Source organism: Salvelinus sp. IW2-2015, linkage group LG19 (genome assembly GCF_002910315.2).
Source record: "Salvelinus sp. IW2-2015 linkage group LG19, ASM291031v2, whole genome shotgun sequence".
Taxonomy (NCBI): Eukaryota; Metazoa; Chordata; class Actinopteri; order Salmoniformes; family Salmonidae; genus Salvelinus; species Salvelinus sp. IW2-2015.
The window spans coordinates 29,283,680-29,355,542 of NC_036859.1; the positions used below are offsets into that span (position 1 = coordinate 29,283,680).

Sequence of the window (71,863 nt, forward strand, 5' to 3'; positions counted from 1 at the left end):
CAGAGCCTCCTTCACTCCCGCCACCAAACTTACCCTAGTAAAACTGACTATCCTACCGATCCTCGACTTCGGCGATGTCATCTACAAAATAGCTTCCAATAGTCAAAAATAGCTTCCAATAGTCTACTCAGCAAACTGGATGCAGTCTATCACAGGGCCATCCGTTTTGTTACCAAATCAGCTTATACCACCCACCACTGAGACCTGTATGCTCTAGTCGGCTGGCCCTCGCTACATATTCGTTCGTCCGCAGACCCACTGCCTCCAGGTCATCTATAAGTCTATGCTAGGTAAATCCCCGCCTTATCTCAGTTCACTAGTCACGATAACAACACCCACCCGTAGCACACGTTCCAGCAGGTATATCTCACTGATCATCCCCAAAGCCAACACCTCATTTGGCCGCCTTTCCTTCCAGGTCTCTGCTGCCAGTGACTGGAACGAATTGCAAAAATTGCTGAAGTTGGAGACTTTTATTTCCCTCACCAACTTTAAACATCAGCTATCTGAGCAGCTAACCGATCGCTGCATCTGTACATAGTCCATCTGTAAATAGCCCACCCAATCTACCTACCTCATCCCCATACTGTTTTTATTTTATTTACTTTTCTGCTCTTTTGCACACCAGTATCTCTACTTGCACATCATCATCCGCTCATTTATCACTCCAGTGTTAATCTGCTAAATTGTAATTATTCGCTCCTATGGCCTATTTATTSCCTACCTCCTCATGCCTTTTGCACACACCGTATATATAGACTTTCTTTTTTTTCTACTGTGTCATTGAGTTGTTTATTGTGTTATTGGCTTGTTTCTTGTTTACTCCATGTGTAACTCTGTGTTGTTGTCTGTGTCACACTGCTTTGCTTTATCTTGGCCAGGTCGCCGTTGTAAATGAGAACTTGTTCTCAACTAGCCTACCTGGTTAAATAAAGGTGAAATTAAAAATWAATTAAAAAGTCAAGTACTAGGGTTGGGAAGCACTGCTATAGAGGAAAGATAAAATGTGATGCTAGAAAAAAATCCATATTCACAGACCTTAGTGATTCTTCTACCATTTAAAATCCCTGACAGGAGTAGTATTTGGTCTTTTTTAAGGATCCCCATTAGCTGCTACTAACGCAGCAGCTACTCTTTCTGGGGTCCACACAAAACCTGACAGAGTAGCTAACAGTTAGCTGTGTAGGAGGCTGTGTGGGGGAGTCTTTGTATTCCATCCCAGCTGTTGGTGCCATGCATGTAACAACAACACATCAAATAGTCAGGTTGTTGTTTTGCATCTTTATTCTGCTGCTGCTGCTGATCTGGGCAAGTGTGATTAATGAGGATGAAGGAGATTAGAATGTCAAGTTGACAGATGTAACACGTGCCATATGTGATGATGAAAAGTAGTAAGTCCTTTGAAAAGGTCATGTTGGTGTTTGTGTGTGTGTGTGTGTGTGTGTGTGTGGTGTGTGGTGTGTGGTGTGTGTGCATGCAAGATCTACACTGAGTGTACAAAACATTAGGAACACCTGCTCTTTCCATGACATAGACTGACCAGGTGAAAGTTATAATCCCATTTTGATGACACTTAAATCCATTTCAATCAGTGTAGATGAAGGGGAGAAGACAGGTTAAAGAATCAATTTTAAGCCTTGAGACAATTGAGACATGGATTGTGTATGTGTGCCATTCAGAGGGTGAATGGGCAAGACAAAATATGAAGTGCCTTTGAACAGGGTATGGCAGTAGGTGCCAGGCGCACCGGTTTGTGTCAAGAACTGCAACGCTGCTGGGTTTTTCACACTCAACAGTTTGTGTCAAGAATGATCCACCACCAAAAGTACATCCAGCCAACTTGACATAACTGTGGGAAGTATTGGAGTCACCATGGGCCAGCATCCCTGTGGAATGCTTTCGACACCTTGTAGAGTCCATACCCCAATGAATTGAGGCAGTTCTGAGGGCTAAAGGGGGTGTAACTCAATATTCTGAATGTTTTGTACAGTCAGTGTATTTACCGTGTAGCTGCCCTGAGCTTGTGATATTCAATGTGTGAGCCTGTGAACGCATGTTGCACACACAACTGTCACCAAAGCTTCTGTTTCGTGATTGGCTGATTTCCACGCACCCGATTTGTGTTGCTGCCTGCCGCTGTGGTGACTGTGTGTGTGTGTGTCAGACAGATGCAGACAGGCACACTCCACTTCATCACTCCACCACTGGACCAGTCCGAGCCCGAATCACTGTGGAAAGACCCTGAGAGGTAAGGGAGCAGTAGGACAACATGACGTTTGGTCATCACCTAGTTATTCAGCATCAGGCTGATGACCATTAGCAACACTTTAGAGACGGTGACCAAAGTAAGAAGGTCACAATAATGGACTTTGCACTTGACAGTCTTGTAGAGGTGGTTACCAGTTCCGAGTATTGAGTTAGTACTGCTGGGATTGTGTTCTGGAAGGCAAAAAGAGTGATAAAGATGGAGAGTGTTTGAGAAAAACAGGGAAAGAGAGATACAGAGAGAAAAAGTGAGAGCGGGGGAGAGAAAGATAGAGATGTAGGCTAGAGTGTGAGAAAAAGAGGAGGAGAGAGCTCTGCTTTAACATAAGTAGGTTRTGTTATTGGTATTTGGTTGATTCTGTTCTTACTGTGGCTTCAGTGTGTGGTTGAAGTGGATAGAAACAAAGCTCTGCTCCAGTGAGCCAGCTGAGCTGAGGAGAACATAGAGTGAGGGTGGATTAAACTGTAGAAACACTCACAGCAGCACTGAGCATTCCTGCATACATTGGAGAGGTTGTCAAGCTGACCACTGGTTTAAGACTGAGAGTAGTGTTTTTTAAAATTTGTTTTATTGGGTTTTAATGCTGGATGAGGGGTTAGAAAAGTTGTAGTGAGTTGAGGAAGCGCTTTTGAAAGCTAACATACAGTTTCAGGTATTTTGTACAGCTGGAATGCCCCCCTGGAACTCAAAAAGTCAGAGTTTACAGACCATTCACATTACAAGAGACAGAGATATATCCAGGGTATGCCATTTTAGCCAATTTGGGCCACTAAAACTAACTGTTTAACTTTGTATACATTTTGTTTAGCATATGGGGTAGATATGGTGGCTTTTGTTGGGGTTCTCCTCTTATTTTATTGAATTATTATTTTATTTTGTATTTAACCTTAATTTTATCAGGGAGTCATTTTTAGACCAATGTCTCTTTTACAGATGAGCCCTGAGTTACATAAATTACAGAAAATACACACATCTAAATAGAAAATGCAAGCAGAAAGAAAAACACGGTCATAAATACAAACACATTCAGCAGATGAATTGAACACCTTTAATGGTAGGCATACTGCCTCATTTATCACAGCAGGCCCAAAGTGAACAACTGATCCCAAATGTTGGACACAGAACAAAAGTGGAGCATTAAAAGATTAAAAAGCCAGTCCTGCCATGGCACTCGCATCCACCTCACTTATTAAAGATCCATCATTTATCCAGATTTGAATGGCTTTTTAACAGCAGTGAGTTAACTGTGTCTAGGGATTATTCTTCAATACAGTACCCTCACCAGAGACTTCACTCTCTTGCATCACTCAGCTCTGGTTTATCCTTGAAACGACTGAAATATTTAGATGTTCTAATTGTCCACTTAGTGACAGAATATTAATAATATAACCCAGACAGCCCAAGCAATGAACTTAGGGGTCAGTCAATTGAAATAATTGTATGTACAAAACCTGACAGCTGATAAAACACTGAAGCCCTTTCTGGAAAAGGATGTTAATGGACCACAATGAATAATCAGTGAGCTAATGATTTCAGAGCAGCAGTGACGTTGGTCATGGAAATCGACAGGGTTCTAAAAAGTGCAGGTAAAATCAAACGCTCCATAGCTGGTCTCTGAAAGAGAAGGAGCCTGGGGGCGACAGCTGGATGCTGCAGTAGCCGATGCATACGCGCCCAACGTATCTATCTGTATGGGGATTGGGCAGGATGCTGTGAGAGAAGCGCGGGGGGTCGCGGGCGATGCAATGCATTTCAGTGGCGTTTATGCCAATACTTATTGCGTCTGCTCTAGTTAACTTCAGACAAATTTGCCTTGCGAATCGATAATTCCGACCGACACCTACCACACACACCCACATAAACGCGAATCTCTTCCTCCTTCAAATTAAACCTATGAATTACTCGCAACGGGTGGCCGCTTGGTTGAGTTCTCTACCCGTGAATGTAGTTCAAATAATATGTGGTCGCTTCGGTAAGTTGGAGATGATATCCTTCTGGTTGCTCTGTTGGAGGCTGCTGGTAGGTACCAGATATGTTATCCTATCCAAGTATACTGTATATTTTCGCCACGGCCAATTTGTTTTGATTGGCAGCATGCTCAAGGCTTGGATGGGTACATAAATCGCATGGATTTTGCTCGGCTACGGCACGTGAGTTTATCTGTCACTATGCTGGGCATTTGCCTGGTCGATGCATGTCTGTTTGCTATTTACATCACCCCGCAGAATGGTGGAAATGTCTGTAATTTGCGCAGTGGGGTATCCTAAGCATTCTGCGCGTGACTATTTTATCTGTTGTCCAACATGTCTTTGGTCCTCAGCCATACGACAGGTGGTTTGCCTTTATCAAGAGAAAAAAAATGTCACTTTAAATTAAGGCATTTTTCACATTATTATCAGCCAAGCAATTCATTCTCATGAACATATTTACTCTCTGAGATTTTACAGAATTTTCTCATTCTGTATCACTGCAAATGGTGGATCCTTTTCCCATTGGTTGGGTATCCTGGGGACATTGTGAACAGGTTATTCAGAGTACATCACTCAACCTTTGATGTAACAAGAGAAGGGGTGTGAGGGACTCTCCTCATACTCAACAATCAAGTCATCTTTCAGTCGTATTTTCCACCTCCCACATAAACAGAACTGAGGGATTTCATCCTACTGTAACCAGCTGTTGATATCATCCTTGTTGTGTCTGCAGACGATCAAAGCAGTAAACCTATCTTGGCTGTGCAGACCACAGACTCCATTTTGCAATGATTGATTAGAAAGCAGAACACATTACCTGTAGGATGTGCTGGTTCATACGCCTACAGCAGGCCACATGATATAACAGTGCACATGAACAACACAAAGATACATGGCCATGCAGGTGAAATKAGTTACTGATAGCCTGGCAGGTGAATCCATCCCTAGGCCTGTGGTAATTTGACCTTCTGCAAAGCACTCAAAGATTTCCTTCTCATTGAATTTTCAAACTGTACATGTAAACATTCATAATGCTATTCAGTAAAATATTTGTGTGTGTAAAGTAAAGCTTCCCACTGGGCACAACCTGGTTGAATCAATGTTTTTTCAACGTAATTTGTCAAGGTAATGTGACGTGGAATCTAAATGGAAAATACATTGGATTTTCAAAAAGTCATCCAAACTGTTGTTTTGAGGGTGAAATTTCAACCACAGAATTATGTCATCATGGTAACCAATTTTCAACCTTGTATAAAATATGTTTAGTTTGTACCTTTGAAACAACGTCAGATTTTCAACGTTATATCCACTATCAGAAAAAAAAACAATAGGCTTAGCAGAACCTCCTACTGGAGAGCAAATGTATCTACAGCTATTGCATTTGGTCTCCCATCCAGGGGTTTAACCAAGCCCAGCTTTGATATTTGTCACTTACTACTACCAATGTGTTACCGTGAGAATGATTATTTAGAGATTTCTTAATAACTAAATATATTCACTATTGCTATCGAAGTCATTCCAAGAGGTGGGTTTAACAGTTTAAATTCAATTTAACCATACTGTATAAGCGTTTGCGAAGAAATCAAAAGCTATTGTTTCAATTCAGCCCAGGGTTCAACAAAACTAAACAATACATTTAGGCCTAGGGTTTCAAGCTTTAGTGAATGTCAAATTTAATATGTTGGATTCACGTCTCCATTTCAACCAGAAAATCGAAGTTAAAAGAACAGGAATAAATCAAATCGAACTTTATTTAAAGTGCATTTGAAGTTTAATTTGATATAGTCCTGTTTTATTACTTCAATTTTTGGTTGAGATGGAGATATTTGGTTGCGTTGACAACCAAACACAATTTAATCTCACTTTTGCAATAAAGTAAATAGCCTATTAACTTGTCTACATGTTGGATTCACGTCTCCAACTAAACCAAAAATAAAACCTAAAGAATAGGATTAAGCCAGTGGCTCAGATGAAACTATCCAAGCGTTAGATACATCTCCTTTAAAATGTTGATATTTGTTTGTCAACCAACACAATTCAATATGACTTTTGTAATGCAGTAAATAGCCTAAAGTTAAGGCTATGGAACAGTTTTTATTCAACTCATCCATGGCCACATTTAGAGGTTACTGTAACTCTAAAAGTCTTATTATGTCATCATAGAAAGTGTGCATGTTCAGGATAGCATGCAAAGGTCACAGGTCTGTGGAGATCTTCACAATATTAATGAACAAATATTAACAAATTAATTATATTATATATTAACAAATATAATTAACAAATGAACAAATATTGTAATATAATCTCAACTACAATCCAGGTCATTTGGTAGTGCTATTAGATGAAGCACAGTGATAACACATTAAATTGTTGTATAAATACAAAATATCTGACATTGTAATCCCATTAGAAATTTGTTGGGTTTTTAAATGGATGAAATTRAAGTCGTATGTAACGGCTGTCGTCGGTGGAAGAAGGTGAGGACCAAGGTGCAGCGTGGTAAGTGTTCATGATCTTTAATAATAATCAAAACTGAACACTGACAAACAAAACAACAAAGAAACAACCGAAAACAGTTCTGTCTGGTGCAGACACACAAAGACTGAAAATAACCACCCACAAAACCCAACAGAAAACAGGCTACCTAAATATGGTTCCCAATCAGGGACAACGATTGACAGCTGCCTCTGATTGAGAACCATATCAGGCCTAACACAGAAATAGAAAATCATAGAAAAACTAACATAGACAACCCACCCAACTCACGCCCTGACCATACTAAAACAAAAGACAAAACAAAGGAACTAWGGTCAGAACGTGACATCGTAACACATTTAGATGACAACTAAACCAAAAATCTGACATTGTTTTTCCATAGGAATTTGGTTGTGCTTTTAGATGGTTGAACGCATATGATAACACATTGGGAATTCAACAAAATTCTGGCTGTCTTTTTGACTGGGTAAATAAAGGTTGAAATTTCATTGAGCAATGTCTCAACCAAAAATTAGCCACATTTCCATGTTGAAATAACGTGGTGTGGCCAGTGGGTTAGGCTACCCTACTTTTCAACACATGTCCCTGCTGTATCATTCAAGATGAATCTGGTCCATCTGGCAGATCTAGCCATTACTGGTATTGCAGAGAGCTTACTGTACATTTAATACTGCTCTATGTACATTAAATATGACCCAGAGGATAAAAAATATGAAAAGGCATCTCTCTTACAAGCTGCTCCCAGGAGAGCTTGGATTTTCATATCAGCAAGTTTCTAGGCAACCGTTCCAAAGCTATATTTATACCATATACAGTACAGCATGTTTGCTAAGAGATTCACACCAAGTGGACTTGATCTCCATCCAGGAAACAGTCAGAAACACCAGTATATGGGAGGAATAGTTTGTATGGTGGTGCACTGGAGAAGCAAAACTAGTGCAAGTTAAGAGCTTCAAAGAAATCACTCCAACCATCGACATTAGGATTGATACAGCATTATGGATGAATGACCAGTACAGGTTGAATTCAGGTCTTAGTACAGTGTGGTGGATGGAGGCTGGGTTGGATGCCCTGAGGGCTCGAATGTACTGATTCCCTGTACTGCAGTACCAGGACACAATGTTCAAACGCTATTGGGACACAACCGAAATGACGGGGGCCGAGGTATTTCATCCTTACATAATGGATCCAATTTGTTCTTTCAGATGGGTTTATTCTGTTCTCTGCCCAATGCCATTGTCACAGTATGCAGTGCCACATGTTTGCAACATGTGCGTAAACAAACAAACACACACACTCAGAAACATGTGCAATGCTTTCAGCATGTTTTTGTTTTTCTTCAGATAAAGAAACTGTTGATTATTTGCAGATATGGGGTCTCCAAGCTTTCAAACAACTTAGGCAATAAGCACGCTACACAGCTTCACTTGAAAAATAAGTGCTGTCCAACTGGTGGACAGTAGCCTATGCCAACTCCAATGGTGTGAATTATCAGTGTTGGTGTGTGGGTGTATTCACTATGCAATAAATGTTGTCTTAGCAATAGCTAGGTATGTTGATTAGGGCTACTGTGTGGGCTGATTTGCTTACATCCCCTAATCAAGAAGTCAGTTTTAATCACATGTAAACTGTTATTAAGGGCCTCAGAAAATGGTCTGGTCACCATATTTCATGCATACATGTACTGTATGTAGAYAGCTTGCATCTCTTGTATGAAAACCTTATCCAAACGTTCATCTAAAGACATACAGTATGTATGAGAACAAGCCCATCTCCCTTCACCTAGCCATTTTCTGTGTTTTTTGGGGTATGTCAGTACAATGTTCTTTTGACATCAACATGTTATCCCTGGCAGAATCACATGCTTGGCTGTGAAACTATCAAAATCATGCTAATTCTCACCCACTTGCAGCGAAGCCATGCTCGGTTTGAAGCATGTCTCATGGGGTTTTATGCTTTCAAAAGATTTCCTCCCATCCTCTGTGAGCACCAGAGTGAAGACGGTGTTTTGATGAAATTAAAATGGCGTGGTGAAACCCTGGTGTGTCATATCACAGAGAACCAAAATGATAACCAGTTAACCAGTTACTGTGGTGGGTGTTGAAAGGATAACATTATACCACCTATAAGGATAAACTATATATTTTTACATGGAACTGAGGGTACTGGCTGATATAGGCATTACTTAACTTGAGATTCACTATATAAGGAATTCCACTCGCCACCACACTTCATCAAAAGAGCCATCGAAGAAAGACAAAAATACATCATACCAGGTTCAGTAGGCTATCCATTGATCTATTCAGATACAGGTTTTTTTGTGTCTCCGCATTATTCTTCCCTTAACGTGTTTTATTTGACTTCCATAGAGAGCCACAGCTGGAGTGAAGAGGATAAAGGGGAATGAAGTGAGAGAGAGCTGCAGTGCCAGTGCCAGTGCCAGTGCCAGTGCCAGCGACACTCCACAAGAGAAACAACAAGAACAAGAATCCCACTCTGGGGCCGTAGCCATGGAGACCAGCCAGCTTTCAGAGACGGGCGACCTAACAGACTATAAAATGGATTCTGGGGAAACGGAGGACCAGAGACGTCTGCTTAGTGAGAGTGAGGAAGAATGTGACCAAGAACCTTTCGCAGAATACAGAGGAACAAAAGAGAACATAAAAACGTCAGTGGATGAACCAGACGAGGACAATGAAAATGTGGATGGAAACAGAGAGGAGGGGATTCTCAACTTTGGGACAGGACAAGATGACTTCAGTCTAAAAGAGTTACTCAACTCCTCAAGTATATTTGGGAGTGAACCCGTTTGCAAGGTGGAAGACCTGCTTGCAGAAGATGACATGGACAACTCTGCTCCATCAGAAGTGATGGTGACACAAGAGTCCATCTTGGAGCAGCTTATCCGAGAGGAGGTCTCCTCTGACGTTTCTACGGGGTCCTGTCATGACCTTGACCGAGACGACCTGAGTGACTGTCTGCAGGTAGAAATGGCCATCGTGTCATCAGACAGCGAGACTGATGACCAATGGAGGTCCACTTTTGCATCTACAGTCAACAAGGAGGAAAGGTGTGACGGAAATGCTCAAGATGCTCTCGAGAAGGACAAAGCTGCAGGGGAGGCAGAGAATRGGGCCAAGGATGAAACTGCAGATAGTCCTCATGAGCTTGAACAACCCGATTGCCCCACAGAATGCGAGATCCAAGACCAAGATATGTCCTCTGGCCAGTTCAAGGTCTTATCCGAGATTCCAGAGGATGAGGAAGAGGCCAGCCAAGGCGGAGCTTGCAAAGTACGTCGTTCTACATCTGCAAGCTCTTCTGTAAGCTCTGACCCTGACAAGAAGGTTCCTCAAGACTACTGTGTGATACAAGAAATGACGAGCAAGAACGTTAGTACAGAACATGTGGACTTCCAGGGGGCTCGGAAGCAGTGGCGCCAAATGGAGGAGCAGACCAAAGGACAGGTCCAGGTCCACCAGCCCACTGTCAGACAGCAGGGGATGTGCCAGGGAGGCCACAGCGCCATGTACACACCCGTCAGGAACATCGACCGACCCAGGAGGGACACCGAACCCGACAGCCTCGCCCTGGGTGACTTTCATCACACCCAGTTCAGCCCATGTTCAGAAGACTCAGGTCTGGATGACCTCAGCTACAGGTCCCCTTACGAGGACTCAGACAACCCTGTGGAAAGGGAGATACGACAGACCATAGAGCGCGAGGAAAACTTCAGGCGGGAGAGAGGGATCGCGAAACAGGGTCAAGCTGGAGAATCATCTGCACATCCCAGACCAACCACTCTCTACCCCGGCAAGTACGGGAAAGGTTTTTGCCAGGAGGTGGAGGAGAAACGGAAGATGTTTGACTCTAGTGATCCCGGATGCAGGCCATTGAGGTCTCTCGACGCAAAAACCCCAACCTTCTCCATAGCCACCTCCCCCTCACCCACACCAAGGTGTGCGACCTACCACGAAATGACCGCCCAAAACGTGATCATCCTGGAGCCAGACTCCTACCCCACCAGCCCAAGGCACCGCACCCGWGGATCCCTGCTCTCCCCGGGTTCCAGCCGTTACAGCGAGTGGCCTTTGGAGACGTCAGCCAACGTCATCATTCTAGAGACGTCCAACCTGATCATTCGAAGCGCCTCAGAGTTCTGCCTGAGCTCGGCCTCCTGCCAGGAGACCCAGGAGAGCACATTTGTCAACAACCCCTTCTTCAAACTGCGCTCGCGGAGCTCCATGTCCCTGGTGGATCAGGAGATTAAGATGGTGAAGCAGAGGGAGGAGGAGTGGAGGAGGCAGAGGAGCCAGATGCACACCAGGGAGAAGTATGACACTGTTGTGGTGTCCCCCAACCTGGAGAACCTGAGCTTTGATACAGCAGGTATGTGCTGATGACTGATGAAGAGCACGGTTAATATGAGAAAGAGTTTGTGGTTTGTAGCTGTGTTGTGTTTTCATTGCATCACTAGTGGTCACCACTTGTCCAAATTCATGATATAGGTCTCTAAGCATATGAATGTATGAGTATTAATGGTTTCTCTTTCTTCTTCAGAAGTGCCACTGAAATGTGTGTCTTCCCCTTCATCACCATCAAGGACTCGAAAGCTGGACCGCTCCACCCTGTCATGTGACCATAGGGTATGTCCTATCTTCTCCAATAATAATTAATCAACGAACAGATGTTAGCCTAGTCAACTCCCTTGTGGTGTTCGTTGTCATGCCAATTGCGAAACATGACCAGTGTAGAAAAAAAATATTTTGTCATCTGATTTTCTCACTAAATGTCATCTGAATGCCTCACTAAATAACATTGCATGTGCTCATGTTTAATTGTGTTTATTACATTTTCTGATACTGGTTTTTCATTACAAACCATTTTAAACACCATCCATTTTCACCTTGAAACTGTATGCAGTTTTACAGGTGAAACTCTTTCCCCCAGTTCCCAGAATCACTCTCCACATTACCAAGGAAAAAGAATGCCATGGCTCAGAGATGGGAGGCAAGACTATTTGTCAACCACGAACAAGAGTGAAGAACACCAAACCTGAATAATCCCATTCCATATTACTACAGCTGCCAACTTCCTGAACTTTGCTAGATGTTTCCAGTTCTATTATTGATACAGCTTGAATATATATATTCATTACTGGTACTGTACTTTTAAAGTTATTGTGAAATAAAATATGTAATTGGTATTGTAAGAGATATGACACAATGTAATGAACATAGATGGACTACCGGATGAGTACATTACGATATTGTTCAGTTAAGATCTTTACATATTTTTAAGTACTGTCTTGGTTATACAAAAGAAAGATATTTATGGTATTTTCGTATTGTATTTTCTTCTAARTAGAGTTTAAACTAAAGAGGCAATAAGAATATTATGATAAATGTGGTAATCCAAAGCAGTAAAAAACGAATCTATTATTGTTCTAAAATAAAGAATGCATATTATGATTACCTGTATAATTAACCTCATTTAAAATGTTTAATATGATAGCCACTTATAGTATAGGATATTCAAAGCTTGACCTGACATTGCCATTTTGAGATGCCTTTTTCAACTATATTACTGTTTTTTATGCTTCACAATGTGATCTTTTTTGTTTGCAGGTGGTCTAGTATTATGTACTAAACTAATGCAAAACTCCAAGGTGAATACTTTAAAGTTTAAATTGCATTCTCTGTTATTTTAAGTGTTAAGTTGTTCCATGGAGATTTCGCTTTTGTTTGTTTTTGTTATTCTCAATTGATAATTCTGCATCAAAATAAAGTTGTATTGACATTAAGGAAAATAATTGACTTGTCCTCTTGTTACCTAGAAATGTGTGTGCCTGTAAGTGTGTATGGCTGTGTGTGTTGATTGGGAAGTCCACACTAGCTATAACACCAATAAAGTAAAATCACATGTACAGTAGTCACAGGATGGGATAGTTAACTACAAATTCATGCATGATTAATTTATACAGTATTATACTACAGGATAAATTCCATTTTGGAAAGATATCTGACATGCACATTAAAGTTCAACAAAAAGTACATTTTCTAATTATTAATTAAGATATCAATAATTGATTGAAAGAATAATTTGTGCATTCTCCCTTACAGCGCTTTACCAACACTTAGCAGAAATGTAATACACATTAACTCATATGGGACAAGGCTGTATCAAGATAATGCATTTCAATTTACAGCATAAATAGTTACATTCAAATGCTTTTCTCAATCAACCATTCATTTTTTTATATGAAATTACACGATCTACATTTAAAGTGGCCTGTATGAACTTAGCTGCATTATACTGAGTATAACATTGAGGACAAAAACTTGAAAGAAACACTTGAATCTTTGCTATATGGCATGCAGTACGGCATGCAGCTGCTCTGTTCAGATATAGTCTAATTATAGTTATCTTTCAACAAAATGTGAAGATTGTAATCATGATAATAGACTTACAGTACTCTACATTTTCCTGAGAAGTTGGGATAAYAACATTAGCACAAAATCAATAGTACAAAAAGCTATCCAGTAAAAATGTTTTTGTTTAAAATATTCCCTACCATTTCCTTTCCCTCGATCTAGAGATCATACATCTGGTTCAGTGCCTTGATCTGCCTGTGGCCTGAATCTGAATAAGAATCACAATCCTTCCTCATTCTAACAGCCAGTGAGTTGTCCTGTACCATGAAAAGGTCATCCTCACAGTTGTCACAATACACCGATGGTGTAAATAAAGCTGACCAGGAAATCTGCTATTCCCAATAACAAAGGCAACCATTTTGAACCATGCATCCTGTGAAAAAAAGGATGACATTATATTAAATTGTCAAAAGTGCACAATTAAATAATATCCGACAAATTAAAACGGTCTCTTTGCACCAATCTGTCAAGACAGCCATAATATGAAACTGTTAATAATTAGCTAAAAACCAGCAGCTGATTAGGCTCTGGGGCCAATATTATACTTTGCACAATCAGTTACTAGTAAATCACAAATATTTACTCATGAACAGTACAGCTTCTTGCAATATCTAGTCAAACCAAGACAACTTCATAAAAATATAAAGTTCAGGATAAGAGTTCCATCCTAATTATCCGTCATTGGCTTTAAACCTGAATTCTTACTGGCCCGTATACTTCAAATCACTTCAAAGCTTCACAGAGATAACTCTTAAGTCTGTTCTTATGGTGTTACCCAAGTGCTGCCCTCTGAGTAGTAAGCAAGAATCCCCTGCTGGTCATTAGGGTCACTCGCTGTGGAAACAAGGTCACAACATCACAAAACAGGAAATTGGTGCTGAAAAGCTTTTCACCTTTGAATATGAAACAATGACAACTTTTTCTACAGAAAGTGTGATCAATCACCTTTAACCTGCTATGCATGTTAAAATTAATGGGAAAAGTGCATTTCTGAAAATAATGTATATATTCAAGCAACAGACCTATCAATCATGAAACAAGTTACGTGTTTTAATGTAGGCTTTTTTATGGAGCCCAAGGAACACTCTCAAGAAGAAACCCAGTCAGCACCCCCAGCAACCAGGGGTGAGGCAGACTGCTGACCAATCCCCAAAAACATGGCCGACGGCATCACAACAGGAAAAGAGTATCACATGAAAAGGGTCGTCAGTAGCTTTTATAGACACAGTCACAAACCATGCCCATTTCTACAATTTATYTTCTTAAAATTAGATTTTCAACCTAACCTTATGCCTAACACTAACTTTAAATTAAGACCAAAAAGCAAATTTTGTAGCCAATTTTGACTTTGTGGCTGTAGAATCTAACTTTGTGGCTGTGGAATCTGACTTTGTGGCTGTGGAATCTGACTTTGTGGCTGTGGAATCTGACTTTGTGGCTCTGGAACCTGACTTTGTGACTGTGGAACAGGACTTTGGGACTATAGAAACTAGTGGAAATCAATGAGAAGGGCAAATAGTTTTTCCTGACCGTCTGGCCATAAAAATTATGGGCCCAAGTTATAGATAGGGCGAAGAGATTTTCCTGTTAAAGACAGGAAAAACTCCTGGCTCTAAACAACAATTATTCAATGATGGGAAGTGGTCATAATCAGCTAACTGCGCAGTAACAGTGACATTTAATACGACAAAATTAGGATGTATGCTCTTTAAGTTATTTAGCTTGACTATCAAATAGAAACAAATATGTACTAAAATAACATAAGTTCCAAAGGTGGACTAACCARCCATAATCTCCCCATTGCATCCAGTGAAATACCCACCTCCTGCATCGAGAGAACAGCTAATCAGTGGTAAGAGTACAGGTTAATAATAGAAGCACACCTTATATAACAGCCAGAGAGAGGATTTACAGAAAACAACAGCACCCCATTAAACACAGCATCCATCCACACATACACAGGTAATAACCAAACATCCATACCAGCAGCTTAGAGAAACCTTATTTTACAGCATCAGCATCTTCAGAGTATGATCATGTATGAGATGTAGATGACAGTTGGGCTTTACCTGGAGGAGTCGGGAGAAGGTCTGAGAGAGGCCATTATGGGCTGAAGTATAGCCAGGGCTGGGACAGTACAAATTCAACCACACCTTTGTTTCTTCACAAAACCGGAGAGCAACAGCTGTCTGGTGAAGTCCACAAAGCAKATGGTATTAAATGACCTACAGCATGGTCAAGCAGGTTAATGTTTCCAACATTTTCGGACTAGTAAACAACTATTGATTTAGAACCACAGAGTGTTACCGCAAGTCACAAAGAAAACAGGAGCTGCCTCCACTAATCCAACACCATTCCAACTTTAACATTTCAACATCATCAAATAATCTATGCTTAGTCTAATACAGTGACAACTAAGATACCAAAAACCATTTAGTCCAATAAACGTAAGCTAGATATGATGTGGCTGTCCATGTCACTGATTTCTATGTGTGTGTGTGGGTGGGTGTGTGTGTGTAAGTAGAAAAAACATGTTGACTCACCCTACTTGTAGTGAAACGCCAATGCTGTCCTCCTCTCTTACCATGACTCTGCCATACAGTGCACGCTTTTAGATTTTGTTGTCCTAGGCTAGCTGGCTAAAATGCTTGCTTGCTTGCTAGCTAGCCTAACTTYCGTTCATGGGAAACGATGTGCCAAGCCAGCTAGTTAACATTAGCCTACTACATCTAGCTACATATTGAACTTCCTTMATCTCAGGCCAGAGGCACAACGTATGAATTTATGATTAGATCAGAATCGCTGTTATAATCATAGGCCAGTACGGAGAATTAAGTAAAACCARAAGTCCAAATCCCTATCTCCATCCATGGCTAATTTAGGAAAGGGATGATTTTAACTAGCTAGCTAGCCACCAGAGGACAACAACACAACGAGATACAACAATTAAAGTTTTTTTCTGTAAATTATTTGTTKGTTTTGGTGTAATATGATTGCTGTGATGCCAAATCCAAACTGGCTTCCCTTGCATTCAATACTATAATAACGTTATACTCTTTTTGACCAGACAGCCTCAGATAATGGCCTACACGTACTGAGACAGAGGGGCGCTGTTTCGCTCCCTCGGATGCTTTCTCCGATTAAATACATTCAGACTCTTGTGAATTGAAGGATAATTAGGAAACACAGAGAGACTAAATATATATATATATATATTTTTTTTTTCTTGGTCAATTTTATGGGGAAGCCGGGCTTCCCTTGGCATCCATGAATACATGYTACTAGATAGACAACACACTGTACATCAAACCACTTTTCCACTGAGGCCTKCATCCTACAACAAGATATGATGCCCTCTGTTGGCAAACTAAAGTTAAAGCAGGGCATAACAGCAAGAGTGAGGCAGAGTAAGAGGGGGACCTGTATGTTTGCTGTAGCTCACCTTACTCTATCCTCCTTTGTAGATGAAAGGAAGAGTGAAGGTCAAACAGATAAGCATCACTGTTAACACCATCAACCCTCGATGCATTTGAACAAACACAGGACACTTACACTGTATCTTTGATGCTTATCACCTTCAAGCAGTGACATATCAATGTAAAGGGACAACTTATTGTCCATGTACAGTATATTYCCTGAGCCGTTACATCTACAGCCTTTACATCTTTAACCTTTTACAACAGATGTTACATTTGAGTTAATCTGTTTGTTGTTACATACCTGGAAACACATTTTTTGACTGAACAGTGTTTGCTCTGGGCAATCAGGTTTGAAGTAGCTGRCTATGAAAGTGTCCGTGCTTCCAGCCAACATCCAAGCAATCAACATGAGAGTGCTTGATATTACAAAATAGATCATGTAAACAACTTTAGATTACCCTTAATCATTCTTAAATCAAGTCAATTAATGCCGTATATATCAAATTSTTGACGAAAGTCTGACATGATATATATATWTWTTTTWATGAACTTTTAACTAGGCAAGTCAGTTAAGAACAAATTCTTATTCTCAATGACAGCCTAGGAAGAGTAGGGGTGTTAACCCCGGTGTCCTGGCTAAATTCCCAAGCTGTGCCTCATACCATCACGGTCACCTAATCATCCCCATCCCCCTCCTCTCCCCTGTAACTATTCCCCAGGTCGTTGCTGTAAATGAGAACGTGTTCTCAGTCAACTTACCTGGTAAAAYAATGTTAAATATAAAAATAAAAGGAACAGTGGGTTAACTGCCTTGTTCAGGAGCAGAACGACAGATTTTTACCTTGTCAGCTCAGGGATTCATCTAGCAACCTTTTGGTTACTGGCCCAACKYTCTAACCACTAGGCTACCTGCCACACCAACCATATTAACATGGTATCACCGACAGTTCTGTGAAGGGTACATTCTTATGCATTTGTTTGCCTGCTATTTTCAGTGTCCATTCCACTCACTGTGAAATTTCACGAGGAAGGGTGATCGGGAGCYTGTGAGAATCTCTGCTGGAACATTGATGACCTTCTACCGTGAGGATATGAGGGGTTAGGTCATGCTTGTGCACCACCCAGACAAGACAATAGTCACAGAGGTGGACGAGTTAGTAGTAAGTCACTTACAGAAAGTAGGCTTCTCTTACCATCAGTGACATATACTGTGACTAATATGTCAGTGAAGGTGAGGTGACATTCAACGGGTACTCCATCTTTAGAAATAGGGCATACAATTAATAAGATGCATGCTGTTGTATGACAGCATGATTGGAAGCCATTTCAAAGGCAGAATTACTAAATCCTTTCGCAAACCTTCATCCAAAAAACCTTTTATCTATATTCTCCATTCTTTGACAGCTTATTACCGTCATAAACAGGTCATAAAGTGGCCATTGAGGGGGAAAATGTATAGCTATATAAATGATTGAGGCCTTCTATCTAGATCCCCCCATATTATATATATACCACAATTTATCTGACATTTACAGTAAATTTTAAATAAAGGTAAAATATATATATATTTTTTAATGTAGTCAGTAGCAGAAGCTCCGACAAAACACTGGATGGTTTCACTGGATGTAAATATCTGAAGTATTCAGTTGGAATTTCCACTTACCACCAAATATGGTGATAAGAACAAGCGCAGTGGCCAGCAGTRTGAGAAGATGGATTTTGGCCCACATTCTGCAAATTTTCTCATCAATTAAAAATGTTCTGTTCCCAAAACTAGAATCTCTTACAGAGTGGACTATTTTTTGTAGACTTTGCCCTTTACCAAAGTAAAAAAAAAAAAAAGGTGTTGTTTAAAAGAAGTGCAAGCACGAATTGAGTCATCAGATTTACACTCACTTAAGAGTAGGCGTTTCCTAATGGAATATGCAAATACATGCTGGGACGCACCAATAGGATCTCGCTAGCTTGTGCTTGTTCTGCCCACTATGATTAATTTGCTCCCATTGGAAATGAGTCTATCTTGGGTTAGTTAAACATTTTTGGCTGAAGCGTGGGTGTCATTAAACAATAATGTGACATAAATGTTATAAGACTTTACCCCAGGGGCAGTATGACAAGCCAATATCAAACCACAAACCCCTTGACCTCATGGACGAAAGAAAACACTGACTGACATTACATTTTTGAGAACTAGGAGATAACTAGTAAAGCCAGGGAGCTGAGAAGACCAGATTGAAGTTGCATTTTATTTTATGTACAAAGAAAGGTGTGTGGAATACCAAATCCACTAACGGATGTAATAAAGCAAGCAATTTGAAATGCAGCACATTATGTAAAGTAATCAGATAACTTTTAGAATGTGTTAGACCTTGTTTCCCCCACCAAAATCCATAGACAAACAGTTGTGTAAACAGTTATGCAACTGTATGCAATTATAGAATGACAAGAGACATAAAACCGGTTCTGGCAAGGGCAGTGTATTCCCAGGTGAATCAGATACATGGCCTAATCAGCTAAACAAGATAACATGTGATTGTACAAGTGTTTCACTTTCATATCAAAAACACTCAAGACTATATCACAGACCAAAACCACATGTCCTAAAATATAATAGCCTTATCACTGCATTCTCCATTTTTGAGATCTCTCTTATATTGGAGTGGAAACCGACAAGACCACACAATGAACGTATAAACCAGAGGTTCTCCAAAGGTATTGCAGGGGTTCCACAGACAGATCTCAAAATGTATTAAAAAAAAACAGTTAACAGATTTTGGCCAAGAAATCCATAGAACAAGTTTAGAGAGTGTAATACAATGCAATATTATTAATCTACAATTTATACCCTTAACCCTCGGCGACATGGAAGGCTCACAGGGATATTGGTAGCCACAGTACTCCACCAATTAGCACTGTACTATAAAACTGTCAGAAACACATTAATCTTTAACTGTAAATACAGGTTTTCATTTTATGGTGTAGATACGATTGTGAGATAACACAGTAAGTTACATGGAAMGATATGTTGAGAGAATGCAGAGGGAATCAGACAGAAGACCTGACCTGGGTACTGGATGTGGAAATGCACCACATACAAGCAGTGGTGTAAAGCACTTAAGTAAAAATACTTTAAAGTACTACTTAAGTAGTTTTTTGGGGTATCTGTACTATATTACTTATATTTGACAACTTTTACTTTGACAAGTTTTACTTCACTACATTACTAAAGAAAATAATTTACTTTTTACTTTACACCCAAAAGTACTCATTACATTTTGAATGCTTAGCAAGACAGAACATTTKTCCAATTCACACACTTATCCCTGGTCATCCCTACTTCCTCCTGATCTGGCAGACTCACTATACACAAATACGTCCTTTGTACATTATGTCTGAATGTTAGTGTGCACCTGCCTATCCATAAATAAAAAAATAAGAAAATGGTGCCGTCTGGTTTGCTTAATAAGGAATTTTTAATGATTTATACTTTTACTTTTGATACTTAAATATATTTTAGCAGTTGTTTATTTTTGATACTTAAGTATATTTCAAACCAAATACATTTAGACTTTTACTGAAGTAGTATTTTATTGGGTGACTTTCACTTGAGTCATTTTCTATTAAGGCATCTTTACTTTTACTCAAGTATAAGAATTGGGTAATTTTTCCACCACTGCATACAGGATTATCACCCAATTGTATTTTTATTTTATTACAATTAATATTAAAATAGTACAACAAGTATGCTGGTAGGCTTGGGTTACCACAAAACCCAGCTATCAAAAATAAAATATTCTGAAGGGGGAAAACAAAAAACGGACTCAACACATATATACACACACTGCCATCCTCCGTCGCCCTAGGCTCCCTGCCTACAAGCAATCTCACTCCACACTCAGTTTGGCAAACATGGTTCTTCGCATGTGTTCTGTAAATCTGCATGCTGTCCTACACTGTCGGTGAAAGGTTGTGACGCTCCCTGGGTTGGTAGGGTGGCCATGTCCTCCTCAGCCTTTCTCTTCCTTGGGGAAAGGGTCAGTGTGAGATCTTTATCCTGTGGGACAAGTCCTTTAATTTCCTGCAATAGGCTTTGCAGATGTGAAGACAGGCCAGTCATGTACTGTTCATCTTGAAGATGATAGGTGAGGTCTGTTATTTCTTTTAGATAGCCTGCACATTGCTTCTGCAACACCTTCAAGTTCTTCTTAGAGGACCTCTTTGGGATAAAGAACATGGGTTTATCACAGAGGGGTCATTTATTTATTTTAAAAAATGTATATCATTCTTAGGTAGGACAGCATGCATATATATATATATATATATACACACACACACACACACACACATACATACCTCGCCAACAAGTGCGTGTGAGCTATGCTCAGAGAGAGAGGGGAACCTGACGCAGTAGACAACCTCTGCCTTCACAGAGCTTGGTTTTTCACTTAGCGCTGCCTTCAGATCTTTGGAGGCCTCCTTTTTAGAGCGCACAGTACTCTCCTCAATCTAGACAGGAAATAACATGCTTGTTAAATGTGTACTGTTATGTACAGCGTTAGCCCTGTAGGTGACAGTCTAAACCATGATATAGTTCTTCATATTTACCTTAAAACCAGGAAAGCGGATAATGTGGGCGATGTTTATTAAAGCCTTGCAGTCCACCTTCTTTGTATTTTGTTTCCGTCTCTTTAAGGCATGGTCTTCAAGCTATGGAAGGTGGCAAAACATTTAATAATAATTGATTGGACTTATATAGCAATTTGAGACACCCGAAGCACTTTACTGTGTAAAGTGCTTCCACCAATTTACACGTAACTGCCAAAATAAAGGAAACACCAAGTGTCTTAATAGGGCTTTGGGCCACCACGAGCCACCAGATCAGCTTCAATGCGCCTTGGCATAGATTCTACAAGTGTATTGGAGGGACGCAACATCATTTGGTGTTTTGTTGGTGGTGGTGAAAAACRGTTTCTCAGGCACCGCTCCAGAATCTTCCCATGTGTTCAATTGGGTTGAGATCTGGTGACAGAGACAGCCCCTATAATCCTTTGAGACCCCTCTTTCAAAGTTACAGATCTCTTCTTCTAAACATGGTAGCCAAAATACTGGGCAACTGGGTATTTTTATACATGACCCTAAGCATGATGAGATGATAATTAATTAACTCACAAACCACATCTGTGTGGAAGCACCTGCATTCAATATACTTTTTATCCCTCATTTACTCACRTGTTTCCTTTATTTTGGCAGTTACCTGCATCTCACCCACTACCATTTTGAGCCAGACTGCTCACCACACATTAGCTATCATGGTGGAGAGGCGAGGAGTGATATATATGCCAATTACAAGAATGATAATGGAATGAGGCCTGGTTGGGAATTGGATTTTAGCCAGAGGCTACTCTTGCAATAAGTGCCATGGGATCTTTCTTTAGTGACCACATAGGGTCAGGAAACCCATTTAAAGTCCAATCTATTGTTAGTTAGCCTAGTACACTTCAACATTATCGAAATTAAATGAATGTTGTAAAAGTGTATGGTAGAACAGCGATCCGTCTTTGAACTTACCGCCTTCTTGTTCATTTTAGCAGCATGTTTCTCTTTAGCTTTTACTTGTCGGTCTTTCCCCTGATGGCATTCATATGTGCTTGTGCCCACAACCTGAAATGGAACTCCATTGAATGGGTGACTTTTTACCTCCCAGCTGATCTTCTTTCCTTCCAAAGGGTGTGCATCTGTCAAAGGACAAGAAACTGATATTACTATTGGGAAAATAACATAGGGCAGCAGGTAACCTAGCGGTTAAGCACGTTGGGCCAGTAACCGAAAGGTCGCTGGTTCTACGCCCCGAGCCGACTAGGTGAAAAATATGTCGATGTGCCCTTGAACAAGGCACTTAACCCTAATTACTCCTGTAAGCCGCTCTGGATAAAAGCGTCTGCTAAATGCAAAAATAAATAAAGTAGCAAAGTTTCTGTATCCAAGAAATCCTCTGTGCTTGGAATATAATCCCATATGCTAGCAACTATTAAAAATATTGCCTGTTCCTGCTGGCTGGGTGTTATTAGATAGGTAATGTTTGGTGTGACACAGATCACTTGACCAACCTTAACTTGTTGATACTTCCTGACTCAGAAGACAACCAATGTCTTCTAAACATCCATGTCTAGTTTCAGGGGGTTTGTTTGAATTTAGAAAATGATCGGAAGTCTACAACAGCTCAATACAATGGAGGTGCCAAAGAGGCATTTCTTCAGGTTGTATGTAGCTTGATGATAGCAATCTAAACTCCATATTTGGTGAGTATCTAACATTTTCTCATTATTAAACTTGAAAAGCTGGTGAACGGCARGTTGAATGGCTGCTTCCTTGGATCCTGAGAGGTGCAGCGGTCTAAGGCACTGCATAGGAGAGGGTTTGGCCGGGGTAGGCAGTCATTGTAAATAAGAATTGGTTCTTAACTGACTTGCCTAGTTAAATAAAAATACATTCTGGGCTTAAAAGGATATTCACCATATCAACAACTCCCGTAAGGCTAGTCCTTGATCATGACTCWCAGTTYCATTAATTTACAGATAAATCATTGGATTAAGGTGTCTTCTGTACGGGGAGCACGCCGCTCAATCTGAACATTAACATATCGCTTTCAGTACAGTTTTGGAAGCATAAGGACCTTATCTTTCATATCAGGGAGAAATAATTTCAAAAGCAAAAGGTTAAATTTATACACACCTTGATAAGGTTTGGGTTAGCATTCCCATAYGGCCATATCTCCATGTTTCAGCGCATGTTTACGGAAAACAGACAGAAGACAAGAGGCGACCACCTATGCTAATTACAGTGCCTTAGCATTTTTCCTATTTTGTTGAATTACAACCTGTAATTTAAATAGATTTTTATTTRGATTTCATGTAAAGGACATACAYAAAATAGTCCAAATTGATTTAGTGAAATGAAAAAAGTGGTGTGTGCATATGTATGCACTCCTTTTGCTATGAAACCCCTAAATAAGATCTGGTGCAACCAATTACCTTCAGAAGTCACACAATTAGTTAAATAAAGTCCACCTGTGTGCAATCTAAGTGTCACATGATCTGTCACATGATCTCAGTTTATATACACCTGTTCTGATAGGCCCCAGAGTCTGCAACACCACCAAGCAAGTGCTACCATGAAGACCAAGGAGCTCTCCAAACAGGTCAGGGACAAAGTTGTGGAGAAGTAAAGATCAGGGTTGGGTTATAAAAAAATATCCAAAACTTTGAACATCCCACAGAGCACCATTAAATATATTATTAAAAAAGGGAAAGAATATGGCACCACAACAAAACTGCCAAGAGAGGGCCACCCACCGCAAGGAGGTCATTAATCAGAGAGGCACCAAAGATAACCCTGAAGGAGCTGCAAAGCTCCACAGCAGAGATTGGAGTATCTGTCCATAGGACTATTTTAAGCCGTACACTCCACAGAGCTGGGCTATACGGAAGAGTGGCCAGAAAGGCCATTGATTAAAGAAGAAAATATGCAAACATGTTTKGTGTTCGCCAAAAGGCATGTGGGAGACTCCCCAAACATATGGAAGAAGGTACTCTGGTCAGATGAGACTAAAATTAAGCTTTTTGGCCATCAAGGAAAACTGKCAGGCACAAACCCAACACCTCATCACCCTGAGAACATAATCCCCACAGTGACGCACGGTGGTGGCACTTCATGCTGTGGGGATGTTTTTCCATCGGCAGGGACTGGGAAACTGGTCAGGAATCATGGATGCCGCTAAATACAGGGAAATTCTTGAGGGAAACCTATTTCAGTCTTCCAGAGATTTGAGACTGGGATGGAGGTTCACCTTCCAGCAGGACAATGACCCTAAGCATACTGCTAAAGCAACACTTGAGTGGTTTAAGGGGAAACATTTAAATGTCTTGGAATGGCCTAGTCAAAGCCCAGACCTCAATCCAATTGAGAATCTGTGGTATGTCTTATATTGCTGTACACCAGCAGAACCCATCCAACTTGAAGGAGCTGGAGGAGTTTTGCCTTGAAGAATGGGAAAAATCTCAGTGGCTAGATGTGCCAAGCTTATATCGACATACCCCAAGAGACTTGCAGCTGTAATTGCTGCAAAAGTTGGCACTACAAAGTATAGTTATGCACGCTCAAGTTCTGTTTTTTTGTCTTGTTTGTTTCACCCAAAAATATTTTGCATCTTCAAAGTAGTAGGCATGTTGAGTAAATCAAATGATACAAACTCCCCCCCCAAAAATCCATTTTAATTCCAGGTTGTAAGGCAACAAAATAGGAAAAATGCCAAGGGGAGGTGAATACTTTCACAAGCCACTGTAGCTATCTAACATGCTCTGAACACTTGTGTGTAAGCGTGACTCGGGAAGTTTAGAGGAAGTGTAGTTTTGTCAACTAGAGGCACCCATAGCTGTACGAATCTGTGCAAAACTGCTACAGTAAGTATATTTCCTATTTGAAGGATTCTTTCTCGCTGATGAGAGGCCATATGTTTTGAAAGCTGTATCGCAAGYGATGATTATTGCCGTTTTCTAACGAATAAACAATTAACAAGTGTCTTTGTGGCTGTGGTAACTAGTGACAATCTCTATTAACCCATTACCATTACCCATTACCCCCCCAAAAAATTATCCATGAGACCCTTTTGCCATAACATTATTGAGCGAGTTAAGGAATATTTACAATTTTAACTATGTAGGCAATGAAGGAAAATTTGTTTTTCCATCCGAATAATAATTCTTGTAAGTTTAAGAATGTCACAAGAAACTTCCCTTATTAAACTCTCCAGATTATTTTTCATCAATGGATGTCAATTTAACTTGTTTTGACTGCTATGATTAAACAATAAGGTCCTAGGACATGGTAGATGGACAATATACCACAGCTAAGGGTATATTCTTTGGAAATAGCCCTTAGCCATGGTATATTGGTCATATACCACAAACACCTGAGGAGCCTTATTGCTATTATAAACTGGTTAACAATGTAATTAGAAAAGTAAAAATATGTTTAAAATTGTCATTCCCATAGTACACAGTCTGATATGCCATGGCTTTCAACCAATATGAATTCAGGGCTCAAACTACCCAGTTTCTAATTGTAAATAAATCTAGTTTGTGGATGCGCATAACTATAGATAAATCCAATGGGAGAGTGAGTGATAACTTGGACAGAGGGTCTCAATCTCTGTGCAGGAAACACTTGGAAGAACTTCAAAAAAACAATGTTAGGCTGTTTTCTGGCAATTTTGCCAGATGTTAAGACTACAATCCATTATAAATGGTCTGCGAGATTGACTTATTTCAATAGGCATAGGCTAATGACTCATCTGGGTTTAATTGCAATTCAACTTTGCCATGGTTTACTGAGCTAGATGCAGATGTCCTTCCAGGGGCTATAGGCTATCTCATTTCAGGGAAAAGTCCACAATGAAACTGACATTAAATGTGGACAGATACATTCGCGATAGAGCTGTAACCATGATCACAATTGATAACTCCCAATTTAATTAACTAAACATGGCCATAAATAATTGCATAATAACACAAGGCTCCAACAAAAAAGACGGAGTTATAGGCTATTAATTCCGTTTGCCAGCTCCGGCTAGGCTACACAAGTGGCACAAATTGATTTGCAATGACTCCAGTGATTTCAACATATTTATTGTACTGTATCAAATGGTAGGCTACAGTAGCCGAATGGCATTGCAATTAATAGCCTACTTGACCACCAACAGATCCAAATGTAGCCTATCATTCTCAGCATTCAAAGTAATTTTCATTGTGGACTTTTCTCCCATAACAGAAGCACGCGAGGAAGTTCAATAATTTCACATTTTCACTCGCGCAGCGCTCCAGACCCTAGAACTGAGCACGACTAAACCCTTCGCTTGATATGATTAACCATGAGAAAAGTCGACATTTGAATGTAGTTTACTTTAAACCACCTTTTAGCGAATTTATCTAAAGAGCTTTGTCGCCGTTATAGTTTTATGGAAAATGAGTGTCATTATGGAGACATTCTTATTAATAGCCTACAAACTTGTAAAAAAAAATAAAAAAAAGTTGTCTTGATGTGCGCGCGCTGTTCTCTCGTTGACTCAGTTGCAGCACTCTCTCAAGGCGCACATTGCCCGAGTCAACAGCAGCTAGTTACAGATATATATATATATATATATAAATAAGAGATGCCGCGGTGCCAAATAGAAGTAGCTCAAAAACCCGCCATCAATACATTTTCATCCGCGACATCGTTTTCAAAGTAGCCCAATTTGGTAAAAGAACCGCAGACATGGCAACCCTGGTTACAATCTGCTAGCTAGCGTTAGCTCATTTTAAGATGTGGAGGAAGTAGTGTGGAGGAAGAGGCAGTCCTTTACTAAATAACCAGACCAAAGCTACAGACCTAGTTTGCTAGCTATTCCCACAGCATGTCTACATCGTTATTTGTTACTGTATACCCCAGTGGTCTACCTACACCAGCTCAGCATGGCCACAGTGTACTAACTAGCTAACGTTAACGTTTAACCATCTTGATAACGTTAGCCACTTCGCCCCGGGAGTAAGTAGCCTAGTACATCAGACGGTGATAGGCAACTAGCTTACCCTTTCGCCCAAAACGTTTGTCTTTGCGCAAGATTATGTATTTCAACGACGTTGTCTCTTCTTGTTTAGCTATTTCTTTAGTTATTTGGTCTTCACTATCAAACTCGCTTATTTGCAATGTTGCTGCCATTTTGAAAATGACGGGGCTGTCACTGCCTCATCTGATTGGTTGGATGATGGTGCTTCCTGCTTTGCAACTACTTGGCCGAATAAAGCAAGTCAGCGTGTTCTTTGATTTGATAACACCAAAAATGTTTCCTCATATTATTTGGGGATTTATCATTTGATACATGGACAGTGAAAATAAGACAACCATTCCATTTTAGTTTTTTGTTTTTGTATAGGCTTCTCCTGCACAGCAGGTGGTGCTATACCTATTGTTGACAGTGGACATGCAGCAGGCAAGAAATTCCCGAAGAAGATTGTTTACACTCCTTATATTGTTCCCCTACCAATCACCATCCAGTGTGGACTTTCATGATCAACTATCGACTAGACTAGCCAGTTATCTAGATACATTGTAGCTAGTGTAGTTAAAAATAATGGAAGATAGAAGCCTTCCTCGTATTGTGGTCATTGCACTGTCTGTGCTGATCTACATTTCTGCTTTAGCAATTAATGCTATGGCAGGCGCTGGAAAGGGTGAGTCTTATCTAACTTAGCTAACGCTAACTCATGTGAACGCAGTGTTGTGTAACTTGCTATGTTTTAACTGTGTAGCGCTTCCTATATGGCTGTTCATACTAAACTGTAGGACAGGAAATAACATTTTGTTGGCAGCACAGCATTCTATTCTTAAGTAGAAGCATTAAAAGTTCCTAGCTTTATGTTTAGCAAGGGACATGCAGAACCCACCCTATTACACAAAGTCAATGACAACCTTGTCCTCAGGGGAGGAAGTCTGGTGCTTGAGACTACATAACTGACTGATGCAACACTGTAGTTTTCCCAACAGTTATGCTGTACTTGTTTTGCAATCTCCTCTCTTCTAGGACCATTCCATTCGAGTACAGGGAACATTTCCAAGAAGTATGAAACCGACATAACTCCGGCTGGATGGACCTTTTCTATCTGGGGGCTCATCTACACCTGGCTGTCTCTCATGCTCATCTATGTCATCTCCTTCCTCTACAGAGGGTACAGACACAATTATTCACCTACCTATATCAGTCAATCAATCACTAGCTCAACCATGCAGCCATCTATCTTTTAGGCTACTATTCTATAGTATTCTATTATTTTAGGACACCATCCTTCTGCTGTAGTATCAACACCTAGACAGTGAAATGCAGTAATTCATGTATTAGATGTATAGTTATGTAGGTATTGCAGCACAACCGTCCGTCATTGGGAGTCCCATAGGGCGGTGCACAATTGGCCCAGCGCCGTCATTGTAGATAAGAATTTGTTCTTAACTGACTTGTCTAGTTAAATAAAGGTTACATTTAAATAAATAAAAAATTAAAAGCTACAGTAGAATGTTTGTTCTGATACCAACTTTATTTTCAATTCCTCAGGAGCTGGACCCTCTCTGTACTGCCATATGGTTTCTACGTGTCCTGGATAGTCAACATGGCCTTCAACATGACCTGGCTTGTCCTATGGGTTCAAGAGTGCGTAACAGTCTTTTAACACCTAAACCAATGAGTTCCTGTTGCCTGACTAACCTGATTTAAGTGGATGGGTGGAATTAAAATACAGCATCTCCACTTCCACCATGGCTAGATCAGCCCCGCACCAATGTTTGCGTGATCATTTTGCCTGTCTCCACCAGGCGCAATCATTACATGTAGGTTAAAATATCAAAATCAATATATTTATTTCCAGGCAGATTGAAACATGCATGTTGCTAGCTCGTTTGTTTTGGGAGATTAACATGGGGTTGTTTAACCTGACATGCATATGGTCCTCTTTACAGCTGGTTCTTTGTAGAATTTTTACCCAGATTCATACAAAATTATGTTTCTACTCAGACGATTAATCCACAGATAAAAAGGGAAACTTAGTTCGTTTTTTCTTAGTTATCTCTGATGAATCACTCCTCGTTTGTCTTTGTCATCCACGTGGGTTTGTATCTTCCTGATAACCAATAAGGAGGGCATTTGCAGCCCGTCGAACATCTTAAATAGAACCAAGTTATAATTACCACCTGGCTACACTACACGGACACTGTGACAAGTTTGGTTGAAATTATTGAATAACATCCGTGTAAATTTATTTTGCAATGCTCGCACACGTAAAGTGGACGGTGTATTCAAGGTGTTACTATAACCATACCACACCTACCCACATTGTGGGCCTCTGCCTGTCTGTAGAGAACATTGAGAGAAGTTGAACCACATAGGCCTAGCGTTTCCCCCCTTAACTTCTTTGGTTTACAATTAAAAAAGAAATACATAATGTATGAATACAATGTTACTACACAAGGTATATATAATTGGACCCATTGAGATTCATTGTATTTTTGTGGGTCTCTATCATGCTATGATAATAACCAGGCCTATAGATTGTAGGACAGGAATTCTGTATACCTCTGGCCCTTCTTTGGACACTGTGTTAACTAACCCCCAGACGAGCTTCAATGCCATACAACTCTCCTTCCGTGGCCTCCAACTGATCTTAAATGCAAGTAAAACTAAATGCATGCTCTTCAACCGATCACTGCGCGCACCTGCCCGCCCGTCCAGCATCACTACTCTGGACGGTTCTGACTTAGAATATGTGGACAACTACAAATACCTAGGTGTCTGGTTAGACTGTAAACTCTCCTTCCAGACTCACATTAAGCATCTCCAATCCAAAATTAAATCTAGAATCGGCTTCCTATTTCACAACAAAGCATCCTTCACTCATGCTGCCAAACATACCCTCGTAACGCTGACTATCCTACCGATCCTCGACTTCGGCGATGTCATTTACAAAATAGCCTCCAACACTCTACTCAACAAATTCGTTTTGTCACCAAAACCCCATATACTACCCACCACTGCGACCTGTATGCTCTCGTTGGCTGGCCCTCGCTTCATACTCGAAGCCAAACCCACTGGCTCCAGGTCATCTACAAGCCTCTGCTAGGTAAAGCCCCGCCTTATCTCAGCTCACTGGTCACCATAGCAGCATCCACCCCCCCACCCCCCCCGTAGCATGCGCTCTCACTGGTCACCCCCAAAGCCAATTCTTTCTTGGCTGCTTACCTTCCAGTTCTCTGCTGCCAATGACTGGAACAAACTGCAAAAATCACTAAGGCTGGAGACTCATATCTCCCTCACTAGCTTTAAGCACCAGCTGCCAGAGCAGCTCACAGATCACTGCACCTGTACATAGCCCATCTGTAAATAGCCCATCCAACTACCCCATCCATACCTGTATTTATTTATTTATCTTGCTCCTTTGCACCCCAGTATCTCTACTTGCACATTCATCTTCTGCACATCTACCATTCCAGTGTTTTAATTGCTATATTGTAATTACTTTGCCACCATGGCCTATTTATTGCCTCACCTCCCTTATCCTACCTCTTTTGCACATACTGTATATAGACTTTTTCTACTGTATTATTGACTGTATGTTTGTTTATTCCATGTGTAACTCTGTTGTTGTTGTATGTGTCGAACTGCTTTGCTTTATCTTGGCCAGGTCGCAGTTGTAAATGAGAACTTGTTCTCAGCTAGCCTACCTGGTTAAATAAAGGTAAAAAWAATAATATTTCTGCTCAAAACACCAAGGTAACTTGTGGATCAATGAGAGTGGTCTTTTGTTTTACTGTTCCGCACAGGCAGATGACTGCTGCGTTGATTTTACTGGGGATCATTGCTGTCACCAACTACGCTATGATCTTTTTCTCCTGCTATGGGCTGAGTGTTTACGGAGCCTGGCTCAGCCAGAACCACCCTAAGGATCTTTGGTGCATCCGGGTGCTGGTGAGTTTAATTTGTGGCTTAATTTAGTTAGTTGTTAGACTCACACCATCCTCATGATTGTAGCATGGTCACAGATGTGCTTTAGCCAACTCCAGTCGGAGTATTGTTTTTCATTGGATTCACTCATCCCATTTAGTTTTATGGTGACACTTACAGTTGTTAGGTTCTAAATAACAGGGTAAAAATGGACAGACAACTATAAAAGCTAAAACCAAGTTTAATCACCCAATGGGTCAGACAGCTGAACACACAAAGACATGTTCCCACCAGCGTGTGTGTGTGTACAGTTGAAGTCGGACGTTTACATACACTTAGGTTGGAGTCATTTAAAACTTGTTTTGCAACCACTCCACAAATTCCTTGTTAACAAACTATAGTATTGGCAAGTCGGTTAGGACATCTACTTTATGCATSACACAAGTCATTTTCCAACAATTGTTTACAGACAGATTATTTCACTTATTATTTCACTTATAATTCACTGTATCACAATTCCAGTGCGTCAGAAGTTTACATACACTAAGTTGACTGCCTTTAAACAGCTTGGAAAATTCCATAAAATKATGTCATGGTTGTAGAAGCTTCTGATAGGCTAATTGACATAATTTGAGTCAATTGGAGGTGTAACTGTGGATGTATTTCAAGGCCTACCTTCAARCTTAGTGCCTCTTTGCTTGACATCATGGGAAAATCAAAAGAAATCAGCCAAGACCTCAGAAAAATAATTGGAGACCACAAGTATGGTTCATCCTTAGGAGCAATTTCCAAATGCCTGAAGGTACCACATTCATCTGTACAAACAATAGTACGCAAGTATTAACACCATGGGACCACGCAGCCGTCATACCGCTCAGGAAGGGGACGCGTTCTGTCTCCTAGAGATGAACGTACTTTGGTGCGACAAGTGCAAATCAATCCCAGAACAACAGCAAAGGACCTTGTGAAGATGTTGGAGGAAATGGGTACAAAAGTATCTACATACACAGTAAAACAAGTCCTATATCGACATAACCTGAAAGGCCACTCAGCAAGGAAGAAGCCACTGCTCCAAAACCGCCATAAAAAAAAAGCCAGACTACGGTTTGCAACTGCACATGGGGACAAAGATTGTACTTTTTGGAGAAATGTCCTCTGGTCTGATGAAACAAAAATAGAACTGTTTGGCCATAATGACCATCGTTATGTTAGGAGGAAAAAGGGGGAGGCTTGCAAGCCGAAGAGTACCATCCCAACCGTGAAGCACGAGGGTGGCAGCATCATGTTGTGGAGGTGCTTTGTTGCAGGAGGGACTGGTGCATTTCACAAAATCGATGGCGTCATGAGGTAGGAAAATTATGTGGATATATTGAAGCAACATCAGTCAGGAAGTTAAAGCTTGGTCGCAAATGGGTCTTCCAAATGGACAATGACCCCAAGCATACTTCCAAAGTTATAGCTTAAGGATAGCAAAGTCAAGGTATTGGAGTGGCCATCACAAAGCCCTGACCTCAATCCCATAGACAATTTGTGGGCAGAACTGAAAAAGCGTGTGCGAGCAAGGAGGCCTACAAACCTGACTCAGTTACACCAGCTCTGTCAGGAGGTATGGGCCAAAATTCACCCAACTTATTATGTGAAGCTTGTGGAAAGTTACCTGAAACATTTGACCCAAGTTAAACAATTTAAAGGTCAAATGCTAATTGAGAGTGTGCAAACTTCTGACCCACTGGGAATGTGAAAGAAATAAAAGCTGAAATAAATCATTTTCTCTACTATTATTCTGACATTTCACATTCTTAAAATAAAGTGGTGATCCTAGCTGACCTAAGACAGGGAATTTTTAGTAGGATTAAATGTCAGGAATTGTGAAACTGAGTTTAAATATATTTGGTTAAGATGTATGTAATCTTCCGACTTCAACTGTATGTATGTGTAACAGTATAACTTTACGTCCGTCCCCTCGCGAACCAGGGACCCTCTGCACACATCAACAACAGTCACCCACGAAGCATCGTTACCCATCGCTCCACAAAGGCTGCGGCCCTTGCAGAGCAAGGGGAACCACTACTTCAAGGTCTCGGAGCAAGTGACGTCACCGATTGAAAGGCTATTAGCGCGCACCACCGCTAACTAGCTAGCCATTTCACATCCGTTACATATGTATCCACCCACCCCAATTTGCGTTAAGTCTCCTCCTTCCCTCTAAACATTAACTTCCTGCCTAGCAATAAAGATGTAAGTGATGCGGGTAATAAACTGTTTCTTCTCCCTTAATGTGACCTGACCTTGGCCCCCATTCCTCACTAATCGACAGCTCTCCACCCTTATCAGTGACCGCAACCATATACATTCCTCCTACAGATAACCATTAACTTCTGGTGTAGAAACCAGACTGTGGCCCTTCTCCTTTCCATAGGATACCTTATGATTAACAATATTTCAAGTTTAGAAGTCAGAACTCATCACAGTGCCTTTGAAGTATTCACACCCCTTGATTTTTTTCTACATTTTGTCATGTTACAGCCTGAAATTTTAATGAATGAATTAAATTGAGATTTTTGTCACTGGCCTACACACTACCCCATAATGTAAAAGTGGAATTATATTTTTTAGAAATTATTACAAATTAATTAAAAATGAAAAGCTAGAATTAGTCATTACGTATTCAAACCCTGTGTTATTAACAAGCCTAATTAAGTTCAGGAGTACAACTTTGCTTAACAAGTCACATAATAAATAGCAAGGACTCACTCTGTGTGCAATAATAGTGTTTAACATAAAAAAATGTAATGACTACCTCATCTATGCACCCCACACATACGGTACAATTATCTGTAAGGTCGAGCAGGGAATTTCAAACACGGATTCAACCACAAAGACCAGGGAGGTTTTCCAATGCCTCGCAAAAAAGGTCACCTATTGGTAGATGCGTTAAATAGAGAGAAAAAAAGGCAGACATTGAACATCCCTTAGTATGGTGAAGTTATTAATTACACTTTGGATGGTATATCAATACACCCAATCACTATAAAGATACAGGCGTCCTTCCTAACTCAATTGCCGGAGAGGAAGGAAACCACTCTGGGATTTCACCATGATGCCAATGGTGACTTTAAAACAGTTACAGAGTTTAATGGCTGTGTTAGGACAAAACTGAGAATGGATCAACAATATTGTAGTTACACCACAATACTAACCCAATTGACAGAGTGAATAGAAGGAAGCCTTTACAGAATAAACATATTCCAAAACATGCATCCTATTTGCAACAAGGCACTAAAGTAATGCTGCAAAAAATGTGGCAAAGCAATTAACTTTTTGTTCTGAATACAAAGTGTTATGTTTGGGGCAAATCCAATTCAACACATTACTGAGTACCACTCTCTATTTTCAAGCATAGTGGTGGCTGCATCATGTTATGGCTATGTTTGTAATTGTTACGGACTGGGGAGTCCGGATAGAAAKTAAACGGATTGGAGCTAAGCACAGGCAAAATCCTAGAGGAATACCTGGTTCAGTCTGCTTTCCACCAGACACTGGGAGATGGATTAATCTTTCAGCAGGACAATAACCTAAAACACAAGGCCAAATCTACACTGGAGTTGCTTACCAAGAAGACGGTGAATGTTCCTATGTGGCTGAGTTAGATTTTCAAGCGGATTTAAGTTAAAACTATGGCAATACCTGAAAATACCAATTTGACAGAGCTTGAAGAATTTTGAAAATAATAATGGGCAAATGTTGCACAATCCAGGTGTGGAAAGCTTATAAAGACTCTGACAACTGTAATCGCTGCCAAAGGTGATTCTAACTTGTATTGACCCAGGTGTGAGATTTCATTTGCAATACATTTGCAAACATTTCTAAAAACATGTCTTTACTTTGGCATTATGTGGTATTGTGTGTAGTAGGTTGAGGAAAAAGAAAACAATTGAATTCAGGCTGTAACACAACAAAATGTGGAATAAGTCAAGGGGTATGAATACTTTCATACCCCTTGAGATTAGTTTGCTAAAGCACATACAGCTCTGGCCATCCTACTGCATTTTACTTTACATAATCATTCTATTGTAATGTATTTTCTCTAACCATCTTAGGTAATCCACTTTTTCAGTTGCTCTATCCCTTCCTTTGTCCTCTTATGAGGAATTCTACAGTCGTATACTACAAGTAACGTTTTCTTAAATCTTAGGTGCAGAATGGCATTGCCCTGTATACCACATGGACAACCATCGCCACTCTGATCAACTTCACCCTGGTGTTGGACCTCTCTGGAGTGGCAAAGAGCACTGCAGCCACCGTGTCTCTCTGTATCCTACTGGTGGAGGTGATCGGATGGTAAGCACAGTTTAACAAAGTCTGTCTTATGAGAATCAGGCTCATCGTCTTTTGATTACATTTTTGGGCATGTGATCCAATCTCACTCGATGCATATGTTTTATTTGTTAATTATATAGACGTTACCAATGTAAATTAGACTCTCAGCACATTTGTGCACACAGCCACACACTTTCAATGTAATCGTAATGTGTTTATTGTAGGTTTGGTATTGAGAACTTCCTGCTGGATCAGCATGTGAGGTACATCCTGACTATTTACCCTGTGGTAATAATTGCTCTGGTTGGGAATGTGTTCAAGCACTACGACCCTGCAGCACCAAGCGCAAACGCTATCTTCATGGGTGAGTAGGTCTCATCTCTCAGACTAGATATCTATTACCAAGTACAACATCAACCCTTTCCTCCTAAACCTGAAAACTTATTGTAGATCTGAAGGGATTGGATGGGTGTAAGCAATAGCTCCACGAGTCATGTGATAGGCTAAATGGAGTTCCCACCATATTGTTTAGACCTAACAGATTCTTTCAGATCTACAAGAAATGTCTAGCTTCGTTTTGGACTGGGCTCAAATCTCTTCATGTGAAACACTTAAACGTTTTAGAACCTCCCTCTCTATTCTCCGTAAATCATATTAGAAACTAATATACATGTTAAAGATAAATAGGATAATTTACTCTGTCTTCTATCACTTCCAGTTGTACTCTTGGTGGTTTCCTGTGTGCTCCTGGTGGTGCGAGTCACCTTGGTGTTCAGGAGAAATCGGAACCAGCCCCTGTACGCTGGCATGAGCCTGGAGGCTCTGATCTCGCCCAGCAGCCTGAACAAGAAGCAGAATAAGATATTCATGTAGAAGACTGGTACACACCACAATACCATCTTTTCACAAAGTGTCAAACCTTAATAAACTATAACATAACACATCTGCCTATATTAAACCATACACATTCATTATTCAGTTTGGACAAGAAGCAGATGGAAGATATTCATGTAGAATACTGGTAGTCTTCTACATAGTACAATCTGTATACGATACAAAGTGTCAAAGCCTATGCTGCCTATAAAACATATAATCCTGTATTACGCACACTCAGTATTCAAGTATTAAAATACCTGTATTCATCCAATCATAACACTCCACTACACTGTAATGCATAACACTTTCGATGTTTATAATACATGTAATAAGAAATGTTTTTACACTAATCAATGCACTGAATAATCATATAATTCCAGTATAAATAACACTTTTTTTACTTGATTCTTACTATTTTGTATTGATCTGATATATAAAAACATATTTTGCCTATCCTGTATTGATAATGATATTTTCACTTGATGAAACTATTAGTCTACACACTGAGTATGAGTAGAAAGATGGAATGCTAAAATAACATGGGATGTTAGTGTTTTATTATATGGTTTATGTGGGGCTAGGACATTTTTTCCTATGATTACATACAGTTGAAGTCGGAAGTTTACATACACCTTAGCCAAATACATTTAAACTCAGTTTTTCACAATTCCTGACATTTAATCCTAGTAAAAATTCCTTGTCTTAGGTCAGTTAGCATCACCACTTTATTTTAAGAATGAAATGTCAGAATAATAGTAGAGAGAATGATTTATTTCAGCTTTTATTTCTTTCATCACATTCCCAGTGGGTCAGAAGTTTACATACACTCAATTAGTATTTGGTAGCATTGCCTTTAAATTGTTTAACTTGGGTCAAACGTGTCGGGTAGCCTTCCACAAGCTTCCAACAAGTTGGGTGAATTTTGGCCCATACCTCCTGACAGAGTTGGTGTAACTTAGTCAGGTTTGTAGGCCTCCTTGCTCGTACACGCTTTTTCAGTTCTGCCCACTGTTACGGTTAGTTAGTTAGCTGTTTGTGAAGTAGGCTAGTCTAGCTTAGGGGTGTTTTTGAATTATTATTCTTTCATTCCTTGGGTMCCGCTCAGCCCCTTTTCCTGCTTCCCCCCATTTACCGTGTGTTTATAAATAAACATTTAGTGTTTGACGGTAATTAAGTTGTCTGTGTTATTTGTTCTCACTGTTACGTTTTCACTACTATAATTTGCATGAGTTGTGTTACGGGTCCCATTACCATCCCCCCTAGACTGTCGGGCCAAAGGGATTCGTAACACCACAAATTGTCTATGGGATTGAGGTCAGGGCTTTGGGATGGCCACTCCAATACCTTGACTTTGTTGTCCTTAAGCCATTTTGCCACAACTTTGGAAGTATGCTTGGGGTCATTGTCCATTTGGAAGACCCATTTGCGACCAAGCTTTAACTTCCTGACTGATGTCTTGAGATTTTGCTTCAATATATCCACAATTTTCCATCCTCATAATGCCATCTGTTTTGTGAAGTGCACCAGTCCCTCCTGCAGCAAAGCACCCCCACAACATGATGCTGCCACCCCCGTGCTTCACGGTTGGGATGGTGTTCTTCGGCTTGCAAGCCTCCCCCTTTTTCCTCCAAACATAACAATGGTCATTATGGCCAAACAGTTCTAATTTTGTTTCATCAGACCAGAGGACATTTCTCCAAAAAGCACTATCTTTGTCCCCATGTGCAGTTGCAAACCGTAGTCTAGCTTTTTTTATGGCGGTTTTGGAGCAGTGGCTTCTTCCTTGCTGAGCGGCCTTTCAGGTTATGTCGATATAGGAGTTTTTTTGCTGTGGATATAGATACTTTTGTACCTGTTTCCTCCAGCATCTTCACAAGGTCCTTTGCTGTTGTTCTGGGATTGATTTGCACTTTTCGCACCAAAGTATGTTAATCTCTAGGAGACAGAACGTGTCTCCTTCCTGAGCGGTATGACGGCTGCGTGGTCCCATGGTGTTAATACTTGCGTACTATTGTTTGTACAGATGAATGTGGTACCTTCAGGCATTTGGAAATTGTGTTTGGTGTTTGGGTGATTTCTTTTGATTTTCCCATGATGTCAAGCAAAGAGGCACTGAGTTTGAAGGTAGGCCTTGAAATACATTCACAGGTACACCTCCAATTGACTCGAATTATGTCAATTAGCCTATCAGAAGCTTCTAAAGCCATGACATCATCTGGCATTTTCCAAGCTGTTTAAAAGGCACAGTCAACTTAGTGTATGTAAACTTCTGGTCCACTGGAATTGTGATATAGTGAATAATAAGTGAAATATTCTGTCTGTAAATAATTGTTGAAAAAATGCACAAGGTAGATGTCCTAACCGACTTGCCAAAACTATAGTTTGTTAACAAGGAATTTGTGGAGTGGTTGAAAAACTAGTTTTAATGACTCCAACCTAAGTGTATGTAAACTTACGACTTCAACTGTACATCTTTATCAGATAATGACACAGGGCTCTTTGAATGGTGAGGCTGAAACAACCGACTACAGACAAAAGTCGAGGAGAGAAGTCGGTGGGAGGTGCATCTGCGACAGGCGAAAGTCAGACACTGATGTGGTTTTCCAACAGCAAGGCTCAGTGCAACATGGCAGTGTTGCAGTTGTTTATTCAAGTTTTTCTTTGTAATGTCGACAAACTCTTCAATCCCCATATYACACACTGACATACTAACATATGTGTTCAATATACAGTCAATGAGACAGCCTCAAATAACACATGCATTTGTATGTATCTGTAACAGTATAACTTTAGTACGTCCACTCGCCCCGACCTCGGGCGCGAACCAGGGACCCTCTGCACACATCAACAACAGTCACCCACGAAGCGTCGTTACCCATCGCTCCACAAAAGCCGCAGCACTTGCAGAGCAAGGGGAAACACTACTTCTAGGTTTCAGAGCAAGTGACGTAACTGATTGAAACGCTATTAGCGCGTACCCGCTAACTAGCTAGCTATTTCACATCCGTTACACTCACCCCCCTTTCAACCTCCTCCTTTTCCGCAGCAACCAGTGATCCGGGTCACGGCACCAATGTAACAGTATAACTTTAGTACGTCCCCTCGCCCCGACGCGAACCAGAGACCCTCTGCACACATCAACAACAGTCACCCACGAAGCGTCGTTACCCATCGCTCCACAAAAGCCACGGCCCTTGCAGAGCAAGGGGAAAAACTACTTCTAGGTTTCAGAGCAAGTGACGTAACTGATTGAAACGCTATTAGCGCGTACCCGCTAACTAGCTTGCCATTTCACATCCGTTACATATCCACTACACATGAATCGCTGCAACATTTGTTTCAGTCATGTCTTTGGTTACGTTTGGGTGTCAAATGATTGGTTGACAATAGAGCCTCCCACAACTCAGTCAATGGCTGCAGGATGAAGTTGATGCAGTTGACATGTAGGTGGAAGTCGAGACAATTTCTATCCCCATAATGCAACACATTTTGAAAGGAGGTGACTGACTTGACAAAAGTGATCCGTTCAAACGTGCCCACAGTCAGATATAAGTCAAATTGGAAATTCTCTTGTAGTGTGAAATGAGCTGCAGAAAATAATACATATATGCCACATGATTAAATAGAAAACACAGTAATATTGGGCGTGTTAGAGCGGATGACTTTTGTCAATTTGGTGACAATCAGTGGTCAAAGAGTGTTATGTGGATAAAAATTGCTGACTTGCGCCTACATGAAGACTGCATGAAATTGACAAAAACCATGTGATCAAAGGTCATTCAGTTTTGACTGCAGTGGACTGCAAATTTCTGCAGTTGCTCTTCACCAACTTCATCCTGCAGCCATCACCTGCGTTGTGGGAAGCTGGATTGCCAACCAATCATTAGGGTGTTTTGTTTGACCCAAGCGAACTTTACCAAAGATTCAATCAGGAACCAAGGGGATATGTCCAATTGAATGTAATATTTGAGGCTCTCTCTCACCAATTGATACTACAATATACACCGGTGGAGGCTGCTGAGGGGAGGACGGCTCATAATAATGGCCGGAATGGAGTATAATGGAGTGAATGTAATGGTATCAAACATGGTTTTCATGTGTTTGTTACCATTACATTCACTCCATTATACTCCATTCCAGCCATTATTATGAGCCGTCCTGCCCTCAGCAGTCTCCATTGATATACACACATATATTTTCAGTTTGTGAGTGTAAGATATGGGGGTTGGAGACTTGTTTATTTCGACATTATAAAGAATATATTTTATAAACAATGGCAACACTGCCATGTTGCACTGAGCCTTGCTGTTGGAAAACCATCTCCCCGACTTCACACCTTGGATTTCGTCTACAGGCACATCTTCTCGGACTGCTTTCACCTTACTACTCCATCGAGAACGTTCTTTATAGCGCGTGAACTTTATTAAGTTCTGCAGTGCAGTCATGTATCCTACATGTTACCTAACACACGTCCTCTTCATGTAGAAGCAGCGCAATCCTGTTCGCGGTTTTATCTTGTATCGTTTCTTATTTAATGAATTATATTGCAACATTTGGTGTTTCAGTCGAATGGTGCTCTGTAATAAGGCCATATAATGTTGCCAAACAGGTAAGATTTGTATTGCACCTGTCTACAAGAAAGTATGATAATACAGCTTTCTTATATTCGTACATGTACGGTAGTCGGGTTAAAGGTTGATGCAAAATCGGCACGCCCCCCTGCTCAGATGCCAAGCGTATTCTTCAATACAGGAAAAATACCGATACTTTGTATTTTTGCAAATTACAGTAAAGCAGCTTTTCACGATGCGTTGAGTATTTAAAGTTGGATGTAACAGGTGCATAACTTTTTATTTTCGATAGTTTGTAAGCTACGCATAATGCTTCAACACAATTTTGTGTACAGTTTTCGCATTTTGCAGATTCAGGTTTTGTGGTTGTCTGCTTGGTCCTTATACTTTAGTGAGTGGCCGACTGAGGATGGACACGGTAGATCGAGTATTTAATAGCCTGGTTGGCCTTTTAAGTGACTGAATTCTGGACCTTATCCAGAATGAGTTATGATTTAAATATGGACACTTATGCGCTGCGCAATTTCAAGTGGGCGTTTGTTGATAGTGCGTGTTGGTGGTGCGCGCATTGTGGACGCGAGGAKCCGTGGGATACATGCAGTGAACAACTGAAAAGGATTCAAAATTAGGTCTGAATTTAGTTGATAATGGACCGAATTTAAACTGGACCATTGGCTAGCTACATGGTTTCCAATTCTGGATAAAAGGCTGCCTGCCAATTGCGTCAAGTGACAGCTCCACTTCTAAGAACTTCACCTTTGTAGTGACTATTATCACATTCCAAATGCATTGATCTTTAAGAACTGGATCCAGTTGTCCAATTTCAACCACACCATTCAGCTGTCACAACGTGTCAACAATATTATGTTAGAAACTGCAATAGGCTGCTAAAATGTAACTATTTTTAGACAGCTGAAATATGTTGTTGATGGCTGGTGACATATTACATTTTTTTTCAACAGGAGGTTCTCGGAAAAAGAAAATCCATATCATCATCCCCTGTACAGTAAAGGACGACCTATATAGGCAGAGTCAAAATGTCCCTCCAGGCAAAACAAGTCAGAGTCCTGGTCCTCAACGATATGGAACAGCTGGGAAGGACACTCTTCCGTCTGGACCAAGGTACCTGGACATTATTTCAATTTTTATGCATGCCTTAGGCTACCATGGTATTGACAATGAGAATAACGTGACAGTTAAGGTGGTATTTAAACATGAGACGTGTAGCAATATTTGCTAGTGTGCTGTTTCTATAGATAGCCCATGGGGACTGGGGAGTGTGGTTGCAGACAGACATGTCCCTCCCTGTATTGTTGCATTGCAGTTTTTGAACATTTTGTTGTTCTTGTGAGGTGAGAGTGTTGCCTTTTTAGTTTAATATAGACCAAATTATTGCATGACTTCAGACATCTGTTGGTCATCCAAGATTTCCAGTATGCAAATGCATCAACGTTTTCTAGATAACACTCACGTTATACATGATCAATAATAGCCTCATCCCAGCCATTATTAATTTTAATTCAATGATATCTGGTAACATGATACTATCATGAGACAAAGCCAACATAGTTTGCTTCCTTAAGAAGAGATTCTGGTTTAGATGATTCGAATAATCTTGTTCATTGTCTAAATTATATGCATAAACCACAACTACAGTTGCACAGCAACAACAGGAAATAGTGGCGATCCAGTATCACTCCACTTCTCCAGTTGAGCAACTGCAGTGTTGCAGTCTCAACCATTCTTGATAAGGCAGCTGCTGCTGAGCTTATCAGCAGAATCTATTTTCAGAGATCAGACAACTCATTGTTATTCCTATATCTATCAATAACTTATAGTCTAGGGCAGGGATGGGCAACTTTAAAGGGGTGGGGGCCACAAAAAATCTGAACTCCTCGTGGGAGGGGGCCGCAGTGGCTCTCGGGTCTGCGTACCTACCCACATTCATACCCACACATGCAGTCAGAGCCGGCCCTAAGTGAAGTATTTTGTTGCCCCCCCCCCCCCCTCTTGACAGTGGAGAGAAGAACTTGAAGTTTTAGAGTTCATTTCTGCAATTGTACATAGTTTGCCATGGGACAGTTGTGATTTTGAAATGTTCGAACTCATTTCATGGAATTCTACTAGTTTTGTCATCGTGGCGGTGAGAAAAATGTGCCGCCCATCCCTGGTCTATGGCAACTAGACTTTAAGGGGTGGTTTAGCAGATTAAGGGGTGCTTTCCACAGATTAAGCCAAGTACTAGACTGAAAAGCAAGCTCAATGGAGAGTTGAAGATTATTTTTAGTCCGGAACTAGGCAAAATATGTGTCTGGGAAACTGGTCCCAAATTTGTTAGCTGGTTCATTAATAGCAATCTCCTTTCTCGCATTTTTGGAGAATGAGTAGCAAATGTTAGTTGAAACGGATTGTAATCCGTTAGTGGTGCATTCAAAAGCATGGCGAAAGGGGGGACGTAACTTGATCCATGTGCCTTGCAGCATACAATCATAGAAATGTATTGTATACTCAGGCCTGTTTGTACTATATGTTTCTTCTAAGGCTTTGAGCTCCAGTTCCGTCTGGGCCCTACTCTCCAGGGAAAACATGTGCATGTGCACACTAACTACCCTGCCCCGGGCAAACACTTTGACCGTCACACCTTCCAGGCCCTGGACTGGCACAACCCCATGGGAAGAGAGGACGACTCTGACAAGTTTTGCACCCTAGACCTACAGATCGCTGGATCATACCAATACTACTTTGGTCACGGGTGAGAGTTAAGCACTATTGTAATAGAGACCAGTATTCATATTGCATTTCTACATGAGCCACAACATCACTGAGCAACTATAGCTTCATGTTGTATGTTCAAGTTGGACCATTGTCCAGATTGTCTTCATATAATAATTTATTGTCCTTATATAATGCTTGATATCACCACTATAAGTAAATATTCTACATGTTTTCACCCCCAGCCATGAGGAGAAGTCAGGYGGTGGCTACATAGTGGTGGACCCTGTGCTGCGTGCCGGTGCTGACAACCACCACGTCCATCTGGACTGTATCACCATCCAGACCTACCTGTCCAAATGCTTGGGACACCTGGATGACTGGCCAGCCAGACTGAGGGTGGCCAAGGAGTCTGGTGAGAGAGAAGGGTGACGTCTTTATGCCAGCCTGCCTTTACGTGTACTTCTCTTCCATCCTTGTCCTGGAGGGATGTCTAGTCTGTGTAGAGCTTTAATTGTTCCAACCCAGGACTAGAATACCTGATTCAACTTATCAACTAGTCATCAACTAAATTAGATGTACAGTATTAGGTGTGTTATGCCTGCAGTTTTCCTGGATCAAGAGCGAAGAATTGTCTTGTAAGTCCGTCATCTCACCAGGAAGTTTGAATCCCATTTAACAGGTTTGGCAGAATTTGTTTTAGGTCACCTACGGACACCAGTTTAGTTCATGATTCCAAGTCAATGTTGACACTACATTTTCATCTTGTCATTTTGCAATATCCCAGGCTTGTCCTCACTTGACAATAGAAAGAGGGTTAGTTTAATCATTAACAAGCTGGTTCCAAAACGCATACTGTATGTAGTAGTAATAACCGTACATGCATTAAAGTAAAATGGAAAGCATAGCTATCATGCCATGCGAGGACGCCATTCCCTGAGTTTTTCATGTGAAACTTAATCAACTAAGTAAACTGAGAACATTTAGCTCCAATGCTTGGATATTAACAAATGCATTTTGTTTGTTTCATAGGCTACAACATGATCCACTTCACCCCACTACAGACTCTAGGGAATTCCAGGTCCTGCTACTCCCTAGCTGACCAACTAAGCCTGAACCCAGAGTTTTCACCACCGGGAAAGAACTACACCTGGACAGAAGTGGGAGATTTGGTGCAGAAACTGAAGAAAGAATGGAATATGATCTGTATTACTGACGTGGTCTACAATCACACAGGTGTGCGTGTGTAGGTGGGACGTGGGGTGAACGTGTGCCTGTGCGTGTGTCTCCCTCTGTTTGGTTGAAGGATCATTGCAACAGCTGCGTATTAGGTTAGAGATGTTGCGTCACAGTCAGTAACTGTGAGGCCATACCTGAAGAGCAGTTCCTCTCAAAGTCCAGAGAAAAAGTACCAGCATTGTCAAAGAGCTAGGCAGGTCTCACAATTCATAGTTTAGCAGTCTTATATCCTTAAATAACCTCTACATCTACAACATTTTTAAAGTCCCAGTCTAGCCAATGTTTGCATACTGCATGTCTCTTACTGAATGTAGACTAGGAAAAGGTCACTAGGAAAAGGCCACAGTGTCTAAAATAATGACGAGTCATGGTCCTCGAGTCTAGAGCGAGCTTTAAAGATGAGTGGCGTGTTAAAAATACCCTCCCTAGATAATTCTGCACCACTTGGTCATGGCTGCTGGTGCACCCAGTCTGTGTGTGTGCAGCCCTGCAGCCAAGCTGTTGCATAACAGAATCTATGTGACTAGCATGCTAAGTTAAAAGAGAATGCTTTCGCTGACTTAAGCTCCTATTGATTAGATGTGTTTTGAATAGAACCTGTGTCAAAGTGGCTCCTTGCCATTGGTTCAGCGGTGGTTTCTTTTGTCTTCAGTGTTTGAGTGTGGGGTTTGCATGGAGGTAGTTGAGTTGTTTTTCTATTGTCTACTAGTTTCTATTSAGGGCAGTTGTATCCTTTATGGTTTACAAGTGTCTGTAATAAGGTTCAGTGTACTGTAGGTAGCCTGCTTCAGAAACCTAGGTAAGGCTTGGAGAGGATGAGGTCTTGAGAGCAGCACTCTATGGCCAAGACCCAGTATTGTGAAAGGTCAGATGGTCAGAGAAACCTTATCTCCATGGCAGCTTAAAGGCCATGTGCTGACTGATGTCCAGAAACCTGCTGAACTCTATGGTCTGTGGTCAGTGCGGCTTACAATGATGTACCAATGGGTCTGCGCTGCTGTGATATGATATAACACTCTGAAATGGTTACCTATGTTAGAGTTCCCCTTTTCTATCATATGTGCGCATATTATAAACAGGCGCACACTATGGTTAGAATGTGTATTATCTGAGAAATAACCTAGATCAAAAGTCAACATTTTCAGTGTTACCATAAAAACAACATATTTTTCATGCAAAAAAAAAAGTCTAGGGTTTATTCGAGTGAAGAGATACCGCTGCCATTTTGGTCATGTGCCCAATGATTATCCCAACGATTATCCTACCACTGATAGAAGGTTAGTTCTCAGGGAGTGTCTGCATAGAATCAATGAACCTTCATTCCCCTCTGTAATATTCCTTGACAAAGGCCTCAATGTCCTCCATAACTGAGAATTTCAGTGTGGTAACTGTTGCTTTGTGCGCTTCCCCTGCCTGTGCAGCCGCCAACAGCCCGTGGATCAAGGAGCATCCTGAGTGTGGCTACAACCTGGTCAACTCCCCCCACCTGAGGTCAGCCTGGGTCCTGGACCGGGCCATATGGCACATGACCTGCAACATGGCTGACGCTAAGTACGCTGCTATGGGCCTCCCCGCCCAGGTCCAAAACGAGGGGCACCTCAATGTGAGTGTCTGAGGTTTACTTTCTCAGCTAGGATTGTGAAATTCCAACCTTCCCAAAATTCCCATGTTTAAAAAAAAATCCTGGTTGAAGGATTCTTGGAATCAGGAGGGAATAAGCAGGAGGGTTAACCACAAACCGGGAACTTAAAGGCCCAGTGCAGTCAAAAATTTGATATTTCTGTGTTTTATATATATTTCCACACTGAGGTTGGAATAAAATTGTGAAAAAGATGATAATCCAGTTTTAGTGTAAGAGCTGTTTGAAGAGACTGCCTGGCATTTCAGCCTGTTTTGGTGAGATGGAGTTTTGGCCTGCCTGGTGACATCACTATGGAGTAAATTTGTCAATAGACCAATAAGAAAGAGTTACAAATCTCTCTACCAATAACATATCATTTTCAGTTTCCCCTCTCCACTCAGACCACTCCCAGACAGTCCTAGCAAAATTCTTACTTGAGAAATTGCTATTTTCTAACAAGCTATTTCTTTTTTACAATTTTAATGAAAACAACCACAGTGCTTAATTGTTATCCAGAAATGATTTGATATTGAGTTAAAAATGGCTGCATTGGACCTTTAAGGAAAGCTTACTTAATTTTTGTTCCCTGGCAACAGCACTATAATGGTGGTCTAGAGTTTTTCCTGGTCATGTCAGATGTGGTCAGGAAAAACTCCAGGGCCTTATACATAACACCTCGTTCGGTTTGTCTTAATGAAATTGTGAGCTCCTTTTGTGAAGACCTAAACCTTTATTTTTTTGTTTTACCTCTCTAAGGCGATCCGCAATGTTTTGTGGGAGCAGGTGTTCCCCAAGGTCAAGCTGTGGGAATTCTTCCAGGTCAAAATCGAGAGCACTGTGGAGGAGTTCAGGACCCTGCTCACAGAAGGTGAGAGCATTCAACTGAGCACTGTTTTTATCTTTCTGTTCATGACATCTGCTGTGTCATTATAATAAATGGTGGGTATTCACAAGGAACCAAAAAGGAAGCAAGCAGGCCAAAACGTGGAGAGACCTACCTACTTAAATGAACTTGTCCAATAAGAAACTCTTGTTTCCGTTGCAAGATGTTTAATACGGTTTGCTATGGTGTGCACTAATGAATATACCTTTGATTTATAAACACCTTATGTCAGAGTGTTGTTCAAAAGAGTAACCATCTCCTCTTCTCATGAGCTCCACCTGTCCAAACTAGAGGTCGACCGATTAATCGGAATGGCCGATTAATTAGGGCCGATTTCAAGTTTTCATAACAATCGGTAATTTTGGACGCCGATTTTTTTTTATTTATATTTATATATATAATATATATATTTTTTTTTTACACCTTTATTTAACTAGGCAAGTCAGTTAAGAACACATTCTTATTTTCAATGACGGCCTAGGAACGGTGGGATAACTGCCTTGTTCAGGGGCAGAAAGACAGATTTTTACCTTGTCAGCTCAGGGATTCAATCTTGCAACCTTACGGTTAACTAGTCCAACGCTCTAACCACCTGCCTCACGAGGAGCCCGCCTGTTACGCGAATGCAGTAAGAAGCCAGGGTAAGTTGCTAGCTAGCATTAAACTTATCTTATAAAAAACAATCAATCAATCAATAATAATCACTAGTTATAACTACACATGGTTGATGATATTACTAGTTTATCTAGCGTGTCYTGCGTTGCATATAATCGATGCAACATGTACCTAACCATAAACATCAATGCCTTTTTAAAAATCAATACACAGAAGTATATATTTTTAAACCTGCATATTTAGCTAAAACAAATCCAGGTTAGCAGGCAATATTAACCAGGTGAAATTGTGTCACTTCTCTTGCGTTCATTGCACGCAGAGTCAGGGTATATGCAACAGTTTGGGCCGCCTGGCTCATTGCGAACTAATTTGCCAGAATTTTACGTAATTATGACATAACATTGAAGGTTGTGCAATGTAACAGGAATATTTAGACTTATGGATGCCACCGTTAGATAAAATACGTAACGGTTCCGTATTTCACTGAAAGAATAAACGTTTTGTTTTTGAGATGATAGTTTCCGGATTCGACCATATTAATGACCTAAGGCTCGTATTTCTGTGTTATGTTATAATTAAGTCTATGATTTGATAGAGCAGTCTGACTGAGCGATGGTAGGCAGCAGCAGGCTCGTAAGCATTCTTTCAAACAGCACTTTCGTGCGTTTGCCAGCAGCTATTGCGCTGTTTATGACTTCAAGCCTATCAACTCCCGAGATTAGGCTGGTGTAACCGATGTTAAATGGCTAGCTAGTTAGCGGGGTGCGCGCTAATAGCGTTTCAAACGTCACTCGCTCTGAGACTTGGAGTAGTTGTTCCCCTTGCTCTGCATGGGAAATGCTGCTTCGAGGGTGGCTGTTGTCGATGTGTTCCTGGTTCGAGCCCAGGTAGCGGCGAGGAGAGGGATGGAAGTTATACTGTTACACTGGCAATACTAAAGTGCCTATAAGAACATCCAATAGTCAAAGGTATATGAAATACAAATCTTATAGAGAGAAATAGTACTATAATTCCTATAATTCCTATAATAACTACAACCTAAAACTTCTTACCTGGGAATATTGAAGACTCATGATAAAAGGAACCACCAGCTTTCATATGTTCTCATGTTCTGAGCAAGGAACTTAAACGTTAGCTTTCGTGTTCATTCAGTATTGTTGTAATTGTCATTATTACAAAAAAATTGAACAAATCGGCCGATTAATCGGTATCGGCTTTTTTGGTCCTTCAATAATCGGTATCGGTGTTGAAAAATCATAATCGGTCGACCTCTAGTCCAAACAGTGACCGTGTATGGATTCGCATGAGAAGTWGAGCCAAGTCACAGTCAAACAGACACCTACCTCCACCTCAGTGGGAGTTTGTCCATGTCTGATGTGAAACAAATGACTCCATAAAAAAGAAACATTATATAAATGAGGAGAAATTGCAAAAGTGTTGTTGATTTATCATTATCCAATGTTCCTTTTTTGGCAGCTATAATTTCTCAGTCAGAGAAATATATTGAGGATATGCTTGAATGTGTTGGTATTGATGAAGTCATTTATATGTTGTGGTATTATGTGATTGGACTCAGGAGCAAAACCAGACCAGAAGAAGACTGGGGGTAAACAGGGACTTAAGATCATCCAGGACCCCATGTTCAGACGGTTCGGAAATAAAGTGGATATGGACTCTGCACTAGAGACCTTTGTGCCTCACAGGTTTGTGTGTGTGTGTGTGTGTGTGTGTGTGATCATGATGAACCGATGGTCATGAGTTCATTGAGTAGATTCTCTTGAATGAATCGATCCCCAAATCTAAAACCAAGTCTCATCCTGCACATTGTCGATTCTTTGTCCCTGTCCAGCCGCAGTCCTCAAGCCATTCTGGAGGCCTGTAACTGGCTGTGGGGGAGATTGGAGGAGATCAATAAAGAGCAGTACCAGCAGATGTTACACCACCAGGAGCAGGTAGGACACACTCCCGCCACCCCCAGCAGTAGCTCTGGTATGTTCCATACGTGTTTCTGGGTAATGTAGTCCGTCCATTTTACAATTCTTTGTTCTGCTTATTTTTTTTCAAACAGGCTGCTAACTGCATCGTGGGAAATGTAGTTTATGAGCGCCTGGCTGACCACGGGCCCAAGCTGGGCCCCGTCACCAGGAAAGACCCTATTGTTACCAGGTATGCTGTGTGTGCTGACTGTATGTAGATTTTAAAAGGCTTGATTAATTAGTTCACTCACATTAATATAAAAACAGATTTAGGAACAGGGTCTAGAGTATTAGGACTGTAATGTCAAAGAAGGAGATTAACTTTATTTCCTGGCATTGAAAAAACGGGGAGTTCCATCTGTGACATCAGCGATTATTTCATGCTAAGCTTATTTAAACAGGAGTGCCTTCCTTAGAGCCTTAGCAGCATGCACATCTAAATACAATTTGGGTCATTTGTTTACACATCTCATTCTGGATACAAATAAATGCTTTTGTATGTTGACAGATACTTCACCTTCCCATTCGAGGAGAAAAGCCTGGAGGATGACCTGACAATGATGGACCAGCCAGACAAGGCCCGTCACTTCCTGGCTCACAACGGCTGGGTGATGGGAGATGACCCTCTTAGGAACTTTGCTGAGCCAGGTCCACACGTTTTATTTTACATTCATTCATTCCTGCCCATTGTGCCGGCTGGCACTTAGGCAGCAACAAAATAATCTTCACTTCTGACGATTTCTCCACTGTGCCCCAGCTCTGGGGATGTTGAAGCTCAGTCAATTGTTTTAAATTATAATAATTCAAACGTGTGCTTTTATCTAGAACAACTTACAATAAGCGCATTCAGCTAAGGAAGATAAAACTTTACGCTCACTCTTTTCTTCAGGGCAAAGACCAGTGTCTCTCTATGGGTCAATGACACGCAAACAGTGTAGCGATGCGTGAACTAGTCACTCTGATTAAGAACAACTGCTATCTTACCAAACATATTTAGCCTAAGTGATATATATGAATATAAAGAAACATTTTTAGTTCAGACTTTAGAAACAAAAAKCTGGAAATAGTGATGCTGGTTCTGTGGTAACCTGATCATTCCACAAGGGGGAGCCAGTGAGATGTAAATATAATTCCCAGTGTTACTAAAGGCCAAGTCTCTGAGAATTTAAAGAAAACAAATGCCTCCATCTTTCCAGGCTCCAACGTGTACATCAGGAGAGAGTTGATCTGCTGGGGCGACAGTGTCAAACTTCGTTACGGCAACAAGCCCGAGGACTGTCCCTACCTGTGGGCCCACATGCAGAAGTACACAGAGATCACGGCCAAGCACTTCGCTGGGGTCCGCCTGGACAACTGTCACTCCACCCCTCTGCATGTCGCTGAGGTACTGTACACAATTCCATTCAGTCTGAGCCATTGAGTTTGTTATTACAATCCATGTAGGCCATGCTATCTATGAAATTCAGAACGTTACTGTATGGCCAATTAATACGATTCAGGTATCTTCCAAGATAATTGATACGGTTGATGTATGAGTAAAGTTAGTGATAATTCGCTGTAAAGTGACAAAACAATGTCATTACTGAAACCACTCTCCTTCCGTAGCACATGCTGTCTGCAGCCAGGGCGGTCAGGCCCAACCTGTATGTAATCGCTGAGCTCTTTACGGGCAGCGAGCTCATTGACAATGTGTTTGTTAACCGCCTGGGGATAACCAGTCTTGTCAGAGGTACCGGACGTTGACATGTAGTAGATACAGCACTGGAGTGGTGGGGGTTAAATCCCAGGTTACACTTTATTTGACGTATCTGGTGTTTACTAGACATTCCATTGAAAATGTTTATTTAAATGACATAATAATTGCACTATTGAGATTTAATTGAAAAACAGATATATTTGTAACATCTGGTACCAGTTTCTTCAAAGCATATACCAGAAAGTATCGTTGGTTACAACATCATTTTTGAGTAAACACCAAATACCATCTTAGGACTGTAAAATAAAGTGTTACCAAAAACGTTTTGTTTTGGCATGACACTAAATCTAGTCTCTGTTTTTGTCTCTTTCTGTGTGTCTCTYTAATATCTCCCATTTACAACCCTCATTTCATCATTCCTATACCTCACTTTACATACTATCTCGCTCTCTGCTAAAAAAAATTGCATTAAACATATCACCTTTCTTTTACTCCTGGTCTAAACACCTCATTGACCTTTATCATTGGCATCCTCCTCACCCCTTTATCGGTTCCCTTCTCATATTTCTGTCTCTTTGTTTGGTTTGGTGTTTGGCATGTTTTCTTTTGAACCTTGAACCCCCCCATGACCCCTCTTCCATACTAACCTGCTWTCCTGCTTAGCTTCGCCGTACCTCCCTACATTTCGACTTCTTCTCCCTCTCCCTCTCCTTCCTCTACCCCCACCCTCTCTGTGCTTTAACCCACCGTTGACTGACCTGTGGATGTGGACATGTAGTACATGTTGGACGTGGCTCGTGTGTTGAGGCCCAGTCTGTACGTGGTGGCTGAGCTGTTCACGGGCAGCGAGGACCTGGACAATGTCTTTGTGACTAAGCTAGGCATTACCTCGCTCATCAGAGGTAGGATTGCACACCACTAGCTTGGTCCCAGAATGGTTTGTGCCGTCTTGCCAACTCCTTTGGTTCTTGTCATTAATGACCATAGGAGTTGGTAAGACACCACAAACAGATCTGAGACCAGGTTAACGCATCACTGCATCTGTGAATGAAACATTGTACCAACGGGTGTTCTCAATTCCTGCATGTTGACACCATTGTATGTGATTGAAAAGACTACAAACTAATACAGTGGTGTAACTGTGAACCCCTCCCTCTCCCTCCCTTCCTGGCCCCTCCAGAGGCAATGAGTGCAGGGGACAGTCACGAGGAGGGCAGACTTGTGTACAGGTACGGAGGGGAGCCCGTCGGGGCCTTCGTCCAGCCCAGCCTCCGCCCCCTGGTGCCCAGCATCGCCCACGCCATGTTCCTGGACGTCACCCACGACAACGAGTGCCCCATCCAGGTACTTTATTCTTAGCCTATCCTTGAGTTCCGCTATTCAGGTACATCACAGTGTTATAGTGGCCATTGCTATTTCATTGCTGTAAATAAAATATCTAGGCACTATTTCAATATGCACAATAGCTGGCGTACTACTGCTTAGAATGAAGCAATTATATTGGCCATGCATTCTAAGTGGTATGCTATTGTGTGCATTGCAGGAAAGTTCTCCTGCAACAAGGTGATCTGTAGGGGCTTCACACTGTTGAGAGCCTGGTTGATTTCAGTATGAACTTTTGGTTTAATTCCAGTACAATATGAAACTCCAGTGAGGTGTGTGTGCTGTCTCCATGTTCACTCTCTGGGAACATTTCCCCTAGTGGGAAAAAAAAGAGACAACCACAAACCTTGGTGTGTGTCAATTCCTTTGTTGTTGTCTATGTTCCAGCTCCGCTCTGCGTACGACTCGCTCCCCAGTTCTGCCATCGTCTCAATGGCCTGCTGTTGCTCTGGCAGCACCAGGGGATATGATGAGATGGTGCCTCACCAGGTAACTCTCACACCTTTTCTTGGTCATAACAGTATAATGACTTTTAGACAGATATTTGTATATCTTAAATGCATATACACCACTATAACGTCACAATATCTTAAATCACTTTAAGTATAAAACCAAGGAGTTTAGAATGATGGTAACTAGTTACCCCTGGTATCATATGTAGAACTTCAGGAAATGAGATTTATAACTGCAACATTTCTCTCCGGCCCATAGCAACATTTGTAGAATTGCAGGAMATTATGTTTAAAACTGCAAAATGTTCTCTACGCCAATATGAGGGGTGTGAATATTTTTTGTTGTTGTTTTTTAAAATCTTTATTTAACTAGGCAAGTCAGGTAAGAACAAATTCTTATTTACAATGATGCCTAGGAACAGTGTGTTAACTGCCTTGTTCAGCGGCAGAACAACAGATTTTTACCTTGTCAGTTCGGGGACTAGTAACTCTTTCGGTTACTAGTCCAACGCTCTAACCACTAGGCTACCTGCCGTGGGGGTTTGTTACTATGCCGATTTTAAATGACAATATCCATCCGGACCTTTGCCATCTAGGAAATTTGTGGGACTGGACCTTCTCAAATAGTATTTGAGTWCCGCTGCCTGGACTAGGCTCTTTAGTGACCATCTCCTGCCTGGACTAGACTCTTTAGTGACCATCTCTCCTGCCTGGACTAGACTCTTTAGTGACCATCTCCTGCCTGGACTACTCTTAGTGACCATCTCCCCTGCCTGGACTAGACTCTTTAGTGACCATCTCTCCTGCCTGGACTAGACTCTTTAGTGACCATCTCCTGCCTGGACTAGACTCTTTAGTGACCATCTCTCCTGCCTGGACTAGACTCTTTAGTGACCATCTCCCCTGCCTGTCTGCCTGTAGATCTCAGTGGTCAAGGAGGAGCGTTTCTACCCCAAGTGGAACCCTGAAGCCAAGGCCTCGTCACCCGGGGAGGTCAACCTGAAGACGGGTATCATCGCTGGCAAGCTGGCCCTCAACAAAATGCACCAGGAACTGGCTTCCAAGGGCTTCAACCAGGTGGGTGTGTGGGGGAATGGGTGTTCGTCTGACTCAATCCCAAACCAATTCCTCGCCCATATCCATAGTCCTTTGAATGGGTATTGGCAACATGGTGAATGGTAATTGTAGACTGGATTAAATAGATATGACATAGCAGTTACTCCTATTTAGTCCTTTGACATGTGAAGAGTCGTCGATAATAACCAAAGGATCATTTTAGCATTGGCCCTACAGTATTCAGGTCAGTATGTGTGTGTGAATGTGGAAATGTATTTGCCTGATAAAAGTTGTTTGTAACACTGCTTGTCCCCTGGCCCTCTCCTAGGTGTACGTTGACCAGGTGGACGAGGACATTGTGGCGGTGACGCGTCACTGTCCCAGCACCCACCAGTCTGTGGTGGCCGTGTGTCGCACTGCCTTCCACAACCCCAAACACCACCAGTACAGGAAGGAGGTTCCACCCATGTTTATCCCTGGTGTGATGCTTCACTGTTACCATAAACAGGACACTGTCCTCAGAATGGGTTATCTATAGAAATACAATTATAGTTGAGTGGCCTATGTCATTCATCTTCAGAACTCTAGAATGTGCTGATAATGGCAGCCATCTTAGTCAGGGATAATTTAAAACCAGTATTTAAACACTACTRACCTGGATGCACCTACTATTTTAACACAATCCCCTTCATCTCTCTCCATCTCCAGGTAAAATTGAGGAGGTCATTCTGGAGGCGCGTATCATTGACCGGCAAGCCGGCACCTACAAGAAATGCGAGAAGTACATCAACGGCATGCCGGAGTACACCGTGGAGATTAAGGAGCACATCCAGGTAGTGTGACGCTAGGAACGTGGGTAATAATTAGTTGTTTAGGCCTCCTGTCACAATGGGCTTGAGCAGTAAAGATCGCCTTGTGACAAATATTTCCTCTCAAACCAAACATATCCATTTTCAGACTGGGTCTTGAAAAACAAGAAGCTTTCAGTGGCATCTGGTTACATTTCACAAGCTGGTATTGTGTCTGTATTCTGTCTGGAATGTTTGTCAGTTTCTATTGAATGCCATTTAGTTCACTGTGCATTTGGAAAATATTCAGATCCCTTGACTTTTTCCACATTTTGTTACGTTACAGCCTTATTCTAAAATGTATGAAAAATAAAATCCTCCTCAATCTACACACAATATTTGGTTTTATAGACCAGTAAAAGCCGATTCATAATTGTCCTCAACTCTCCTCTCAATCGCCCATTGTGGACCTTCATACTGTTTTATGTGGTAGTGAAACATTATTCACCCCTGGTCTTCTGTGTCCCCTGTCACCCCAGCTGAAAGATAGTGGCGTTGTAAAACACGCAGGCGTGACGTCTAAGGGCAGCAGTGAGTTTGTCCAGGAGATCATCTTCGAGCGCCTCACCCCTGGCAGCGTCATCGCCTTCAGGTCAGAGGTCATGATGAGCAGACCAATATATACACCCATTAAATAGAATTTCAAAGCATAGTCTACTGTAACACACACCAATGAGGGATATTCTCTGGCCAGTTTGTCCCCCTATTGTACACTGTTGTTTAGCCCCTATTGTCCACTCACAACTCACAGATAATACTGTTGACTCTGCACCCCTTCGATAGCTCAGTTGGTAGAGCAGAGGACTGTAGGTAAATAGCAGTGGTCCTTAGGTCGCTGGTTCAAATCTGTCTCGAAGAAAGAAACCTTACCCTCTAGCTTTTGGCTGACTTCATGGCAGAAATCCAGGAATCTCTCCAGCCTTGAAGAGCCTGTACAGTATGTCTCCTAGCCTGGCCCAAAATCGGTTAGGTTGGGGGATTGTGGACGCCAGGTCATCTGATGCAGCACTCATCACTCTCCTTCTTGGTAAAATAGCCATTACACAGCCTGGAGGTGTGTTGGATCATTGTCCTGTGGAAAAACAAATGATAGTCCCACTAAGCCCAAACCAGATGGGATGGCGTATCACTGCAGAATGCTGTGGTAGCCATGCTGGTTAAGTGGGCCTTGAATTCTAAATAAATCACAGACTGTGTCACCAGCAAAGCACCCCCACACCATAACACATCGTCCTCCATGCTTTTTGGAACAAACCACTCGATTTTGTCTCKGTGTTATATTGGCATCGAACATGTCACCCTCCCTARGAGAGGGGGTAACCTTGATAATTTATTGTTAAAACGAGAGGCTGCCTGGGTCTTTAATTTAAAGACCCTTGCTCCCTTCGGTCTCAACGTAGACTTTGATCTGAAGCTATTCTTATGATTATTGTGACTTTTGCCATTTGTAATTGTTTGTAAGCTTGTGTAGTCTAAAATGAATCTATGATCATATGCAATCCATTTGTATTTTGTATGCTGTTCTTTGTATGCCATTTTAATATTTGAGAATTAACCAATGATATTAGGCCATACTTGGCCATGATTACGACACCTGTGTGTCTTTTGACACTATATAAACGAGTCACCCTGCAGTGTTTGTGATTATACCCTGATGAAGACAGCTTGCCTGTCGAAAMGTTAAGTGTGAAATACACATGCAGAGATCATCCGTTCACCCACAGCATCTCACAAAGACATTGCGGTTGGAACCAAAAATCTCCAATTTGGACTCCAGACCAAAGGACACATTTCCACCAGTCTAATGTCCATTTCTCGTGTTTGTTGGYCTAAGCAATTCTCTTATTATTATTGGTGTCCTTTAGTAGTGGTTTCATTGCAGCATTTTGACCATGAAGGCCTGACCACCGCAGTTTCCTCTGAACAGTTGATGTTGAGATGTGTCTGTTACTTGAACTCTGTGAAGCATTTATTTGGGCTGCAATTTCTGTGGCTGGTAACTCTAATGAACTAATCCTCTGCAGCAGAGGTAACTCTGGGTCTTCCATTCCTGTGGCGGTCCTCATGAGAGCCAGTTTCATCATAGCGCTAGATGGTTTTTGCGACTGCATCTGAAGAAACTTTCAAAGTTCTTTATGTTCTGTATTGACTGGCCTTCATGTCTTAAAGTAATGATGGACTGTCGTTTCTCTTTGCTTATTTGAGCTGTTCTTGCCATAATATGAACTTGGTCTTTTACCAAATAGGGATATCTTCTGTATACCTTGTCACAACACAACTGATTGGCTCAAACACATTAAGAAGGAAAGAAATTCCAAAATTAACTTTTAAGAAGGCACACCTGTTAATTGAAATGCATTCCAGGTGATTACCTCATGAAGCTGGTTGAGAGAATGCCAAGAGTGTGCAAAGCTGTCATCAAGGCAAAGGGTGGCTATTTGAAGAATCTCAAATATAAAATATTTTTGATTTGTGTAACACTTTTTTGGTTACTACATGATTCCATATGTGTTATTTCATAGTTTTGATGTCTCCACTATTAAAGAAAAACCCTTGAATGAGTAGGTGTTCTAAAACTTTTGACTGGTAGTGTATATGTGTTTCCCTCACCAGGGTGAGTCTGGACCCTAAGGCCCAGGAGCTGGTGGGAGTCATCAGACATCACCTGATCCAATTCAGCCCCAAGTACAAGCCTGGCAGTCTGCCTGACCAGCACACACCAACCATACTGGAGACACCACTGGCACAGTGAGTATACATCACACAAAAACACGCAAATGTACCGTTACACACACACACACACTGCATTGCAAACACATACAGTGCATTCATGAAAGTTATCAGGCTTCACTTTTTCCACATTTTGTTACATTACAGCCTTATTCTAAAATGGATTAAACCATTTTTTTCCTGCGTCAATCTACACACTACCCCATAATGACAGCGAAAACAGGTTTTTAGAAATTTTTGCAAATGTATTAAAAAGAAAAAACATAAATATCACATTTACATAAGTATTCAGACCCTTTGCTATGAGACTCAAAACTGAGCTCAGGTGCATTGTGTGTCCGTTGATCATCCTTGAGATGTTTCTAGAACTTGATTGGAGTCCACCTGTGGTACATTCAATTGATTGGACATGATTTGGAAAGGCACACACCTGTCTATGTAAGGTTCCACAGTTGACAGCGCATGTCAGAGCAAAAACCAATGCATGAGGTTGAAGGATTTGTCCGTGGAGATCCAAGACAGGATTGTGTAGAGGCACAGATCTGGGGAAGGGTACCAAAAAAGTTCTGCAGCATTGAAGGTCCCCAAGAACACTGTGGCCTCCATCATTCTTAAATGGAAGAAGTTTGGAGACTCTTCCTAGAGCTGGCTGCCTGGCCAAACTGAGCAATCAGGGGAGAATGGCCTTGGTCAGGGAGGTGACCAAGAACCTGATGGTCACTCTGACAGAGTTCCTCGTATGGAGGTGGAAGAAACTTCCAGGAGGACCACCATCTCTGTAGCACTCCACCAATCAGGCCTTTATGGTAGAGTGGCCAGACAGAAGCCACTCCTCAGTAAAAGTCACATGACATCCCGCTTGGAGTTTACCAAAAGGAACCTAAATGACTCTCAGACCATGAGAAACAAGATTCTCTGGTCTGATGAAACCAAGATTGAACTCTTTGGCCTGAATGCCAAGCGTCCCGTCTGGAGGAAACCTGGCACCAYCCCTACGGTGAAGCATGGTGGTGGCAGCATCATGCTGTGTGGATGTCTTTCAGCAGCAGGGACTGGGAGACTAGTTAGGATCGAGGGAAAGATGAACGGAGATGAAAACCTGCTCCAGAGCACTCAAGACCTCAGACTGGGGACAACAAAAATGGCTGTGCAGCGACGCTCCCCATCCAACCTGACAGAGCTTGAGAGGATCTGCAGAGAAGAATGGGAGAAACTCCCCAAATACAGGTGTGCCAAGCTTGTAGTGTCATACCCAAGAAGACTCAAGGCTGTAATCGCTGCTTAAACAAAGTATTTTTTATTTATTTTTTATTTCACCTTTATTTAACCAGGTAGGCCAGTTGAGGACAAGTTCTCATTTACAACTGCAACCTGGCATGGGTATAGGGTACTGAGTATAGGGTCTGAATACTTATATAAATGTGTTATTTCAGTTATTCAAAATCTGGTTTTGCTGTGCCATTATGGGGTATTGTGTGTAGATCTATGAGGGGGGGAAAAACTATTTAATCAATTTTAGAATAAGGCTTTAACGTAACAAAGTTTGGAAAAACTGAAGGTCTGAATAGTTTCCGAATTCACTCACCAAGTGTATTGGAAAAGCGTTACGCTTACAATGGCTTGAAAGGTATAGTATGTTTGGTTTTTCCTGGTAGCTATATATTTGTATAGTGATGAATTGTGTCCATACAGTATGTGTTGAAATACTGATCAGCAGGGCTCTGTAGTCTCCAGTTGTGCTCTCAGGTGGGTGTGTTCTAATGTTATGTGACTCCATCTTCTATCCCCATTCAGGATCATGTCTAAGCTGACTCTGGGCGACATGAACATGCTGCTGTTCCGCTGTGACTCTGAGGAACAGGAGGACGGAGGAGGCTGCTACAACATCCCTTCCTGGACCAGCTTCAAGTACGGTGGCCTGCAAGGTACAGTAAAAAAAATACATGTATTTAACCTTTATTAACGAGGCAAGTCAGTTAAGAACAAATTCTTATTTACAATGATGTCCTACTGTACACCAGCCAAACCCGGACGATGCTGGGCCAAATGTGCCCCGCCCTATGGGACTCCCAATCACGGCTGGTTGTGATACAGCCTGGATTCGAACCAGGGTGTCTGTAGTGACGCCTCAAACACTGAGATGCAGTGCCTTAGACCGCTGCGCCACTCGGGAGCCCAATTTTGCCCCAGTGCACAGTGAGGTGGTCCAGTCAGCACCAGGATTGGGGTCAATTCCATTTCAATTCGGTCAATTCAGAGTAAATTGGAATTTTACAGTTTACTTCCTGAATTGACTGATTTGATCCTAACCCTGGTCAGCACACATTGTGGAAGTTGCCCCAACCACTGATACAGGGTCAGATATTTTTCCATCCCCCACAATGGTTAAGGTTAGGATTTGAGTTGGTTAGCTCATCCTAGTGCTGTGTCTACAAGCAGCTATACACATATTGTTGAATGTCTAAATTGAATGACTTAGACATTGAAAACGTCTAACGTCATTGTTTTCATGCAGGTCTTCTGTCAGTGATGGCGGACATTCGTCCCAAGAACGACCTTGGCCACCCGGTGTGTGACAACCTGAGACAGGGGGACTGGATGATCGACTACGTCAGTAACAGGCTGGTGTGCCACAGTGGCGCTCTAGGAGAGGTGAGCGGTTTGAGTGACAGTAATTTAAACTGAATGAATGAATCCCATTTAGATTTTTTATAGGCCTAATGATGGTAAGAAGTAACAAACAAGATGGTCTGAACTTGACAATGATTATTGTAAATAGAAATTAATCCTACAACTCAGCCCAGCTAAGGTCTAAGACCTGAGTTTTAAATCAACCACTGTGGTAGCAGTATGATAATAGGAAGATGATTATCATCATTGTCACCATTTTCCGTTGTCATAATTTTAGAGTTTGGTGTTATCCAGATAACATGTGTTGTTTCCAGGTGGGGAAGTGGCTCAAGGCGATGTTCCATTATCTGAAGCACATCCCTCGCTATCTCATCCCCTGCTACTTTGATGCCATTTTAGTGGGAGTCTACACCACRGCTCTTGACACCACCTTCAACAAGATGTCCAGGTACAAATTTAGGATCTTAATTTGATCACCCTGTTGCAGGAAATGCAAACCTCTAGTGTATTCAAGGTTTAAAAAGGATTCTAAAGTTTGTAATTTACACTTAAACATTTCAGACTTGATTTGCTCTAATTATATAAGCCACAAAATAAATCAGATTTCCTGAAGCTGCAGGATGATTTTCCTCCTGTGAGAAACTGGTCAAATTAAAATCTTGCACCTGGATGTCTCACATAAACAACCCTATAAGGTTTCTCTCAAACCCAACATACATTGAGGAAATTATGCAATAGAAGAATGGAATATTCTTAAATGATTAGATTTASTGAGAATATCTGTATTAAAAAAGGCCCTRCACCTTTAAGGRTATTTGTGCTGAAACCCAGAACCATACCATTAAATGTTTTTGACAGCATCTTTTAACCTCTCCTTTTTTACAACATATGTGTTTTCTCGTGGTGTCTTCAGTTTTGTCCAGTAATGGTGCACAATTTTTTTATGTAAAATCATGTTTTTCATCTGGTTTCTGTCTCTTTCAGTTTTGTCCAGAACGGCTCGACCTTTGTCAAACTGCTGGCCCTGGGCTCTGTCCAGATGGGTGGTGTGGGCAGTTTCCCGGCTCTGCCCCCCTTATCCCTGGAACTACCCGACGTCCCCTACCGCCTCAACAAGGACACTGGCAAGAAGGAGCAGTGCTGCGTCTCCCTGGCCGCAGGTYTGCCTAGCAACAACCTATTTCTATTATATATTCTATTCTACTTCTGGAAACAGTAGTTGGATGCCAACCTAATAACCATAATTCTTCTGTTGATATTCACGAAACCAATAAGTGGTGTTTAAGTCTATTGTTGGTCAGCAAAATGGTCTATTGTAGTCAGTCGCTTGGTATTTTTAAGCTGACACAATTCTACAAGCTTCAGTCCAATCCAGTAGCTGTCAGCTGACAAAGTCCTATTTGTATCTCGGTACCATTTTGAGAATTGGAGTTTGAATTTCAGCTGCATTTGAACGTCTTCTTCCTTTATTCATCTCTACCTTCCTGTTTCACAGGTCTGCCTCACTTCTCCTCTGGAATCTTCCGCTGCTGGGGCCGAGACACCTTCATCGCTCTGCGTGGACTCATGCTGGTCACTGGTCGTCACCTGGAGGCTAGGTGTGTATTTTGTCTGTACTGTAGTAGTATCCAAATTGAACTTCTTAGCTATTAGAAAAGATATAACCAGTGGTGTAAAGTATTTAAGTGAAAATACTTTAGAGTACTACTTAAGTAGTTTTTTGAGGGTATCTGTACTTTACTATCTATGTTTTTGACAACTTTTACTTTTACTTCACTACATTCTTCAAGAAAATAATGTTATTTTTCCTGCATATATTTTCCCTGACACCCGAAAGTACCATTTTGAATGCTTAGAAGGACAGGAAAATTGTGAAATTCACGCACTTATCAAGAGAATATCCCTTGTCATCCMTACTGCATCTGATCTGATGGACTCACTAAACACACATGATTGTTTGTAAATTCTGTCTGTGCCCGTGGCTATCCGTAAATTAAAAAAAACAAGAAAATGATGGAGTCTGGTTTGCTTAATATAAGGAATTTAAAATGATTTATACTTTTAATTTGAATACTTAAGTATCTTTTAGCAATTACATTTACTTTTGATACTTAAGTATATTTAAAACCAAATACTTTTAGACTTTTACTAAAGTAGTATTTTACTGGATGATTTTCACTTGAGTCATTTTCTATTGAGGTGTATTTTCCTTTTTTTAATGACAATTGGGTACTTTTTCCACCACTGGATATTACACTGGAGTACAGTTGATATATTAATTGAATGTCTCTTTTTCCTACAGAAACATCATCCTGGCATTTGCAGGCACCCTGAGACACGGTCTTATCCCCAACCTGTTGGGCGAGGGCATCTGTGCCCGCTTCAACTGCCGTGATGCCGTGTGGTGGTGGCTGCAGTGCATCCAGGATTACTGTACCTTGGTGCCTGAGGGCATTGCCATCCTCCGCTGCCCTGTGGTCAGGATGTACCCCCGTGACGACTCTGAGCCCCAGGCCCCTGGCACTCCGGTAGGTCATATCTATACACGTTTCATCCCTCTCTCTCTCACACACACACCCACGTGTACACATCAGACACGAACACAAATGCATAAACACATACATACATACACACTCTCCATCGCTCTCTCTTTCCCACCCACACACTCTCACATGCACAAATATAGACACACATATCCATAAACACATACAGGTCCACACACACATACAGTGCCTTCAGAAAGTAGTCTTACCCCTTGACTTATTCCACATTGTTGTTACTGCCTGAATTCAAAATTGATAAAAATATTATTTTTTTCTCAGCCATCTGCACATAATACCCCATAATGACAAAGTGAAAACATGTTTTTAGAAATTGTAGCTAATTTATTGAAAATGAAATATAGAAATATCTAATTTACATAAGTATTCACACCCCTGAGACAATAGATTTTTGGGGGTAGACCAGCTTTAATATTGCAAATAGATTGTGACTTCTATCAATGTAATTATCTGCATCATTTTCAATCCCCCATATATTTTTTGTTAAATATGTACAGTGGGGCAAAAAAAGTATTTAGTCAGCCACCAATTGTGCAAGTTCTCCCACTTAAAAAGATGAGAGGGGCCTGTAATTTTCATCATAGGTACACTTCAACTATGACAGACAAAATGAGAARARAAAATCCAGAAAATCACATTGTAGGATTTTTWATGAATTTATTTGCAAATTATGGTGGAAAATAAGTATTTGGTCAATAACAAAAGTTTATCTCAATACTTTGTTATATACCCTTTGTTGGCAATGACAGAGGTCAAACGTTTTCTGTAAGGTTTTCACACACTGTTGCTGGTATTTTGGCCCATTCCTCCATGCAGATCTCCTCTAGAGCAGTGATGTTTTGGGGCTGTTGCTGGGCAACACGGACTTTCAACTCCCTCCAAAGATTTTCTATGGGGTTGAGATCTGGAGACTGGCTAGGCCACTCCAGGACCTTGAAATGCTTCTTACGTAGCCACTCCTTGTCTGTGGGAAAGCCAGGTTTTCAGTTTCTTTCTTATCCTACAAAACTCCCCAGTCCTTAACGATTACAAACATACATATAACATGATGCATCCACCACTATGCTTGAAAATATGGAGAGTGGTATTCAGTCTTGTGTTGTGTTGGATTTGCCGCAGATATAACACTTTGTATTCAGGACAAAAAGTGAATTGCTTTGCCACATTTTTTGCAGTATTACTTGCATTGTTGCAAATAGGATGCATGTTTTGGAATATGTTTATTCTGTAAAGGCTTCCTTCTTTTCACTCTGTTGATTAGGTTAGTATTGTGGAGTAACTACAATGTTGAACCATCCTCAGTTTTCTCCTAACATAGCCATTAAACTCTGTAACTGTTTTAAAGTCACCATTGGCCTCATGGTGAAATCCCTGAGCGGTTTCCTTCCTCTCCGGCAACTGAGTTAGGAGGGACACCTGTATCTTGTGACTGGGTGTATTAATACACCATCCAAATTGTAATTAGAGGTTCAATAAAAAATAAACAATGAATTAATAACTTCACCATGCTCAACGGGATATATTTTTAATGTATGCTTTTACATTTTTTATTCATCTACCAATAGGTGCCCTTGTTTTCGAGGCACTGGAAAACCTCCCTCCTATTTTTGTGGTTGACTCTGTTTGAAATTCGACTGAGGGACCAGTGGGGTACAGGGATGAGGTAGTCATTCAACAATGTCCATGCAACTTATGTGATTTGTTAAGCAAATGTTTACTCTTGAACTTATTTAGGCTTGCCATAACAAAGGGGTGAATACTTATTGACWAATTTTTTATTAATTTGCAAGCATTTCCACATTGACACTATGGGGTATTGTGTGTAGGCCAGTGTCAAATTCAGGCTGTAACACAACAAAATGTGGAAAAGTCAAGGGGTGTGAATCATTTCTGAAGGCTCTGTACATCACGCACAGGTACAGTCTAACGTGATCCTTGTGTGTTTCAGTCCCTGCTCACACAGCCCTTGTGTGATGTCATCCACGAGGCCATGACACGTCACATGCAGGGTATCGACTTCAGGGAGCGCAACGCAGGACCAAAGATCGACATGCACATGAAGGACGAGGGTGAGTTCGCCACAGTCTGGTCACCTCTTGTTTCGGTCACACTTTGAGTTAATAAGTAGTACCAGGAGTTTTTACTGACCAAGTTACCTGACGAGGAAAAACTCTGGGCCACCTGTTATTCCCTACAAGTTGCTCTTGTTGGTTTTTGTTATGAGGTGCACATTGTCTTGCTTCAGCAAATATGGTATATTGTTATTATTCTCCTTGCTCCCAGGCTTCAATGTTGTGGCCAAAGTGCACCGTGATACTGGCTTTGTTTACGGTGGCAACCGCTTCAACTGCGGAACATGGATGGACAAAATGGGAGAGAGTGACAAAGCTCGCAACAAGGGCATGCCTGCAACACCCAGGTAAGACTATCCACTTTACCCCTATTTCTTAAAGGTCCAATTCAGCTGTTTTTATCTCAATATCAAATCATTTCTGGGTAACATTTAGTCACCTTAATGTGATTGTTTTCAATTAAAATGGTCAAAATTMAACTAAAAATAGCTTCTTAGCAAAGAGTAATTTCTCAAACAAGAATTTTGCTAGGTAGGGAGGGGACAACTGAAAACGAGGTGTTATTGGCAGAGAGGTTTGGAACGCTCTTTCTTATTGGTCTATTTATTAATTTACCGGTCACTAGGCAGGCCAAAATTCCATCCCACCACAACAGGCTGAAACTTCAGCCGGTCTTTTCAAACAGCTCTTGCACTAAAAGGGCATTACCATCATTTTCACAATTTCACAGTATTAGTCCAACCTCATTGTGTGGAAATATAGTATATAAAATACAGGAAAATCAAGCTTTTGACTGCTCTGGGCCTTTAAACCTACAAAACAATACAATTAAACCAAACTAGGGAAAAGCCAGTGTATGTTTAGTTGGGTGTCTTTCCTGCTTCTCCTGAAGTTTGTAAAGATGTAATAATGCATATTAAATTGATTTGATGTGACTTGTCTCCCTGGTTGTGTGTCTCCAGAGATGGGTCAGCGGTGGAGATTGTGGGCCTCAGTAAGTCTGCGGTGCGCTGGCTGGTGGAGCTCCATAAGAAGGGCCTGTTCCCCCACAGCTCCATGAAAATACACCGGGATGGTGAGTGCTGCCTGGACACACACACACACACACACATGCACCAGCAGTGCTGGCATACACACACATGGACATGTATGCAAACTTACATGTGCAATGTCCCTCCCTCAGAGACAATTGTTTCACTAATAAGACATAATGAAACATTTTTTATTATATTATTGTTTTCCCTTGCAGGTAAGGAGGTGAAGGTTTCCTATGAGGAGTGGAACCATAAGATCCTGGCCAACTTTGAGAAGAACTTCTATGTGTCCCACGACGAGAAGAACCCCAACGAGAAGCACCCCGACCTGGTCCACAAGAGAGGCATCTACAAGGACAGCCATGGAGCTTCCAGCCCATGGTGTGACTACCAGCTCAGGCCCAACTTTTGCATTGCCATGGTGGTGGTGAGTTGCCATCAGAGTGGCATCAGCCCATGCCCCGTTCCTTCAATCCTTTGCATGTTTTTTCTCATAGAGAAGCATTGGAATTTCAGTTTACTTCCAGCATTGACTGAATTGAAATGGAATTGACACCAACCCTGGTCCTTAGCCCATTTTCTTGGCTACTCCTTGGATGTAAATAGAGCTAAAGCTCTGGGTCAGTGGAAGATGTATAGCAGGACATAGTGGTAGAGTTTGAGGTATTAAAACCACCTAATGTCAATGTCCGTGCCCCTGCGGAATTCAAATTAGCATAATAAATCTGTCAGTTTAACCTAGAGATACCAGTTGTTTTGCATCTGCGGTGAAAGCTGACCGAGCTAGAGCGGTGTTTGTCAGACCTTGAGACATCCCGAAAATCGGTGTTCTCACCAAATCGTTTGTAGCGTCCAAACGGTTTGGCCTACAAACTATAGTCCCTCTATGGAATGATGAGTCTCTTTGTTTTTGCTCGATGACCCCCACAAGCGTCTTGGGACTCGTCTGAAGTCGGTACAGCCATCTGCCAACTTCTGTCTTTAGAGTCAGTGTCTAGCCTAACTGTCCTATGACCCCTCTGTGGAAAGGTGACTCTCACGAACATGTCAGTTGTTTTGATCTAGGCCTCACTAAACTCGTCTGAAGGTCCCCTGGTACCAGTTGAAAAAAGTAATGGGAGTATATATGGAGACTGGTTAGTGAAATACATGTAAAAAAAATATATATATATATACACTACCGTTCAAAAGTTTGGGGTCACTTAGAAATGTCCTTGTTTTTGAAAGAAAAGCGAATTTTTCAGTGTCGACATTGTTAATGTTGTAAATGACTATTGTAGCTGTAAACGGCAGATTTTTTATGGAATATCTACATAGGTGTACAGAGGCCCATTTATCAGCAACCATCACTGCTAGGCAGAGTTGCAAAGAAAAAGCCATAACTCAGACTGGCCAATAAAAGATTAAGATGGGCAAAAAAACACAGACACTGGACAGAGGAACTCTGCCTAGAAGGCCAGCATCCCGGAGTCGCCTCTTCACTGTTGACGTTGAGACAGGTGTTTTGCGGGTACTATTTAATGAAGCTGCTAGTTGAGGAAGCGACTGTTTATTAAACTAGACACTCKAATGTACTTGTCCTCTTGCTCAGTTGTGCACTGGGGCCTCCCACTTCTCTTTCTATTCTGGTTAGWGCCAGTTTGTGCTGTTATGTGAAGGGAGTAGTACACAGCGTTGTACGAGATCTTCAGTTTCTTKGCAATTTCTCGCATGGAATAGCCTTCATTTCTCAGAACAAGAATAGACTGATGAGTTTCAGAAGAAAGGTCTTTGTTTCTGGCCATTTTGAGCCTRTAATCGAACCCACAAATGCTGACGCTCCAGATGCTAAACTTTTCTAAAGAAGGCCAGCTTTATTGCCTTCTTTAATCAGTACAATAGTTTTCAGCTATGCTAACATAATTGCAAAAGGGTAATGGGCTGATAATGGGCCTCTGTATGCCTAAGTAGATATTCCATAAAAAATCTGCTGTTTTCAGCTACAATAGTCATTTACAACATGAACAATGTCTACACTGTATTTATGATCAATTTGGAAATGGTCCACCCTTTGCTGCTATAATAGCCTCCACTCTTCTGGGAAGGCTTTTCACTAGATGTTGGAATATTGCTGCGAGGACTTACTTCCATTCAGCCACGAGCATTAATGAGGTTGGGCATTCCAATTCATCCCAAAKGTGTTCGATGGAGTTCAGATCATGGCTCTGTTGAGGCCAGTCAAGTTCTTCCACACTGATCTCGACAAATCATTTCCGTATGGACCTCGCTTTGTGCACGGTGCCATTGTCATGCTGAAACAGGAAAGAGCCTTACACAAAGTTGGAAGCACAGAATCGTCTAGAATGTCRTTGGTAGTCCGTCAGACTGCCAGATGGTGAAGCTTGATTCATCACTCCAGAGAACGCGTTTCCACTGCTCCAGAGTCCAATGGCAGCAAAGCTTGTGTGCGGCTACTCAGCCATGGAAACCCATTTCATGAAGCTCCCGATGAACAGTTATTGTGCTGACGTTGCTTCCAGAGGCAGTTTGGAACTCAGTAGTGAGTGTTGCAACTGAGGACAGATGATTTTTACGCGTTATCTGCTTCAGCACTCGGCGGTCTTGTTTCTGTGAACTTGTGTGGCCTACCACTTCGCGGCTGAGCTGTTGTTGCTTCTAGACGTTTCCACTTCACAATAACTCTTATGGGTTAATAAGTTGACCCGAATGGTGTTCTCTATTCTGTCCCTGAGGCTCCGGAGTTGTTCACTGTGGAGAGAGCCTGGAAGGCACTGGGAATGGCTGAGAAGAAGCTGCTAGGACCTCTGGGAATGAAGACGTTGGACCCAGAGTAAGAGACCTCATTATCACTCATCACCATGTGACCTGACCAGGAGAACCTAGGGCCCTGAGTTTTTCTTATTCAGGTCATATGTTCAGGAAAAACTCCTGGCCCCACTCATACTTGTTCATTAACTGATTCATTTTCAATACTTATTTTCTTGGCACATATACTGACATCAAGTTAATTTCTCCCCTAGTGATATGGTGTACTGCGGTGTCTATGACAACGCCCTGGACAACGATAACTACAACGTGGCCAGAGGTTTCAACTACCACCAAGGACCAGTGAGTGTCCATTACTGAGGAATTGAGTTGTACTACACCTTTTATTATAGTTATTGTTAACTTTATTATGTCAATGCTCCCGAGGGTATAAATAAAGTTGTATTAAATTGATCTGATTGGTTTAATGACTTTTTGTTTGTTTTTTAGGAGTGGCTATGGCCAATTGGGTACTTCCTGCGAGCAAAGCTCTATTTTGCCAAGAAGCTTGGGAAGGAGACCTATGAACAGACAGTGTACCTGGTGAAGAGCATTCTCTCTCAGCATTATGTCCACCTGGAGAGGTAAATACACACACTAACACACACATTTTCACATGCGCACACACACACACTCTTTGARCTTTCATCCATGTCTCTTCTAACCTTCTAAGGTCTAGCTGGAAGGGTCTGCCAGAGCTGACCAATGAGAATGGCCAGTACTGTCCCTTCAGCTGCGAATCACAAGCCTGGTCCATCTCCACGGTGCTGGAAGTCCTCCACGACATATAGCACCTCACTTCCTGTGGGCGGAGACTCGCCCCATGATCTAATGTCCTCTTGAAGTCCGGCACTGTTTTAATTCACCTTCATAGTGTGGTGTTTGTTGTCTTGTTTTGGACCACGTGTACACCCTATGCACTAAACCTACTGGGCTCGCAAGTATACAGTAATGCCTTGTGAACACCAGCAATTCTAGTGGTTGTGGACAGCATTGGGAAATTTTAGCTCACGGCCTCATTTGACGGCTGACTTAGTGTTGTCAAGGTATGATACCTATGTTACAGTAGATACATGAGCTAATGTTAAAGCACTTAATGATAAAGTATTAAAGATAAAGTATTGGAATGGTTTGGAAGGCCGACTGTTTTAAACCAGCTAACCTCATAGGCAGTTGAACTTTAACCGTGTGTCGCCTGCGCTGCTACCCGGTCCATGGAGATCCTTTTAAAGATGGTATCAAAATGTACTGTACTATGAAATTAGTCAAGTGACAACCCATTGCTGTGTGCTTCCATGCCTTTTTATTAGAGTTTAGATCCCTAAAAATAAACCTCTGTGGAAAGCATCACTGTGACAGAAGAACTTGTAGAGTAGCTGTTCTATCCATAACCCACCCATAACCCACCCTAAATGTGATGCATCTCTCCTTGTGAATCTKGTGCCACTTTTTATTGGTCAGCATGCTCCCAGTTTATAGTGTGATTGATTAGTGTGTCTGTCTACATAGTGTTGTCACAACACGTAGTGGTATATAAACAGTCTGCAACATGAGACATTCTGTGTCTTTGACTTGATGTTTGTGTTGAGGTGAAGAAAACCATAATAGGGTTAGCCTGTTCACCAGCTTTTTTTCTCTAGATTGTTAGACACAGCACAAAATAAATGTTTTTTATACAGTACCAGTCAAAAGGTTGGACACACCTACTCGATCAGCTCCTTTGTCTCACAACAACCTCTCCCTCAATATAAGCAAGACAAAGGAGCTGATTGTGGACTATAGGAAAAGGAGGGCTGAACAGGCCCCCATTAACATTGACAGGGGTGGAGTGGATCGAGAGTTTCAAGTTCCTTGGTGTCCACATCACCAACAAACTATCATGGTCCAAACACACCAAGGCCGTTGTGAAAAGGGCACGACAAAACCTTTTCCCCCTCAGGAGACTGAAAATATTTGGTATGGGTCCTCAGATCCTCAAAGTTCTACAGCTGCACCATGGAGAGCATCGTGCAGTAACATTAGTGTACAGTCGTAGCCAAAAGTTTTGAGAATGACACAAATATTTTTAAGAGGCCATCAAAACTCTGTTTTCTCACGCAATTGCATAGCTTATAGAACTGTTGCGCAACATGAGCTCACGGGCTCTCATGAAGTGTTTGATTGGATTTTACATTACATTTGAATTGATGTCAGAATGATCCGAGGGACAATAGAGTGCCAGGCAGTTAGCAAGTTTGGTAGGCTACTAATGACCATCAGCAGCATCAGAGCTTGGAGAAGCCTAATTACTGTGACTAAACGGTCACATGGAATTTGACTGCCATCATGACTCGTGACCGCCGATGTAGCGGTAATACGGTCAATGTAACAGCCCTAATTCACACCATCAGGTCCTGGTCCATGAGAACCCCAATCTGATGTGATATTACATGGGATATCTCACCTTGGTGGACACTCCTTCCCAGTGCAGAACTCATGTGTGGGTTCAGGTCTGGTCACGATGTCGCAGTCATAGTGGACACACCGACACTGATACCTGCAGAGCATAGACTACCATGACCAATATAATACTGAACAATCAGGCTCACACTAAATATCCCACTGAACATGTATCCTTTATGTTTATTTTGTTCATGAGACTAAACTATCTTTAGTGGGAGGTATGATCAATGTGGA

At 41.4% G+C, this 71,863-nt stretch overlaps 4 protein-coding genes across 10 annotated transcripts; 3 read left to right on the plus strand and 1 right to left on the minus strand.

The window, feature by feature from the left end:
* Positions 1-2,170: 2,170 nt before the first annotated feature.
* On the plus strand, positions 2,171-12,246 carry si:ch211-153l6.6 (uncharacterized). 3 transcript variants are annotated; one of them, XM_070448946.1, is made up of 4 exons: positions 2,171-2,248; positions 9,102-11,121; positions 11,293-11,378; positions 11,683-12,246. In XM_070448946.1, exons 2-4 carry the CDS (start codon positions 9,243-9,245, stop codon positions 11,773-11,775), a joined length of 2,058 nt encoding a protein of 685 aa, XP_070305047.1. In that variant the 5' UTR covers positions 2,171-2,248; positions 9,102-9,242; the 3' UTR covers positions 11,776-12,246. The 3 variants fall into 3 exon arrangements, with proteins under 3 accessions (XP_070305047.1, XP_023864952.1, XP_023864953.1); XM_024009184.2 differs by lacking the exon at positions 2,171-2,248 and adding an exon at positions 3,925-4,285; XM_024009185.2 differs by lacking the exon at positions 2,171-2,248 and adding an exon at positions 3,925-4,285 and having other exon boundaries at positions 11,656-11,990.
* Positions 12,247-18,811: 6,565 nt separating this feature from the next.
* On the minus strand, positions 18,812-27,362 carry LOC111978947 (uncharacterized). Of its 2 annotated transcripts, none has more exons than XM_024009195.2 (5): positions 27,211-27,362; positions 22,154-22,320; positions 21,191-21,292; positions 20,939-21,091; positions 18,812-20,801 (listed from the first exon to the last, which is right to left on the minus strand). In XM_024009195.2, exons 1-5 carry the CDS (start codon positions 27,338-27,340, stop codon positions 20,481-20,483), a joined length of 873 nt encoding a protein of 290 aa, XP_023864963.1. In that variant the 5' UTR covers positions 27,341-27,362; the 3' UTR covers positions 18,812-20,480. The 2 variants fall into 2 exon arrangements, with proteins under 2 accessions (XP_023864963.1, XP_023864964.1); XM_024009196.2 differs by lacking the exon at positions 27,211-27,362 and adding an exon at positions 23,318-23,568.
* A 23-nt stretch (positions 27,363-27,385) lies between these two features.
* Positions 27,386-37,472, plus strand: LOC111979521 (uncharacterized). Its single transcript, XM_024010118.2, has 7 exons — positions 27,386-27,852; positions 28,203-28,347; positions 28,728-28,823; positions 30,986-31,130; positions 35,302-35,447; positions 35,651-35,790; positions 36,145-37,472. Exons 1-7 carry the CDS (start codon positions 27,753-27,755, stop codon positions 36,297-36,299), a joined length of 927 nt encoding a protein of 308 aa, XP_023865886.1. The 5' UTR covers positions 27,386-27,752; the 3' UTR covers positions 36,300-37,472.
* A 3,577-nt stretch (positions 37,473-41,049) lies between these two features.
* On the plus strand, positions 41,050-70,324 carry agla (amylo-alpha-1, 6-glucosidase, 4-alpha-glucanotransferase a). Of its 4 annotated transcripts, none has more exons than XM_024009253.2 (34): positions 41,050-41,140; positions 41,836-41,995; positions 43,415-43,625; positions 43,831-44,000; positions 44,618-44,821; positions 46,246-46,427; positions 47,202-47,313; positions 49,520-49,646; positions 49,793-49,895; positions 50,012-50,109; positions 50,428-50,567; positions 51,116-51,303; positions 52,394-52,517; positions 52,796-52,959; positions 53,386-53,487; positions 54,372-54,527; positions 54,835-54,985; positions 55,215-55,339; positions 55,834-55,946; positions 57,968-58,102; positions 59,879-60,009; positions 60,600-60,736; positions 61,030-61,163; positions 61,700-61,875; positions 62,211-62,313; positions 63,018-63,243; positions 65,225-65,345; positions 65,560-65,695; positions 66,311-66,423; positions 66,598-66,809; positions 69,115-69,212; positions 69,403-69,490; positions 69,638-69,771; positions 69,861-70,324. In XM_024009253.2, the coding sequence occupies exons 2-34, from the start codon at positions 41,911-41,913 to the stop codon at positions 69,976-69,978; spliced, it is 4,617 nt and encodes a 1,538-aa protein (XP_023865021.1). In that variant the 5' UTR covers positions 41,050-41,140; positions 41,836-41,910; the 3' UTR covers positions 69,979-70,324. The 4 variants fall into 4 exon arrangements, with proteins under 4 accessions (XP_023865021.1, XP_023865023.1, XP_023865024.1 ...); XM_024009255.2 differs by lacking the exons at positions 41,050-41,140; positions 52,394-52,517 and adding exons at positions 41,402-41,502; positions 51,525-51,648; XM_024009256.3 differs by lacking the exon at positions 41,050-41,140 and adding an exon at positions 41,402-41,502.
* The last annotated feature ends 1,539 nt before the right edge of the window (positions 70,325-71,863 follow it).

What these genes read in the sequence shown, in the direction of transcription:
- LOC111978947 (XM_024009195.2), bottom strand. Translation starts at nt 27,340, where the DNA reads ATGGCAGCAACATTGCAAATAAGCGAGTTTGATAGTGAAGACCAAATA. An exon ending in CAAACGTTTTGGGCGAAAGG is followed by an intron (nt 22,321 to 27,210) that starts GTAAGCTAGTTG and finishes GTCCTTTGACAG; the next exon opens with ATGCACACCCTTTGGAAGGA. An exon ending in CACACGCACTTGTTGGCGAG is followed by an intron (nt 20,802 to 20,938) that starts GTATGTATGTGT and finishes TTTATCCCAAAG; the next exon opens with AGGTCCTCTAAGAAGAACTT.
- LOC111979521 (XM_024010118.2), top strand. Translation starts at nt 27,753, where the DNA reads ATGGAAGATAGAAGCCTTCCTCGTATTGTGGTCATTGCACTGTCTGTG. An exon ending in TTTGGTGCATCCGGGTGCTG is followed by an intron (nt 31,131 to 35,301) that starts GTGAGTTTAATT and finishes CTTAAATCTTAG; the next exon opens with GTGCAGAATGGCATTGCCCT. An exon ending in CTGGTGGAGGTGATCGGATG is followed by an intron (nt 35,448 to 35,650) that starts GTAAGCACAGTT and finishes TGTTTATTGTAG; the next exon opens with GTTTGGTATTGAGAACTTCC.